The sequence below is a fragment of the Pollachius pollachius genome (genome assembly GCF_949987615.1).
Source record: "Pollachius pollachius genome assembly, chromosome: 11".
NCBI lineage: Eukaryota > Metazoa > Chordata > Actinopteri > Gadiformes > Gadidae > Pollachius > Pollachius pollachius.
The window spans coordinates 14,073,715-14,145,803 of NC_136944.1; the positions used below are offsets into that span (position 1 = coordinate 14,073,715).

Genomic DNA, 72,089 nt, shown 5'->3' on the forward strand with positions numbered 1-72,089 from the left:
CGAGGTGAACTCTGAACAGCTGAGTTTTGAGTCTTTTGCGGAAGCTGGATTTGGTTGATGTTTGTTGGTGTTCCAGTTGCATGTTTCCCTCTTGGGTGTGTATAGATGTGGTCTTTATCTTGGTCGAATAAAGCTCAAAAAATAATATATTTCAGAATACACATTCGCTCAACAGGTGTTGTGGCTGCTTTGGTATTGTCACCAACCGATTTTTGATTTGAAACCAGAAGCACCTCTACTTCCTCTGCCTTGAGTGTAATGCTGAGTACACCTAGTGAACATATGCAGAATAACTTATCCTTTTTTTTTTTTTGCTAAATGATCTGGTATTATTACAATTAATTCGCCGTATTCCAGCAAACCAATTTAAATGCTACAAACGTTGAGTGCAATTCTTTCTATTTTTCACATGAAACACCCACACATACTCAATGGCTCAGAACTTTATCCAAGGTAGGTTCTAAGTCACACACACACATACACACACACACAGTCCTGGGAGGCTGGGAGTCCACCTAAAGGAGCAATGGAAGCATAGATCAAAGCAATCAAAGAAATAAATTTAAAAAAAAAATCTCTTAAAATTAAATTTGGATTGAAGAGTCGAATAGGTTGGAATAGGAATTTGTCAAGGTTGTCAGGGGGAGGTTTAGAGGACTTTAGTCACACATAGAAAGTCACACACAAACACACATTGTATTAAACACACATACACATTTATGCAAAAAACACAAACACACACATAGATGCACACACACACACACACACGCACATATATCCATAGACACCCAGATATGCAAACACATAAAAACAGAACTACACACACCATAGTTGGACAAACAGATGTAGACATTGAGATGAACATACATGCAGCATATTGATGCTCAAAGAAGTGCACAAGGACGCCCACAGAAATTTCCAAGGGCAACCTTTGGGAATACAGGACAGAATACAATACTTTGAGAATAGTGCAGGCATGAGGAGTAGAAAAGAGATTTCATTTAAAAAATACAGTGGTGGACTGAGCCTGCGCCTGAATACTTATCAGCAAAGTGCACGTTTCAGTGTGAGGAGTAGTTTCCCTGACACATAGCGGGTAGGGGGGGAAACACCCACCCTACCGGTCTGTCAATTAAGATTAATGCTATTCTTTGCCCGAGTTATAATTCCCCTGAGATACATAGAATCTCACAAGGAACCAAACCACTCATAAAAACCTAAACTCATGACAATGTCATGAGTATGTCCGAAACTAAACTCAAAATAATCTAAAAGTGACCCATAAGAGTCCCAACTCGTAATATTGTAACTCATTAGATCTCATAAGAATCTAAAGTACAAAAAGATCAGGTAAAAAAAAAGAATCTCATACACATGCACACATACCCAGTCAACGATCATCATCATGCAAATGTCATGCAAATTAGCAGTGCCTCTATACTACCGTGGCCTTCAACCACCAGCTCCCTTGGAGCCACCTCGGGCACAATTACACACGGGCCTAACCAAGGACCTCCGCAGGAGAGAGAGCCTTCGCCTATCGAGCGTCCTACCTATGGAATAGTCTGCAACCTGGAAGCTGACTGTCGAGCTATTCAAAGCAAAGCTACAAACATACCTCTACAGCCTTTCGTTTTGAACATAGGGGTGTGCGAAAAAAATGCTGATGCGATGTGAAGATCGATGCGTGTTCGTGCAGTTAGTAAATTAGCAGCAGTCTACATTTCCATGATGCACTTTTTCCCTTCTAATTCATTATTCTGTCTGTTCTATCGTGTTGGGGTGACTGGATGCCTGGACTCTCCTTATGGTTAACCAGCCAGCACCCCATCATCGATTTAATATGTTTTGCCTGTATGTATGTATTTTTGTAACTGGTGGCACCCATTGCACTCCTTACCAACCCTGGAAGGAGAGAGCCCCCACTCTGCGTCCCTTCCTCAAGATTTCTTCCTTGCTGAGTTTTATCTTGTCCTTTTGGGGGCTTGGCTCAGGGGGGTGTCATACATATTTGGCCTATTACGTCCTTTGAGAATGTAGTGGTGATTAAGGGCTATACAAATAAAATTTAATTAAATTGACCTGGGGCTGCAGTCCAGTATCACACACACACTCACACTCATATGTTAATGTTGCAATGTGAAGTCCTATATATCAATCTTTGTCCTATTCAATCATGGCCAGGCCAAGTGGTTTAAATGAATTTGTTGAGGGTCATATAACCACTTTATAATAAAATGGTATATAATGACATAAAAGATGACCTAGGACAGTACCGGTCCTAGGTCAGTACAGTTGTTATTCGATGAACGTGTTTGATTTGTCATATTGGCAGAAGGTAAGTCATCACTTTTGTCCAAAGCGTCTTACAACCAGGACCTCTAGTAGTACTACAAATAGTAGTACTAGTAGTATTCTATCCTTTTGCTCCATGGCGTTTTCTCCACGATCCTGATACTGCCTACGCTCCGAATGATTCGATTCAAAATCCATTGACACAAAATTAGTTGAATGAGAACATGAGTTCATGAGTCTGCGTAATAAAGAGATAATCAGAAACGATATTCAAGCACATAGTAATTAGTCGCGGAACAACAGAGACAAGGTGACGCCTTTTAAGTACCGATGTCCTTAGGCCTATCTTATTTGACGGCATTGTCTTATTTTAATTTAACAAAAATTCTAAATAAGGTAAAATGCAGGTTAAGCTTAGGTATGAAGTTGCAGATGTGATGTTTACATGACGTTTGTTATTTGGCACAAGGATGTACTGTTCTCCTTGAGGTCACACATCATTGTAAACAGATCTGCGGCTGATAAGACGGTTGCCGCGTGTGAGCAAACCCCTCTCGTTGTACAAGCCTTTTGTTCCCAGCAACCCGAGCCTGCCATAGCAGGGATTAAGATAAAGAACTCATGACCAGAGAACATATGCTGGTGCTAGCTCTAACGGCGGTTTGCCCAATCTTTGGCCCCCGGTTTTGTTTACACCCATCTCTGTTTTACAATGATTTCATTTACGGTCACACAACTTTTTTGTCATTTAGCAGACACCCTTATCCAAAGCAACCTACAGTGTGATGTGTGTTTCAATGTTCCAAAGACTTGTACTCTGTTTCCCATGCTGATTTATCAACGACTGTCTCTGGAGACTCCCTTCAATAAGAACTTAGTCACGCCGCACACATAAAAACTGAGCCATCACTGAAGCAGTCCACAACCTCTTATATACTCCTCTGGTCAAACAGCAATTACCTCTGTTGAATCCATGTGGTGAATGAATGAGAGGTCTTTAAATGACCCGCTAAGTGCACTCGCAAAACTGAATGACATCCGGCAGTATACCACCCACCGGTGTCCCTGGAGTTACTGGGACTGATAAACCAACCGGGGTCGCAGCACACGTGCAATGGGAGAACTCAGTGAACATGCGATTGCAAAGGTGTTATGATGCAAAATAAGACCACAGGCAAAATCAAACCAATGGTTTGGACTTGCAGGAGAGCGTTACGAGTCCTGCTCCTCCGGTTCGGGTCAGAAGGTCCGGCCCGGCCTCGGGTCAAATCTGCCTGCGTTTGTATCTTTCCAAGGTGATTCAATTTGTATGGCCCTTAAATCAGCGTAAGAGCCTCAAAGGGCTTCTTAGGCCCTTGTTATACAACACCCCCTCACTTGAGGTCAGGGAACACACATACTTCAGACTTATGAAGAGGTTTTACATACAATGTCCACTAGCTGCCTGTGTTTCTCTCTCTGTATATTCTATTTCTCTCACCTCCATCCACCCTAACTGTAACACCTCGATGGCTGCTAGATCCAGAGAGCCACAGGGGCTAACGGGAGTGTCTGGTTCCCGAGTTGAGGGACATTAGGTTCTGGGAACAGAGTGTCACGATCACTCCATCATCTCAGCAAGACCTCAGACTCCTTGAGCCCATTCAAGCTGGTTTTCATTATTATTCTTTGATTTACTTATTATCATTTTATATTATGAGTCAACTGTATTAATAAAATAATTAATAGATCGTACCTCTAAAAGTCTCACACCCCTTTTATGTTGGATTCTTTCAAAAGATGCAGGATGTTAGTTATCAAAGCACTGAATTCCATTTGAAAAAACGCTACAAAGCCCCAGACCTGTCCTCGGTAAGGATGTTGATAGTGCAAGAGGTAGGTTATCTTACGTGAGCTTTAAGTGAAAAGGTTGGTAGATATTTTTGATATGACCATATCAGGCCAATCAAGGGATGCTGATGATCAGGAACTGGATGTACACAAAAGAGGGGAAAAAAAATTCACTAGATAAAGGAATGGCAGGACTTACGGGAAAAGAGACGTTTTCAGCTGTATCATAGCAACAAGTAACAATCACACACACACACACACACACACACACACACAAAATAAATTAATTGTTACAGAATTTTGATGCTTCATAAAAAAAAGGAGTTGAAATATATGCATTTTGCAAACACTTTCTGGAACATGAACACAACGGAATCTCTTTGATCTGGTCCATGCAGACCTTTTGATCCATTTGATCCAATTTCATTTCCTATTATCCTATTTATTAATTTGATATTCATGCATAAGCCTCTGCTAAATGACTGCTTAAGAACTATTAACGTATTTTGACTTCTTGAATAAAATGTCATTGTATCTTAACAATAAACAACCATCATATTTAGAAGTACATTCATTCATCAGTAACACAACAAAACCAATCTTGCTTCCTATCACTGGTCAACTCTGAAATGCATGTTTCCGTTAACGCTAGGGGACATTTGAAGGATTGGCGAGTGTCAACAAAAATGGTAGCTGCTTTTAGAACCACCGTCACGTGGAAAGCCCCCTCCAAAGTCATCTCCTTACCTTGCAACAGAATTTGGTAGTTAATACTAGCAGAAAAAGTGAAAAAGTTTGTGTCTTGAAAAAGGAATTCTATGAAATCTATCATTTCAAACGCACACAGACACACGTGCTTTGGATAGCCCACTGGGCTTTAGAGCCTTGCTCAATTTCAGTTGACTTTAGATACAATGACACAATTCACATGAAGGATTCATATTCTATATTCAGTGCTATATTCGGCTATGAGCAAAATAGGCAATACATCAATAATTTATCCACATGCACCATTCCTGAAATTTATTACAGAGCCCCCTGGGGTAACATGGTAGAAAAAATACCTTCATGTGTAAATCCGTGCGCACGGATTGATAAACCGTTTCTTCGGATTCTGAAACCATGCGTACTGTTTTCCTTATCTGTGCGCATGAATTTGGTTTGTTCTACACAGCAGGGATTCCCATGAGCATTGTGACGGCAAATGCCTATCTGATTCACACCGGCATCTATACAGTATGAATGACTGAAGATTTGAATGTTTGTTAAAAATAAACTAATCTCCGACTGAAACACTACGTTTGCCTCATCTTGAATATATCTTATACTCATGCATGAGGCCTGTGTAGGACTAGCCGTCACAAAGCTCATGTGGAATCCCTTCTGCATGGAACGAACCAAATCTGTGTGCACTGTTCGGAATCCGAGGGAACGGTTTACAGAACTGTGCACACAGATTTACACAAGTTTTTATTTTCTACCATGTGACCCCAGAGGGTCTCCGTTATTTATCCTATGTCAATTGATATTGCAATTAACACAAGGGAAGCTGAGTGAGTCTCTTATTGTTTGAGAGACGAAATGGGGGCGGGCAGTATCTGCGAGCGAAAGGCTTCATAAATGGAGTGCACACAGCCCCCACACTGACACACTCTCAGGCACACCTGCTGAAAAGATCGTTGATCAGTGCCGGTATTATACCCTCTCCCTTTCTCAGCGCCGGACCTCTCGTCACCATAGAACCACGATTCTCCTAAGCTGCTCCTCGTCTTCTAGACATGAGGAGGTGAGACTTGCACATCTCAGCAGATTTCCTTTTGTATTCTTTGTATGTATTGTAACAGCTCAGGATCTGATAAATAAAGAGACGGATTGAAGCAAGTGAGGATCAAGGCAAAGTGAGCGTTAAATACCGGAGGAGGGGAGGAAACTTGAAGAGAGTAAAAAAGACAGAAGGCAGCGAGAGCAGGAGATCTCTGTGGAGCTGAAGGGAAAGACCTCTGTGGAAGAAAAGGAGAAGATGTCTGTGGAGCCGAAGGAGAAACAATCTTTGGAGCCGAAGGAGAAAACATCTGTGGAGGTGAAGGAGAAAACATCTGTGGAGCTGAAGGATAAAACATCTGTGGAGCCGAAGGATAAAACATCTGTGGAGGGCAAGGAGAAAACATCTGTGGAGGTGAAGGAGAAAACATCTGTGGAGGTGAAGGAGAAAGCATCTGTGGAGTCGAAGAAGAAAACATCTTTGGAGGTGAAGGAGAAAACGTCTGTGGAGGTGAAGGAGAAAGTGTCTGTGGAGGCGAGGGAGAAGACGGAGGTGCGCCTGGTGTTCCTCGGCGCGGCCGGCGTGGGCAAGACGGCGCTCATCCAGCGCTACCTGCGGGACACCTTCGAGCCCGAGCACCGCCGCACCGTGGAGGAGATGCACTGCCGCCAGTACCAGGTGGGCGGAGCCACCGTCACCCTGGAGATCCTGGACACCAGCGGCAGCTACTCCTTCCCCGCCATGCGCCGGCTCTCCATCCAGCACAGCGACGCCTTCGCGCTGGTCTACGCCGTGGATGACCCCGAGTCCCTGGAGGCGGTGAAGCGGCTGCAGGCGGAGATCCTGGCCGTGAAGGAAGACAGGTTCACGCCCATCGTGGTGGTGGGCAACAAGATCGACCGGCGCGGCGAGCGCCGCGTGTCCAGCGAGGACGCGCTGGCCACCGTGGAGCTCAACTGGAACCACAGCATGCTGGAGGCGTCAGCCAAGGACGACGCCAACGTGGTGGAGGTGTTCCGGGAGCTGCTGCAGCACGCCCGCCTGCCCAGCCGGCTGAGCCCCGCGCTGCACAGACGCCGCCGCGAGACCTTCCCCAAGGGCGTCGGCGACCGGCCCCCCAAGAGCACCACCCACAACTGCAGCGTCTCCTAAAGGTTTTGGTACTGCTGGGTCAGCCGGTGGTGGTGGTGGTGGGCACCGCAGAGCTGGATGGGTGATGACACTTATATTAGGAGGAACGGGAACTTTGTTTTATGAACCTGGAAGTTGTTGACTTCTGGATTCATAAGAGAGACAGACTGGTAGAGAGAAGGGAAGAGGAAGACGGGGAATGAGAGGAAGAAAGAGGGTGAAATAGAGAATGAAAATAATAAGGAGAATTAGAAGTAGAAAGAGACAAAGGAAGAATGGAACAAATAGCCAATGCTCCAGGCTTGCAACTACGGGCTTCTGTGATGGACACTGTTCCAAGTTTTGAATGTACTACATTATGCCTCACTCCTCTGTCCCCCAACTCCTTAAACACCCCATTGTAACATCCCTCTAGAGAGGGTACTGGCAGATCTGAGCAAAGGGAGGAAGTCATAAAGATTAGAACTGAGGCTGGGGAAGTCACAGGCAGCGATAACGGTACGTTACGCAATGGAAAGATTGCAACAAGCAGGTGTTGTGAACACGTTTTCTCTCTGTGTCCTTGCTGGAACAGGTCACTGATTCCTGTGTGGGCAGTGTTGTATTCTGTTAAGCGTTAAATCTGTTGTTTTTGTACCATGTGAAAGATATCTTTGAAAGGGCTTTGCATGTATTGTGTACGTTTTGTTGAATATGCCTTTTTATCTGTTTCTAAGTTATAGCAGCCAGTGGATTTTTTTTGTTATATTTATTCTATCTATTCTATCTTCTGTCTTTTTTTTAATGCATAAAAGAGAAAGGTGCCATATAGAATAATTGATGGCAACACAACAATCATGGTTTGAACCATGTAATGCATCATGAAGTTATGCTACCACACAGTGTTATTTTTATTATAGTTTAACTTCCCATTAACATCCTATTTGTGTTGTGTTGTACGAGTGCAGATAGGTTCTATATTAATCTACATAGTTTTAACGGCCATTCCATCACTGCGTGTGTACTAGTATATCTCACATCTTCCACATTAAAAACGATTTAACACTAATTTACACAACTAAGAGGTGACCATCACAAATTCTGTCTGGAATTAATAAAGTACAATCTTATCTTATTTGGTGTCCTGACTGCAATCATGTACAAACTCTGAATAAAAAAACATTAGGATATGAACAGTTTTAATTGTTTGTGCAAAATCTTGGCAGAGGTAAAAAATAATTAACACATCGATCTTTACATTGATGTTGACCCTTTCCCAGAAAATGTATTTATGACCAGATCAATTAAATGATTTAGTCAGTTATTAAATATTAAAGAAATACATTATAAATATATTTTAACAATAAAACTGCAATTTCACTTTGTGTATAATTTTACCTGTCAATTTCTCCATTCTGTTTTACCGCCCCAATAGCAAAACACATAATCTGCCATTAATATTGTAATGAAGAAGCAACTTTAGAAAATTTGTAATTTGAGATTTAAGTAGAGCAGATTGTCTCCAACTAGCTCACTTTATCCTCTAACATGAGTGATCTTCAGAAGGACATCCGATCCCCTACAGCTCCCGGCAAGGTGTGTAAATGTGTGTGTTCATCGGTGAATAAGGTATATTTATAAGACTATTGAGACTATTTACCAAAACCAATGAAAACTCCTTATAAAGTGATGCCTGCAGCAGGTAGAAACCTAACCAAACCTGGACCTATATGAACGCATGCATGCGTGCGTGGGCTCTGACGTACATCTCATCCACCAGAACAACAGAGAGAACAATTATCCACACATGGAGCGTATTAGCATTATCGTGACATGCAAGGTCTGTGGTGGCATAAAAGAAAAAAATAAAGCGAGTGCCTTTTTACCTCGGAATAAACATCGTTAACCCCTCAACATCAACCCCTCCCCAATCTGGTAAAGAGAGAGAGAGCAGTATAACACAAAATATATAAACAGCGGGAACATTAGTCAGAAAGGCACACTGACATACAGGCAAGGAGAGATGATAGTAGACACCGGAGAGACAGACAAATAGAGCCAAAGGTGAAGGGATATAATATGAACACAGATGGAGTAAAGGGCAGAGAGACAGGCGAGGATTTGATTGAACCAAACAGAGATTGAAAGACAGAGAGACAAACAAAGAGAGACAGAATGACAGACTAAATATTAACACAGAGACAAATGAAATCAGGGGGAGCCAGACAGGCAGGCAGATAGGGGAGGACCGATGGAAGCAGACAGAGACTGAGAGAAAAAGTCAGATAAAGCGAAGATGGAGAGACAGACCGATGGATGGACTAACGAGAGGCAGACTGATTGACCTGCCAGGCCAGTTAGAAGCGGTTGACAAAGAGAGGCCGATACCCAGGCAGATGGAATTAAAGGCAGACAGACAGGCAGTAACGGTTCCTCTCTGGAGCCATGTATAGCAACAAGGTGCTTTGTTACCCTCACCTCCGAGAGGGAAGTGACCTGTGCTTGTCAGGTGCCTGCTTCCTCTTTCTGCAGAGGTTAACTCACAGCTGCCACGACCGTCCTAGCCACACTCCTGATTTCAAACACTCCTTTCTCTCCCCAGACACACGGCAGTCACGCCACAAGCTCAGGCATTGGACAAGAACCTTTTCTGCTGAACTTATAAGAACATGCTAGTCACTATTTGGTTATTTAGCAGAATTTCGTATTTTGTTTTGTTTGAAAGATGCTTTTATCCAAAGCGACTTGTCAATTTAGTCAGTTACGGCACAGTAGGAAGGGGTAAGGCATCTTTCTATAAGGCGCCTTTTCAGTTGGAATCGACAACCTTACTACACAACCCTGCCGATAATAAGAAGTAAGTACAATTTTTTTTATTTTGATATCTGGACAACTTCTAAAATTTTTTATGCGTTTCGTCATGACTCCTAGGAGGAGAAAAGGCCAAAACGATCATGTTTGACGTCGATATGTCTTTGTGTTTCTCTGCAGTTTAGGCCCCATAGCGCCCCCATAGTCTCTGCCCCTGGACTTGGTCGAAGCTCCTCAGGCTTACTTGAACCTCTGAGATGTTTGGAACAAGTACAGGGTCTGGGGCAATGTCGAGGTGGACTGGTGGTTATGGTGTTCAGATCTACTTCAACGACGCGTAACTAAACTGCAGCTGGAGTATCAACGGGCTAAACTGGCTGACATTCACACGGCAACTTGTTGAGTTGCATGTGGATGGATTAATCATATAATTAGAGGAATGCAGAAATATGAGAAATTGTAATTATATAAATAAATATATTATATTCCTCTATAAATGGAGTATACTAGTGTTATTTATGAGAATATAACAGCCTAGTAGATAGGAATTATATCGTCTGTTTGGCTGAAAGTGTGCCTCATTTAAAACCCAGATCACTTTACTTTACTGACTTAGGAACACGATAATAGAATAAAACAAGGATTTTTGGTAGGCCTACTGTGTGCTGCTTACCGCGTTTATATAATCAAAGCCAATATTTACTTTTCAAACTGTGTACAGAGGGGGTTGTACAAGGAATCTTGATTGCCACCAGGCCTGAAAAGACATTTAGCATTGCCCTTCTCAAACAATTCTTAAAAAGAAATTTGATATTACTTTCCAATATGTAGATGGAATCATTTCTTTATCACTTAATTTCTTAACAATAAAGATTTGATTTCACAAAGAGCTTTTAGAGCACAACACCAAATCGCTATCGACTCATTATTCAGTAATTTATATAACAGACCGATACACATAATTGTAGAATCAATACAGCCATACAAGGCTATTCCACATATGTGAAATAGCCTTCCCTGAGACAATAAGCTTTCCCAGTCCAAGCAGACATTCAAAACACAGCTAAAACACTTTCTACGGAATAGAAGCTGGTAGGGCAATACATTTAATTTCGAGACTACTATTCAATATTTAACTAACAAATGTAAAACTGTACATATCTTTAAGCAGGTAATCCCATTCATATTTTAGTAATCCTATCAAACAATAGTTGTAATAGTATTGCAAGTAATGATGCCAGTTGATGCATGTTGTCATTGTTGCTATTACTTGATGCCTTACTATATACTTCCATTGAGAACATTGGAAATAAAAATAATGTTGCTTTTATACGTTATCCTCCAGCCCTTTGTCACCCCAATCAAATTTAAAAAACGGGTTGGAGTAGAAATAGTGATAGGCAGCCATGTTTAAAAGCATTACAAATTTAACTGATGTATTCTTGAAAGGAGCATGAATTCACTCTTGGCTTTGGCAGCCACTGTTTAATCAAGTATATCGACAAACACATCACTACAGTACAAGGACAGCTCAGTACTGATATCATCCAGGAGCCGTTAAAACATCGAAATGTGTTTATTATTGACGCCACACATGATAAACATCCTCACAAATCGTACCTGCCAAATGACGCAAATCCTAAAATAAGAAAGAGAATTTGGTGCATAAACAGCATTTGGTTTCAGTGGATATAAGAGGAGGGACCCTGCTTGTCGCGAAAGCAGTCTAGTTCTCCCAGTGAAGTCACAGTGATAGACACATCCCTGAACCACAAGGGCAAAAAAAACGGAAAAAAAACATTTATCTGGCACACAGGAACTCCAGCCAAAAGTCCAGGTCTTCAAAAAAAAAAAAAATCACACCAACTTTACTTTTTTTTGACTGTCGAAAGGTTATTACTCAGTAGCAAGTCAGCATATTAGACAGCATATTAATCTTCGTATATGCTGATATCATAGATGAAAACCAAATATTAGAGTAAATTAATGAGACATTAAACAAGGCGTTCTACAAGTCTTACTGCTGTTTTCAGGTTTTCACAAGTTTGGCTTTGCCGGCCAATCAAAAACAGTGAGACCTCTCTACTTCAGAGCTATTCAGTTGCTGGTTTCGACCATTTTGACCATTGAAAGGAAGTGCATCATGGGTAACTTTAGCGTTAAGAGCTTGGATAATTTTTATCTTGAGGTGAAGTGAACACGCAACATGAAAATAGTGTGCCTTGACCATTACCAGAGACTTCCTCTCGTTGCCCTCTTTCATCTCCGTCTCTTTATGCTGTCAGTCTCTCCCCTCTCTCATTTCATCCCACTGTCTCCCAACGCTCTGCCTCTCTCCATATCCCTCTCTCTGTTGTCTACTCTCTCATCCCCACCTCTCTCTCATCTCCCCCCCTCTCTCACTCTTATATCCCTCTCTCCCAGCCTCCCCTGCATCTCTCAACCCCTCCCTCCCGCTACCTCTGTCTCTGCTAGTCATCCACGGTGATGTTGCGGAACAGGTAGGCCATGGACTCTCCGTTGTTGATGCGTCGGATGGCCTCGGCCAGGATCATGCTGACGTCCACCGTCTTGATCTTGGGACACTGGAGCTTCTGCACCTCGTGGGGCACTGTGTTGGTCACCACCACCTGGAGGTTCATAGCGTTGTTGGATAATGTTAATGTGATGGACAACACAAAACCGGAGTATATGAGTATATATTGATGACCCATCATTATGTTATGACGGGTCATCAAGGAGTGCATTAAGCATCGGAAAATGATGTTGCTTGAAATCCATTGCAATCTCGTGTCTTTTCAGTCAATAGATTTTATTATATTTATTTTATTATATATTTCAAACCAGTCTACTTTCCCAGCTGGCTGCGTGTCCAAATGGGTGATCAAATACCATACACTCAGCAAGCGAAGCCAGGCCCCTTACAGCACGGCAACGGTGCAGCTGAATGAGGCTACAGTTTCTCCTGAGAGAAAGTGAAGTTTGAGGAAGTGAAAACTACGCAAAACAGCGCGGGGGGATTCCGACCACATCCCTTCAATTCTAAATGTATTACTTTGAGATGTATATAAATAGGTAGTTGCTTATTTCAAGTTAGCGGTTATGACTAGGAAAAAGCTAGTCAAGTCAAACTTGACTTGACTGGATTTGTTGCGTGTTGTTGACGGATGGCACAATCTCTGTGTTCATCAATCTACTTATCGAGTCTTAAAAAAGTCAAACTTGACTTGACTAGCTAATTTAAATCATTACCATTACCTAAACAAGGACTAGAAAAGGAGATACTGAAGTCAAAGTCATGTCATCACTAATACCGCATCAAGTCAAGAACACAACATCCTCACCATTACCTTAAGTGGAGGAACAAGCTAGTTAAGTCAAGCCTGCATAACTACCATTACATTATCAACAGGGAGAAGAGAGAAATCTATCCTAAAGAGAAATAATGAAATAGTTTCCCTCAACTCCTTGGGTAAAAATACATAAAAACATTCAAGTCAAGGTTGAGGCATTGCCTATGCCTTAAAGGAGAAGTCGACGCCATCTTGTTTTTAAGACTCGATAAGTAGATTGGCGAACACAGAGCTTGCGTGTTGTTGACGGATGGCACAATCTCTGTGTTCGTCAATCTACTTATCGAGTCTTAAAAACAGGATGGCGTCGACGGGTGAACTACTGATGGTATTGTGTATAAAATTTCCTTTTTAATAAACAATCTGTACACTTACAAAGTTATCAATGCCCCGTTTTATATGTTAAGACCCTTATTATACTACCAAAAAAGTGTCAGGCTACTTCTAGCCTTTTTTGATAGAATCGGCTAAAAACAGCCAACTTTATGCGCTTTTTTGCTCCAAAAGGAACATTCCAACTCATTACCATACCAAACATATCCCAAATCCATTTTACACCGGATTTCTCCTTTAACAAGAGGTTACTCTTGTCTACTAAAACATGGCGGACAAGCGCTCACCTCGTCGATGGCGGACTCCTCTATGAGGCGCGGGGCGTCTGCAGACAGCAGGCCGTGGGTGGCCATGATGTAGATCTTATACGCCCCACGCTCCTTCAGGATCTCTGCTGCCGCGACAAAGTCCTCCACGTCGTCTATGATGTCATCCTGTGGGGTATAGGGGTTTAAAGTGTTGTCCTGAGGGCCACAGCCTTACCCCCTCAAATGTCCACTCTTTGCATTTGCGAGTGGGATTTTAGTATGACAACACCTCAAGGGGTCTTGCTGAATGGGAGTTTGCACCATAATAAACGCACACATGCAGGTCAAGGTTTGTGACACCTGAAGGATTTTAGTGACTTTTGATCGTGCACGGTAAGGAACACACCGAAATATCGTCTGTCATTGTACATCGTCTGACAGACCGAATACAAAAAAACTGTATCGATGGTTGTGCGAAAAACCCATGCATTTATGCTAAACTGCATGCATTATATGCTTTAGCGAAAATAACTGCTTTGTAGAGGGTCATGACCGAAAACCTCCTCAATAACAGCCCGGTGGAGCTTATAAAGCTCAGATTCGAGTAGTAGTGCTGGCAGAAGGGGAGGAGTTGTGACTCTTACCACAATGATGGCGATGCGTCCTCCGACGTCTCCGACCACAGTGATTGGAGGTTTCTCCTTGGCCATCATCACTAGGGATACGAAGACAGACATGGATTAGCAGCCGGACCGCCGAGCCGAGACACGAAGGATCCACTCCACGCTCACCCAACACTGGTCTCAGCCGGTAGATTAGGGTAAAATGGGTTGAAACCAAAAGTATTACAAATATCAAAAGGGAAAAAAAAATCTGTTGAAGATTAGCTCCGATTAGCGAGTGATTTCAGTTGGGTCTGTTTTATGGATTACTAATCCCAGGAATGAAGAGGTGGTCTTTTCTCCTGCCTCCCCCCATTCTACCCCACCTACCACTCAGGTTAGGCCACGCTCGGAGAGAGAGAGAGAAAAACGCTCACCTCATCACAACACATGCCATGCAAGGCCACATGATTAACACTAAGCACATCCAATCAGAGCACTCTGCGACAGCTCCATCACGTGCCGTGGTGGGCAGGGTTAACAGCGATACGCTTCCTTTATGCACTGAGATGGCCTCCCCATAAAACAGTTAAAAGCTGGTAAATTGGTAACGCATAGCATTGACAGTACCGGGGTTAAGGGTACGATTCCCACTGGGGCCATCAAAGCCAAGAAATGTAAGTACTCATGGGATTGTTAGACACTGCAGATTAAAGCATCCACGTTAGGAATGGCATGATAGTATTATTAGCTGAAGTCAAGTGCTAAGAATGTTTTCATGTTATTCTGGAATGAAAGAATGCTTTAAAATAAAACGGAAATATTCCTATGCTCCCAAGAAAGACAAAAGCGGAACACAGATACTAAAACTCTCAATACTTCAAAATTAGGGTGGGAAAAAAATTGAGGGAAGTCTTTCGACCCTTATGGATTTGCTTGACAACATCGGAATTACTCTTGCCAATCAAAAAGTAGTTTGAGTTCCCTACAGTGTCATTTGTTTAGAGGAAGCTAAGGAGATTGGATTCTTATTAATAACAAAGGTTGGTTAATTATAAGTTAAACAAATATTTAGTTAGCATGCTTCATGCATTGCATATAGACCAGATACTTTCCACTTCCTGTTACTCAAACCTGTCCCCTATGTTCACCTTGAGTTTAGGGCTAAAGAAGCGTTTGCATACGACAAGAGCGCACACTCCACCATTGAGCGAAGCCAGCCCCAAGAAGTGTACTGCAGCCAGTCTGCCGCCCTACAGCTTTCCCCAGCAAGGCTGGCAGCGTTTATCTCAACCATACCAGCACATCAACCCCCTCTGCCTCATTCTCATCCGTGCTCCCTCATTCTGATTTCAACGTTTCTCAATGCACACTATCAAAACAACAAACATGTAAAGCATGCGTTTAGCATTATCACAACATGCGGCAATGAAGGCCAGATGTTAATCAAGGGAGGGAAGGCGTCAAAGCAAGTACGGTAAGAGGTGCGTGATGGGAATGTTGGCGAGATGGGAAGGAAGAGGGAATTAACGATGGTTCCAGGTTCACATATGATTGGCCGATTCTGAAGAAAAAGATACATCAGAGGGTTCCGTGTCATCTTGTAGAATTATTAGTGTGGAGTCTTGGGAAGGTGTGGCGCCAACAAAGTGCTGCTTCTGTGCTTCGTCACTTGCAATCCGATTCCGAATGGTTATTAGGAAGAGATTGAGATCGTATTAAATTTGATGATGTTCAATTAAACTATATTAATGTTTGCGGCTATTGTTTGTGCTCAGGGTCTTAAAACACACATGAGCACACACACAAATAGAAACACAAAAATGCACATCAACTCATCTCAAGTTTGTCTATAACTTCACATGCCCAACATTAATAAAGGCTGGGTATTCCCAAAATAAAATTAAGTCTGTAATTTGATAAACTCAATAAATATTGTCATTCCATTAACCCCCCATTACACTGTTATTGTGGAATAACAAGTATGTACTTAACAAAACAAGGAGCAACAAAGTCCAGACTGAGTGTCGCCACCTCCCTCTCCGTGAGAGTCCACACGGCCCGTTTTACAAGATGCACCCAAACCTTTTGATCCAGTACATGCACGTACCGAGGAACCGGTTCCAAGAGGAATCATTTCATTTCATAGACACAGTAGGAGGTATATTGAGTTTACAGTCATACTTGGGAGCTCTATCCCAGGGAACGGAGCCTGCTGTTTGCCTGCTATTTCCAACAAAATAAACACCACATTAAAACACAAGTACACAAAAAAAAAAACACTTGACATGGTAAAGACAAAAAACTAAACACCCAAGACTCTAAAAATCCTCTCACCCATCCCAACTTAGAGGCGTTTTAGTAAGCCACACATTAATTAGCCAGCACTTAGGTTGCATTTCGGCTTGTATATTTATCTAGCAGGCAAACCCTTTTGCCCGAGGCATCTTTCAAGCTGAATTTGAAATCATTAACAACGAAAGTTATGTTGCACTTATTTCCCATCTGGGATTAAAGAACATCTCATCTCATGTGTGAGCAACTGCAAAGTAATAATTCATATTTCAATCAGATACTGATGAACTTTAATATCGGAGGTTCTGAATGGGAGGATTTTTGAGTTGTCGGTTGCAACTCTAGTTAAAATAGAAATGTTCTATCAATGTTCTGTCATAACAATAATAATGTAAAAAGAAATGTATTTGCTTATAATAAAACACCTGGTCAAGTGATCATGGTTCTGACTGGACAGGATCCCTATCTGTCCTGGATTAGGTATATTACTCTGCAAGTCCATCTTTCAACCAATTATTTGTTTGCATACAGCTTATATCTGTATTAAGGGCAACAGTGTCACCTTTTTTCTAATGTTCCTCTCCTCGTGGTTGGGCTTAAAAAATAGGTGTACTTTGCAATATACAATAGATCTGCATGCCTACCTTAAGTACTTTAGTACACCTGTGGGCCGGGACTAGTAGAATAAGCATTAGTAGCATTAGGATGTCTCCAAAGTTAATAATACATGTTTTTCTGTAGCTCTACGATGCGTCAGAACACGTATGTGTTAATTTTAGTGGAGGCGTACCGACAACAATTAATATTAAAAAAAAAAGAATCCTCATTACAACAAAAAAAAAAACGGTTGGGTGGTTGAGAGCCACCATTTTAGCCTATGGTATGGAATAGTTTTAAAGTGAGGTCCTATGATAATAGAGACGATGCAACGTCTGATGCTCAGTGGCTAACAGTGGTAGACCTGTCTATATGCAGGTATTAGTGTACATATTTATCATCTGTAAGTTCTATATATATTTAATAAATGTATGTTATTCATGGCTGTCTCTTTATTGCAAATAATCCATTATGACTTAAAACGTAAATAAAATTAAATGTAAATGATTTGTATTATTTCATTCTTTAATGTTATGTTTTGTATATTTAGTCGTAAAGCACATTGCATGGCATCCCTGTTTTAAACTCGCTTTATTCATGAGCTTGCATGCCTGTCTATGTGCTGGCAATATGTGAGCACTTAGGGGTGGAGGTGTACTCACAAGGAAGCTCCAGCCCTGGGTGTCCGGTGGGGTTGCGTACGCAGGGGGGCGAGTGCCGTCCGTCAGCCATGTCCGACTCAGCGCACTGGGCCTCCCCGTGCATCACGGCCAGGCCCAGACGCAGCCTCTCGGCGTAGGACTGGGCCCTGGAACCAGCCAAACACAACTTGATCTAAAACTAAGGGATTTACGAAAAGGGGCGACACACCTAACACATTTTTTTTTCAAAGGCTAAGAGAATATCAAAACATAACCGGATTGAAATAATAAACTGTCCAAAATGGTAGATTGATATGGTTAATATAACTTCCTTGTGGAATTATTCTTAAATCTTTGACTTTTCTCAATTGAAAAATTATAGGAATAAAAACGAACAAAAAAAAACGCTATTGACTACAGTATTTTCAGAATACGATTAATGCCGATACCGTTTCATTATCAAGGAAGGGGCAAGGGGCCTAGGAATACCTTGAGAGCTAAGGGTGTGAACATAAAGCCCCACCTTAGGAAAAGCTTTTTCACCCTGAGTCAACAACAATCCCCTACCTAGGACACATTTGCATTGATACAGCCCAACCTTTTTCAATGAGATTAGGACTTTTGTCCCTGTTTGCAGCAAATGTCAACTTAGTTGTTGCGGGTATGGTAGATAATTGACTCTTGAGGAAAAGACTTAGACTATCAAACTACTGGCCACAAGACATGTCTTGTGGCCTTTGTGTAGTTATCTGTGCGATATGCTAAGCTCAACAGTGTAGCCAGAATCCACAAGGGTAGAAGGGTGGGGCGGTGGTTACCGTTTGGCTGCAGATGGTGACTTGGCCACGATGATGGCGTTTCGATAATCAGGAATCTGAGTGGGAAAATAAATCAAGAGTGTGGAATTAAGATCATTCATTTGATTGATTTGATATTTATTATAAGGTTATTTATGGTTGCGGCCACTTGTATATTTTTATCCATTCTTTTTTGTTTAAACTTGACTTGGGCTTGTCGCTGGAATTTCATTGTCCAGAACTATTTGCTTGGCGACTCATGTATAGAAATGGAAGAAAGGCGGCTCACCTCTTCCTGGATGTACTGCAGCAGGAAGGGGGAGGCGCGCAGGTTGTCCACCGGGAAGCTGAAGAATCCCTGGACCTCTTTCTGGTGCAGGTCCATGGTGATGATGTGAGTTAAACCTCAAGGCGGAACCAGAGAGAACATCAGACATGAAGCTTACCCTTTCAATGTACAATATCATTCAGGCCTACACATGCTTGGACAACTGCAGCTACTATGGAAGCACAACTAGGCGCCATCTCAAGAGTTGTGGGCTAAGGCTGCCCTAGCAAGGCTTTGATTCTAATAAACATTGAAATCTTGCTCTTATTTTGAAAGTGTTGCACTCCAATTCTATTCAAAACAAAGGAAGAGCGTTCACCAGTTACTGTTTGGAAAGAAAGGGGCGACTTTTGATTTATCAATCTATTATCCACAGTTATTGGGCACATTGATTGTAAAGAAGGCTGATAAATCACCCTCTATTGTACATTTGATGTAATGACACCTTATTATGGATGTTTGGCTAACTGAAAACTGTTTGCATCACTGTTGCTTTGCATGTGTGAGAAGGATTAAGAAACATCATGCAGAAGCATGTTTAGGTGTGTTGCCTCTTTACTGTTACAATACTGTTTTCATGTAGCAGGGGCTACAATACCAAGTGATTTGCTAGTGAATTCAAATACAGCTAAGGCTTGAAGGTAAACCTAATCCCAATGGGGAGCCGGCGGACCTGCCCTAGAATGAGAGGGGGTTTAGTTAGGTTGCATACAAGTTAAGGTTCAAAACTTGGGGATTGAAAACAGACCCTTTGGGCTAGGAGCAGTACAACCTAGGCACAACAATACCTTGCCCCCATTTCACTAATTTCTTATGTTTAATTAAAAAAATCAAGTGGGACAAATTAAAAGTGTCAGTATTTCCACTGGAATTTGAACACTGATAAAAAAAAAAGCATTTGGGCTCGATTGTTCTAGCAAAGGGGCGGGGGGGATGAGAGAGTGTCATCCCCATGGTTACGACCAATGGCATCTTTGAACTACATTTTTCATACTGTCGTTGTGTATGAGCAATGATTGCGCCACAATGCGTCTGAAAAACATTCACTCGGACGCGAACATCAAAATAAATTGCTGCACAGAGAGCTTCACCATCCACACACACACCACGGCGTAGTACTAAAGGTGTCTCGCGGATGCAAACACCAAATTCAACAGCTGCCAACAGCTGCACAACCAAACACATCGTGGCGTTATACTACGAGTGTTCCGAGAGGCTTAACCCCCTTTCGCATGCAGAAGTCAACCGCTGGCCAGACAAAGCTCTACACGTCACACACACCTTGACGCTACGCTACGCTACTTGCATTTGGAGCAGAGTAGAACGTTCACAAACTATTTGGCAGAGACTGGCAAAAACATAGGATTTCACTCCTGTTTTCAGGCTTATTTCAGTAATTGATAAAATCGCATAGATAACTACTTTGGCAAACAAATAAGACACATTACCAGGTTTAAATCAACAACAAAAAAATGGTTGAGTTGGTTGAATGTTGGAATAACATCACAGCTATCCAGTCCTCAAAGCTTCAAAGGGCCCTAAGGCACTAAAAGAGTCAAAGCCTAGAGGCCTAGATGATTGGAGAATATCGTGGATTATCCTTGTATGCCAGAAAGGTGCCAGAAATAACATTGAAGTGAACACAAATAAAGCAGTGAACTGAAATTGGTTACAAGCTACATAACAGTTTCAGTGTACTTAGAAAAGCTCTTTGTAATACGCAATACAGCAGCATGTAATAACATTATAGAACAGCATGTTAAGGTTAGCAGTTCCATGCTAAGTTGTGATAAAGCGTTATTACATAACAAGAATATGCCGTGAGTTTGTTACGAGGGCTGGGTAAAATATCGATTCATCAATGCACTGCAATTTGTTTGTTCTCGATTCAATTTCGATTCTGAATTTTTTTTAAATCGATTATTTCCGTTTATTTTTTTAATGCTAGTATATTATTTTCACCGGTCGTTCATTATGGCCAGCAGTCCAATGGGAGTTTTTTTGTTGTCCAAAACGATGGCACTTTCTAAGCCTAATTATAATTGTACTACTTTAAAAGTAAGCAGATTATGAGCTTGACAGTGTTTACATTTCAACCTAAAATAGGAGGGACATTTTGTATTTTGTAATCTAGAACCGAATTGACATGCTGACATCCTAAATTGACATGCACTTTTACATTTGTCCATGTTACGATTATTACTTTTATGCTGCAAGTTTAGCTCAAGAACAATACTATACAATGTGTTATTCCAATTATATACATTGTTGTATTCCCTTTTTGCTAATTAAATCACAATGAAATGGTTAATTAATTTTGGGGTCACTGTTCTAAACCAATACAAATGACAAAAATACCTAAATAATATTTAGGTATTTTTGTCATCTGCACGTATTATTGAATCGATATCAAAGCAATTGGATAAATATCTAATCGACTCGAATCGATCGAATCGTGACCTAAAGAATCGGAATTGAATTGTGAGGTACCTGGCAATACCCAGCCGTATTTGTTACATTGCTTACTCATTTAATTACAGTGCAATTGTGTATTTGTGTAATAGCAATGACACAGAGACACTTATGTAAAGTGATCCCTGAAATGGTATATTAAAAAAAGTCTAAAATGGTAATCAGTGGGACCATGATCTCAGTGGCTGGTATAGCCTACCTGCTTTAGCCAACATGGAGGCCAGGAGTTTACACACAATGGATCCCCTCTTCCTCATCTTGCACTGCTTGCTGTAAGGGAAGTACGGGATGACGCCGATGATGTTCTTAGCGCAGGACGTCTTCAGGGCGTACGCCATCACTAGCAGCTCCATAATGGCCGTGTTCACATCTCTGTGATGGGACACGAAAGTCGAACACAGGCACCTTCTTTTACACCAACGTTTATGACGGTTACAGATAGATTACAAATTATACTTCAAATAAAGCTAAGATTGGGAAATTGTTTGCAGTGACTTGGTTTGCTGTGGATGATGCTGATAAATGTCTTAAAGTGCCGTTTCAGTATATATTGTATATCGTTGTTTGTAACCCACCGTGGTATGGTCTGAATGATGAAGATTGTCTGTCCACGGACCGATTCTTTCACATCCACTCTTGTCTCTGAGGAAACAAATAACAAATCACAGTAAACCAATGATCAAGTGAATGCCCTGCCTAGGCTAGTGATGTAACCTTCATCATAAGCATTTGGTCAAATTAGCAGAGGCTGTTAACCAAAGCGACATACAGTGAATTCATACACATGGTAGCAAGGTTGATTAAACCGAAAAAACAACAGGCCATCATTCAGCACTGTACAAAAACGACACAAGCAAGCTTTTGTGTAACAGGGTGCTCCAAATATGTGCTATTGGCGAGAGAGGAATTAAGAGAGCATCGATAGCGTTGCAGTAGAGGGGATAACACTACAATTCATGTCCTTCCCTCTAATGTTCCAACAAGTTCCATGTATTCAGCAGTGCATCCACTAGTGATTGCATGAATGATACAAGAAAACAACACAAGACATCCTGATATCCTTGCTTAGTCTGAGATGAATTAATACATTGAAAAGGCTGCAGACTGCAGAAGCAGATGAGTGGCCCATTATCATGGTCGGGGGCAATTTGCCATATTTCTCAATCAAAAACTGTTTAGACGGTTGGCTAATGATGTCATTACTTCAGCGATGAACAATTTGACTGTGTGGTGTTGTTTATTTTTATGCAAGGGATTAATTAACTTCTGTTTCAACCCTGGGAATGCCACGCTGTCAAGAGCACTACTTACTGCGGATAACTACTAACAACCTGCCCACATAGTGTCCAGGAACAAATACACTTTCCAATAAACAATATGACTAAATGTAATTGAAGCCTGATTTTCAAATTGTTATCCATCTAGCTTTGTGTGGGATGATACATTATCCATTCAATTTACATGATTATCCTACTTGTTTTGGAGGAAACACTTTCAATACATTTTTTTTTACTAGTTAATATGTATTTTGCTTACCTCTATTCGATGCTTGAAAGACGACAGACTTGCCCAGCTCGACTCCCAGACGCCTGTGTGGTGAAAAAATATCAGAAGTTGTAAACGGCTGCTTTCCAATACTTGAACGTTCCTTATTGTCGTAGCTCAAAGGCAATGTTATGATTTCAGAACAGGAAGGGAAATGCATATTCTGTGTAAAGTTTTTAAACGGTGGGGTTATGGCATAGAACGATAATTTCGGGCCGATCAAATAATGGGGTTTGTTGGTAGTTCAGCATTGCAACCAATCTATAATTCTCAGTACAGTATCTCCAATATATATATCTAGAAATATGTAAATAAGAGAAGCAGTCAAGTACAATGTTACATTGTAACAAACAGTATGGCATTATCGTTACACCCTTTAATAAAGGAATAACAAAAGACAGTTGTGAAAAATAAAGGTTTTGCCCTGCATTAGTTATCTGGGACTTGAGTTTCCATGTTACAGACATGTGTTGCAGTATAGACATGAATAGGATGCATATGCTAGCCTTTAAACTTATGAACCGATGACAGTTAAGCCTTCCAAAATGATAGAGACAACCGAGTCACATGATGAATATGTTTACATAGAAATGTATTAGCTTCTTAAATATGATAGAAAATCATTGCAACGTTACTCTGTTATCTTCTTGGCCAGTTCTGTACATGCGGTTGTGGAGTTTGCCGAGAAAACACGATAACCGCTCTTGGCGACATTCATGGTGAGACTTGCGGTGGTTCAGCAGAGGAAATCTAGTAAATTTGACAACAAAATATATGAATCAGTTAAGCACTATGGTTGCTATATTCAACTAGCTGTTGTAGCTGACGTTAGCTGACACGCGTTAGCCCTCTAGCAAGCCACTAAATTACTCTCAATGTGATACTGACGTTAGCTCCGAAGTACAGTAGAGGACTGGCGTATTTTTCCTCAACAATGAAAAATTATTTTGAACACTGAGAGCCGTTACATGTTGGCTAGACAGCAGGTATAATATAATTAATTATCTGCACTGAATGACAAACGTGTGTAGCGCAGACATACGGAAGCCCGGGATTGGTTTTGTATGACAATGGTGTGGGCGTTTTATCTTTGGTGGTGCAGTAACTGTTAATGTCCAGTAGGGAACAGCACTTCACCTCTTTCCGTAACACACTACCCTACCAACGATTGGTACCATTGGAGCTACCACTGAAGAATACTGAGAAATAAATACAGTGGTTTTCAACCCGTGGTTCGGGACCCCTCTTTTGGTTGCAAATTTGAAAAATCATGTACACAAACGGACTGCCACTTAATGCAGGTATACGATCAGATGGAAACTGATATAACCAGCAAATGAGGACATGGTTATTTTATTTTTAATTTTTTTTAAAGCTGAACGTTTTTAAAGACTTTTCAGACCAAATAAATGTGAGAACAACCGAACACACCTACTAGTATTTTGAATAGGCTTCTTGCTCCTATCATCTAGCCAAGTAAATTGAACTGCCTTCTACTCTGGTAGGGGTAAAACGAAAGGTAAAACCCATAACATACTCTTAAAAAACAAAGTCCCTTTAACATTCATATTGATGGGCTTCTGATACGAGAATGAATGACTTTGACTAATGAAACATTAATGAATCAGAAATAGCAAAAAATGTTTTCAGACATCAAATTGTGTTACCTCAGTATATGAATACCAGTGACGTGTTCAAAGATGTTCATGAAGTTAACGTTCAGGTTCTTAGTCTCTTGAGTAAGGTTTTGGTTAAAACAACACTTGTTGTTTTCAACACATATAGTATTCATTTCTAGACAAGATAGCGCAAAACCTGAAATGCGAAATATGTCTGTCCTATTTCCTGGGGCACCCTAAGCTTGAAATTGCTCAACTTAGATAATTGTGAGAAGAGCCGACATTGGATTTCAAGGTTCATAAATGCATTTTAACACTAGTGCCAGTGTCATTATCTTATTTTTTGTGTGAATCAGAAGCAGTTCACATCTAGTAGTCCAATTGGAAACGCTTGACCCTTAAATGGTTGGTTGAATTTACATGAATGAATGTTAAATAAGTGATTTCCTATGTCTGAATCTGTTTCTTCAGTGATTGATTCTTTCATTTTAATTGAATCTTTAATGGAGACATATGGCATTGTGTTATTATTATTATTATTATTATTATTATTAGTAGTAGTAGTAGTAGTAGTAGTAGTAGTAGTAGTAGTAGTAGTAGTAGTAGTAGTAGTAGTAGTAGTAGTAGTAGTAGTAGTAGTAGTAGTAGTAGTATACCATTGATTAAATAATTAGATTTTATTTAAACTTTTTATAATCATGATTTACAAAATTAATGCCCTTGAGTTTTTGCCAGTATAGATTGTTGGATTTGGGCAGGGGTGTGTGAAAGAGAGAGAGAAGGAGGGAGAAGGGGAGAGAAAATGGAGAGAGAAAAGCGATGCAAAAGAGAGGGTAGGGAGAGAGAAAAGAAGAGGGAGAGAATGAAATAGAGAAGGGAGAGGGAAATTGAGGGAGGGGAGGGAGAGAGAATGTTGAACTGTGAACACAGAGGCTCCTCCTTGCACGTGTGTGGTTTATTGTGGTATCCTCGCTCTCTCTCTCTCTTGCACTCATTTGCTGCCTCTCTCACTCACTGTCTCTCTCTCAGTCTCTCTCACTCACTCGCTCTACCATTTACTCTCACTTACCCTCTCTCTCATCTCACCATCTCACCATCTCTCAGGAGAACAGGGGAGCGGATAGAAATACCAGCTCTACAGGAACAAAACATAGCAGCAGCAGAAGGGAAGGAGAAGGAAAGAACAGGAGAGAGAGGAAGAGAGAGAAAGAAAACTATAGGGTTTGAGAAGCTAGGAGGACTCAGGTTTTGAGAAGCTAGGTACACTCTTGGGTCAGTTCTTATCAGCCTGCTAACCTTCACCACGTGCTCCCTCTCGTGCAGCCTCACCTCTACCACGTGCGCTCCCGTGCACGCCTGTCCTCTGACATGGACCGGGCCGGGGAGGAGGCGGAGGAGATGGAGGTGCCCATCCCGCTGAGCGAAGGGGAGCAGCTCATCGTCCAGGAAACCTGGGCAAAAGTCTACCTGAATTCTGAGGAAGTGGGCGTGGCCATCTTGCTCAGGTAATCATTGGCTTACCTTTGCTACCCCTCCGCTCCACTACGGAGCACTGACCTTTGTTCTTGCTCCCATTTGTTTCTTGACGAGTTGGACTGAAACTAGAATGGTATAATTTAATCCTTGCAAAAGGGTTTGTCGGTCTGGCTTTATTATACGCAGGATTGCTTTTCCAGGAGTTTAGCGCCACCGCAGCATGGAGAGTTAAAAACTAAAACCTTTTCTCACCACAGCTGTTATTTTATTCTATCAAGGCAAGACCAAGTCCAGTCTCAAGTCTTTATAGTGCACAGTTGAGACACAGCTACATTTGCACAAGTAATATAAATAAGTAAAATAGTCATTTTTTTCTTTAGTTCACCTTTCATATTATATACCTTCAATACTCAGATGAGATGATTGACAGATTTAACAGCCGTAATATACAACAAAAAAGAGTGGTTGATTCGTACATACAGCTAAATGAGCCACTGTAACCCAGTGGGAGACATTGCTATGCTGTAGCAAATGCTTCAAAGAGTTTTCCTTTTGGAATCAGTGCCACAGTTTTTTGTGTTTCCACATGTTTGCAATGGATCAAATGTGATCAAGAAAGCTTTAGGCTGCATTCAGCCATTTTTTGATTGGATTGGATTGTGTTTTGATTTTCCATTGCTATAGAGCCATTAATGCATGAGAACCATGAGACTCAATATAAACAGAAATGAATCAAAACGTGGCGCAAGCAAAAATTGTTGACAATAGCTTTAAAATATCATGGAATGTGTGAGGTGTGAACCAAATGTTAACCAAAATCAAGTGTGTCTGTGCTATGTAAAGACTTGGCTCATAAATCTGACTTTATACTAACAACTAAAGTCGGATTGCAGACAAACTCAAATCTGAGTGAACACTCTATTTGCTTAAAAATAATTGTTATAACCATTCATGTTGCTGGGGTCGGGGAAGGGCATTACATGGCATTAATCTATACTGGAAAAAACTGACAAGCGTAACAACAACAAACATGATACGGCTGACCATTCATCTCGGATCCAGAAGGAGACGATGATGAATTAAACAGCCCTTAAACAAAGTGTCTGTAAAGGTTCAAGAGTGCAGTACAATGAGTTGTAAAATGCAACTCCGCCACTTAAACTTTCTGGTTTCTGGCACAAGCACAACTTCCCCCAGAAGGTGGTCAAACTTCTGTATCCAAGATTAGAAAAAAATGTATCGCTGGCCAAAATGAAAATAATCCAACTTTATTTTCATTCAGATCCACTCTGATGTTATTGATCATGCAGTCTGGTTTTGGAACCTGGTCTCAGTTGTGGCGGGTGACAGCCAATCTCATAATTACTAAGTTTAACAACCAGGGAAGTTTGTTAGAAAGCACACTTGATGTATTATGAAGGAATCAAGTGGTGAAAACAGGGAGCAGCAACATGGTCTGGGCTGCATTGAAGAACTACATTACCAAGCTTGTATCGAAGCCATATTGAGGCCGTTGCTGTTCAGTTTGCTATGTGCCTGGAAAATATTGAGAAAAAAAAGACATGAAAACACCAACCAAGGCCGAGAGCACACATTAAAAGCAGCTTATATATAAACCATTTTTTATCTTGGTTCAATTGCTATAGCTGTTCCGTTTTATATCAAAGAAGAAAAATGCTCCTGCAGTACTTAACAGTCTTTGGCTTTGCTCTGATGTTGATTGTATTCTCTGATTGTCTACCAAATGACCTAATGTAACAGAATGTCATGTACTTGGTCTTTTGCCAGAAATCGTTCCGTTTCTGGAAAGGGATTCAAAAGGTCTCATGCTATGAATCTGGTTTCCATGCGTCAGACATGTTAACTACTTTCTTGATGTTGACGCTGTTGGGATATGTTTTTTGTTTCTTGAATGATTTCTCACTGTCTACTCTTTCTATTTTAGGATGACAAATTAGAGGAGCCTTCTTCAACCATCCTCTCGTAAAGCAAACACAAGGCCTTTTGAACACATTCCATTTTAAACACTGCCATCTGGATCTGGATCCACAATCATAGTCAAGTTATACAACAGAAGCTCTGGTTCTAATCACATGTGCAAACCCCTGGTTGATAGCTGAGGTCAGAGGCAGGTTCCGGGCAGCTGTATTTTCATTCTTCTCAACTGTAACCTTCCGGAGACAGTTGAGACCAATTCATTGTTGGCAGCATCTTCCTCAAATACCTATGTGGGGTAAAGTGGGGACAGATTTTATTCCTAGGGACATGCTGTTGTAAGGTGATAACGCACACGATTATCATCTTGCACACTGTTGTGCCATGGGAAATGTGATAGGAACAATAGTGATGATGGGTGTGTTCTAATGTGTCCAGACCTGTCTATGGAGACGATCGCATTCAGGTTTTGATGCCCCAATAGTAAGCACGTAGCCGGTTGAGTAACAGAGGTGGGGAGACCGTAGTTTGTTTTAACTAAATCTCTCTCGGCAAATTTGACCTTTAACATAAAGACTTACGGTAAAGGTCAAAGATTATGTCAACCTTAAGTGCCACCATAAATTTCAGGTGACCAGGTAAGAGCGCAAGGAGTTCCTATCAATACATTCATTTATCTTTAGGGTCTTCCACCCTTTGCCACACGCTTTGGCAGCACAGGAGCATAAAGAATCTCAGGAATGATGGTCAATTTAACCATGGTAAATCATAGCTGGGGCAAGATCAATGCAGCACCCTTAAGATGTCTGAGTTGGGTTATTTTCTGAATAGAAGAGAGTCCGGCTTCATATGCATGTTGTGAGTGAAGATGGGGAAAGCTTTTATTCTCAGGGACGTGCTGTTATTAGATCTGCACACAATTATCTTCTTCCCCACTGTCGTGCCTTACGACATTTTGATATTTCAATAACTGAAGTTTTGTTCAGTTAAATGTGAAGTAAATGACTTGTCTTCTGTGTAGAAACCCGGTTTGGATGGTTTTGTTTGAGGGAATCTGAGCTGGGCGTGGGGCTCACAGAGATACAGTGAGAGAGAGAGAGAGAGAGAGTGAGAGAGAGAGAGAGAGAGAGAGAGAGAGACAGAGAGAGAGAGAGAGAGAGAGAGAACCTGGTTTACAACAGATAGTCGATTCTCGGGGGGTCATCAGCCAGGAAAAACCAACATTAAAAACAAGTTGTTTCCTCATTATTCTTCCAAGATTTTGACAAGGAATGATGTGTTCCACTTGAAGATTGTAATTGAACCCTAAGAGATATAATACGTTTATGGGTTAGTGGTTTAACTCTTAGAGAGAGAGAGAGAGAGAGAGAGAGAGAGAGAGAGAGAAAGAGAGAGAGAGACAAGTGTGGATTAAGTAGATCCTGATGACTATATAAAATACTAATGAGGCTATTTATATGCGCCCACGGGTCGTCCAATTACACCAGGGGAGATTAAACACCATGGTTCCTCTGCACTGGGTGAAGGCAGACAGCCGACCTATTAGCACATGCATAGATGCTCTCTGAGATGAAAGTGAACAATGTGTGAGTGTGTCTGTATGTGTGTTCCTTCTGAGAGACCTTTCTTCCCTGGTAATGGATGTTATCTGTCCCAAATTCGTGTGAGGTATGGCGTGTGGAGGCCGGCGCTGTTGTTTACTTTCCATTTTTTCGGGACAACTGGAGTAAATCATCAGAGGAGAGTGTGTTTGTTTGTGTGTGTGTGCAAGTGTTCAGAGTAACATTTGTGTGCTCTTTTGCACAAAGGTATGTGTGTGTTTGCTCAGGTGTGCAGGTGGAGGCAGGAGAATGCATATCTAACTGAGACATCCTGTGCAGTTTGACCCAGACAAACACAAAGGGAAGCCTAGTAAATAATTAGATTAAATGAATAGGTTTTTCTTTTTATATACAGATTAGGACTAAAGGGTAATGCTAGCGTTTTATAACTGCTCCTCAACTTTTAAAAGACATATTCCATGTGATAGAGGTATTTTGAATATTCATTGATTTAGATAAACTTAGTTGGAACAGCCTCATGTCTTCCAATCATGCATTGCAGGATTTCAAGAGGGTCTCTTGATTCTTAGGCCAAAGGAAGCACACCTAGCTACCGTGCATCAAGTTCTGTAGTTCAAGTAGTATCCCAGAAATTAATTTGTAGTAGTTGAACATGAATTTGTAAATTTCCCTTTTCAATTACTATTTTAGTTACATTACAGACTAACAAAAATTATGAGCTGTCCTACGCTCATACTTGGTTTCTTTTGGAAAAAAAGTCTGCTGAGTAGATGAATTCAAATAAATATACACTAGCAAATTGGGTCTTGGGTCTCTTTTAATTGAAATAAGGGTCTCAAGGACACAGACAATTGAGTCAAAAAGCATGCAAGCTTTAGTTGTAGAAGAACAATAACCATGGCAATGATAGTAAGCCTATCACATACATTCACTGAACGAGGATAATGAAAATAAAATGCACTTTTCCTTCTAGCAATGTCTACAAAATGCCTTTTAATTACAAAATGTTGTGTCGTTGTTGCAGTTCTTCGACTAGTGGGTGGGGGGCACTCTACAAGGGAAAGCTTATCTAGGAAGTTTCTGGTCTTAATGACAATGAACCTTTTCTGTTGTTTAGGGTGGTGATCACGTTGGTTCACCCAAATTTGATCATGTCTGCCCTCAGACTATAGAGTTCTCGACAAGAGAGTCCACTGATTAGATCAAATTCATTTAATTGTAGATACAACGAAATAAGAACTGAAGATTTTGTTTAGTTAAAAATTCAGAATTTTACGTTAAAATGAAAATTTCAAGCCTGACACTAAAGAGTTGGTGATTTTATTAAAACACGATAAGAGAATTGTTTTAGTATTGGAGCCAGACGTTCAGACAGAAGGCTACCACTCCTTTCTTTTTCTATCAGAGATAGATTATCTACCAAGAATTATTTCTGACTGGCTCGTACTTTAATGTTTATTGCAGAACCTGCATGTTCAAAGATCCAGGATGTCTTCCTGTAACAGTTTTTATTTTGTCAAAGTCAACATGTTTATTCATGCTGACACATACACACACACATTTACAGAAACACACACACACACACACACACACACACACACACACACACACACACACATATCACCCATACCCACCACACACATACCACATATACAAGCATACAGACTACACACACATCAAACACATATACCACAACACACACACACACACACACACACGCACACACACACACACACACACACACACACACACACACACATACTCAAAAAAACACACACACACACACACAATTACACTCTGCTTACACACACATGACCGCACAAACAACACAACAGTTAAATATTACAAGGGAGAAAAATATGCAGTGTTCCCATGTCAACACTCAATGTTTACTTATGATATCTTGTAGATGAAGAATTGCACAGGGGAGGGTTATCAGGCCTGTGGTGGACGGCGGTGAGGTGCAGGTCCAACAGCTGTAAATGCTCTCTTTCCTGGGTTAAGAGTTAGGCCATTACCCTGGCCTAACCGTATTATATCTCTTAGGGTTCAATTACAATCTTCGAGTGGAACACATCATTCCTTGTCAAAATTTTGGACGAATAATGAGGAAACAACTTGTTTTTAATGTGGGTTTTTCCTGGATGAGGACCCTAGTGAACTAGAGAATCTACTATCTGTTGTAAACTAGTTTCTCTCTCTCACTCCCCCTCTCTCTCTCTCTCTCTCTATATATATATATATATATATATATATATATATTTTTTTTTTTTTAAGTTTACCTTTATGGTTATATGGGAGTGAATGGAGGGAAAGAACAGCACTACTTTGCAGTTGGCATCTCAACCGATTCTTGAGGCTTTAACGTCAAAACGTCACGTCTTCAATGTCCGCCTCCATTTTGGGAGCATAGGAGCATTGGAATGTTAGTTATTATGTTGATCATGATGTTATTTGTTATTGTTTGGTTATTTATCGTGAAATGACATGTGATAATGTCATTATGGAGGGACATTGTTGTGTTTGAAACTTCCACAGCGTTTCTCATGCGAGATGTGGCAAAACATATTTAATAACCTTGGTTATGGTATATTTTAGTTGATTTAGGATTATACAGTATAACTCATCAAAACATTGTGGAGTATTGCCATCATCATGCTTTCCAATGATGCATTCTGCTGTACAATCTCTGTTTCCCTTCCCCCCAGGTTGTTTGGGAATGAGCCCAGCTCCAAGCGCTTCTTCAGCCAATTCCGGGACATGGAAGACCCCCTGGAGCTGGAGCGCAGCACCCAGCTGAAGAAGCACGCCCAGCGGGTGATGAGCGCCATCAACACCCTGGTGGAGAACATCCAGGACGATGCCAAGATGGCCTCCGTGCTGAAGATGGTGGGCCAGGCACATGCACTCAGACACAAGGTGGAACCTGTCTACTTCAAGGTACAAACACACACATGCACACACACACGCACACACACACAAACGCACACACACAGTATAACATACAAACATGCCACACACTGACTTTAACACATAAACATGCTCATGTACACAGAAAAGACACAGATTTATAAGCACACGCGTATACACACTCTGTTGTCCACAAATAAATAAACAAATGAAAGTGGTCAAGATTTATAGCTAAATACAAACCTCTTCCTACATTCCTCTCTTTCTGTCTTCTGACTCCTTGTCTCCATCTCTCCCTACATTCCTCTCTTTCTGTCTTCTAACCTCTCCTTGTCTCCATCTCTCCCTGCATTCCTCTGTTTCTCTCTTCTAACCCTCTCTCTCTCTCTCTCTCTCTCTCTCTCTCTCGATATCCGTCTCTCTTTTCTAACACCTCCCTTTCTCTCTCTCTCTCTCTCTCTCTCTCTCTCTCCCAACCTTTTCCTCCCTCCATCTCTCCATTCCCCTGACCCCCCTCCACCCAGATCCTGTGTGGGGTGATCCTGGAGGTTCTTGGGGAGGTGTACCCGGGGGTGGTGACGGCGGAGGCGGCGGCCGCTTGGACCAAACTGCTGGCCACCGTGTGCTGGAAGCTCTCTGCCGTGTATGACGAGCTGGGCTGGACCCCCGGGCCCGGGTACCAGGACGGCCAGCAGCACCACGACACCGCAAGCAGCAGCTAGTCCTCAACCCAAGCCCTTATGCCTCTACGGCCCCCTCGCTCCTCCTGGCTTTCTGGAAACTTTTGACTGGTTTTATTGACGTCCCGACACCCAAAATGAGCATGTGGACCGGACCACCATGCCCCGTACTAAGGCCTTGTTCATACCGGTGAATTAGTTGCCTTTCAGCAGTTCACGGGGAGACCATTTAGTTCCAATTCAACACAGTGCAGCTGTGCTGCAGCGGCTACTGGGATACACTCGCCAATAAATAGTTAAATTTGATAAGTGACTGTTTAAACCCCTGCGCTTCACGTTTGTTGAAATGTGCGTCTAATACACGTTGATCCATCAGACCACAGAATTACTTTGAGTCGGAAAACTGTTCATTCAAGTTCAGAATATTTTCTGTCATCATTATGCAGGTCTCAGTGGGCCCAGAAGGGTCAGCTCTGCTGGGTCCCGGATTAAAGCAGTTTAAGAAAGACTGATACCATTCCCAATGGTGACCAAAAAATATCATAATACATCCATAAGTAATGGGTATGCTCACGTTCAGTGAACTACTAATGCACACTCATGGGCTCAAATGGAAATCTGCAAGGGGTAAAATCAATGTTGAGTTTCTGAGTGGTTTGTTTAAATGTGTATCCAGTTCTTAAAGGCCTCCTACAGCCATGGTCTGCAACCTAAGGTTGCCCCTAAGATGGGCCAACCGTCATGCTTATTAGAAAAGGTGGGCAAACAACATAATGGTTAAATTAGTGGTGGTTGAAAGAAATTGTATCATAAGCAATATAAACAAGGACCTGTGTGAGTGAGTGTGTGTCTGTGAGGGTGTGCTAAATATTGAGGCTAGTGCTAAACATGGCGTTAAACGCGTGCCAGAGACCAGCCTTCTCAATCTAACAACCTAACACAAATTAAAGCTACAGTCAAGATCTCCATCTCACATTGAATGTTTATTTACACATTCATACATATAAAAGCTTGTGTCGTTTTTTTTGTTCTTCTTTCAATGGCTCCTTTTTCAGAAACTAAAACAGATATTGGCTGTTAGTGTGTTTGTAACTGATATTGTCTCTGTGTTTTTATAAATAAACTAAACTGTATAAAGAGGAACTAAAATATATAAAGGAAACTAAACCATAGAAAGGAAATATGCCCGAACCACCAGCAAGCCAATGATTATGTCAAACTAGGTTGTGCCTTCGACAGAATTTATATAATTTCCATGTCGTCTAAATATAAATGTCATCTTTATCTCATTGCCATAGTAACACTCTTAGTTGTTTTTTTTTATCAATTGCTATTGAATTCTTCCCTCCTCAACTCAGAATGTATTTCTATGAATTTGGTCACAAAATATTCATGAATTTCACAATCCTTTTTTTTTAAAGAATAAATAAATAAATATATATATATATATACATTATAACAACTGTTCTCTATTGCCTTTTTTCAACAATCATTGTAAAAGATTTTTGAAATAATATTCTAAACTTCACAACAGACAAATGAAAACACCAACTTTCTTAATTTTAAGGGCCTTATTTTAAAGCGCAAGCAATGTGGGGGGAACTGGTACCGCGTTCAATACAACTTGGAACTTTGATAGTTTCAACTCTGAGATTCCGACTCCAGCTGTTGAATTCCACATGTTGCTGCATCAGAGCGAAATATAATTCATGAACACATTGCATTGTTACAAATCAAACTATGTTTTAAAATATCCACAAATATTTCTATTTAACCATCGACGAAGTTCAACATATCTGATGTTGTTACAAACATCAAGTCTGAGCTCCGAAATGATACCAGAATTTCCAACCTAAAATTCTGAGTTTACCAGCCTAGCGTCAAGCATTGCAGGTTGCTAGTAGTATCATTCAACTTCCATTGGTTGCTTCTCAGTTCCTGCCCACAATTCAACCTACTCAGCCTTAGTCAGCACTGACTAAAGATAGCAGGTTTAGCTACGCTAAACTAAAGACTGCTATTCTATGCTTCCTATAACCCACATGCCTTTGAGACACAGCAAGGGCCTATAAGCATAACTAAGCATAAGCATAACACTTTCAAAAAATATTTTTTGATGTTATGCATGTGTTGGGGTGTTTGAGGTGTTGATGCGCAACTCTCTATATTGTTACAATATTGCTAGTTTTACCGGGCATTCATAAGTCCTGATAAGTCTAATCGCTACTCACACTCAAGTCAGCTCCACCTCCGTCACCTTGGGTGAAAGGTACACCCTGGGTCGCCTGACCTAACGGAGCAATGAGGCCGGAAGGTGAAGTAGCCTCTTGCTTTCTGGAGTAAGTAGACCTTATAAAAGGCAATCAATCTGATTGTCTTCTATCTGATTAAGTGTGAAGATCCTGATTAGCGGGATATGTGTGATGTATCATTTTTATATATTGTTTAGTATAGCTTTAATATTTAAGTGAGATAGATTGATTTATTCCAATACATTACCAATGGAGCGAAACAGCTCGATGCATTTGGGCTCAGGAACATTAATGTAAGTAAAGCGCAAGTGTGAAAGTAAACTGGCGGACTGTGTAGCACACTGCAAGAGATTGGCAGAACTTTTATGCGAGAAGTCTGACAGAGAGGGGAAATCTGCTTTAAGGACGATGTGCTAAGAGGTTGGCGCTTGGTGTAGAAGGATATGAAGGTTGCACAAGTAGGACTTGACCAAAATGTCGTACTATTAGACGTCAAGCGCGTTATTCAGGACAGACTAACCATGGTGAGAGTAAAGGTGAATGCGGTGAAACTTGCATTATACAGCTGCTATTGCCCCACGGAGGAATTCGCCGACTCCACCAAGGAAACCTTCTACTAAACACTCAGCAACGGCCAAGGCCATGCAAAAGATGAAAAAGGACCACCCATCTTATAAGATCATTGCTGCTGGAAATGTACTCTACAATCTGAACACAATATTTGCGTCTAGTTCAAATAGGATAGGTGGTCTTTTAAAGCAAATCTTGGATTCGATTTAATGGCCGAATAGTATGTCAAACTTGCTACCAAGAACTGCAGAGTATACCCTATGCAAAGTCAGCCAATTTCGAATCAGACCACCGGATTGTAGTTATGGATGCCCACTTCCCGATGAGAAAAATTTAGAAAAATATATTTTACAAAAAGTGGGCTCCTACACCCCACCCACATCTACATCGTCTAAGAGATGATACTTCCATTCAAGATTGATTTAGTACTAATCTTGATTCGCTAATATCGGCTGGACATCAGCACCAACCTTTGATGCCATGGGGAGTTGGGGACAAATACCATACAACAGGCTTCCACTGAGACCATCCATTCCATTCCTCAGATATCAAAGGATAACATGGAAAAACCATGGGCAGATAATGACTTTCAAGGACTCCTAGAACAGCACCATCAAGAGCAAGACTCTATAGCAAAGACGGCACTTGCCTTTGATGTCAGAAAGATGCGCACAAAGCAAAAAAATGCCTATTTTGAATCCAACTGAACAAGGTGATACCAAAGAGTTCAGATTGATGCAGACACACATATCACTTTCGCGCGCCAACAGACCACTGATTCAGCCAAGGAACACTTCTCAAGGCACTTTGTTGTACGCCCTTAGGATCCATAGCCAGAATTAGAACCTCACGAGGAGCCCAATTTTCATAGCCTTTACCGACCTGCAGTCCGCCTTCCACGAGATGCTTTATTCCGCTGCCTTGACATTCGACTCAGATGTCCACACCTGATAGCTATACTGCGTGCAATGTAGACTGGTACAAAGGTGTGCATTAAAGGAACTATTATTTCTTTGAAACACTAGTGGGGTGCCCGCGAAGGTGCCTTGGAGCCATCTCCCATCTTTAACATCTATATGGACTATATGGAAAGTAGTGAAATATTGAAAAAGTAATGGAAAACACAGAAGTCTGGCTACAAGAGTGAAGTTTCCAGCTACGTGTGTCCATCTCGTCGTCCTCTACAGTGTTCAAGCCTGGGAAAGGTGACCTGGACTGGTGTCACAAGATCTTTAATGAACAGCTGCACTATATAACTGACAACCTCCCCATCCGAAACTTTTGTTACCTATCACATCTTAAGTACGGATGGTCATGTATGTAGTCTGGACAACAGCGATCTACAGAAACAGGTTATGGTTGAGCTAAGGACGCAAAGAACGAATTGGACTCGGATAAAGAGGCTGCTGGAAATGGATGTTCAGCAGGCCAGGAGAATGATGATGAAGAGAACACAGTTCCTGCGACGGCTGGACAACATGTTCAAGCAGGAGCATCCCAAGGCAACTACTGCCCCTAGCGGGAAAATATGATGATGATGATGATGATGATGATGATGTGTTAGCACTAAAGTACAGACAGCTTTTTTATCTCTGAATTGACATATTCACAATGGCTATGTTAGGCTTTGTAGTGTTATTGATTGATTTGCAGGCTATAGCAGCCTTCATCTCCAAAGTGACTGACAGTGAATTCATGTTGTCATTAAGGAGCAGGTAGGGGTTGGCTCAGTGTTTGACAATTGAGCAAACAATGCTATCCAGAGTGCCTGACAGCATAACAAAAGAAAACTGAATTGTATTGGCAGGGTCGTGATATATAGACACATTTCATATATTTAAGCACTATGTGCAATTGATGTGTTTCATGTCTGCGTTTTCCCCCTAAGGACCATGTCGGGTCGATAACATCTCAGTTAGATTTCCTCTTGTGCTTGGTATTTGATCTGATATGGGTGTTTGGTGGTTCTTGTGGAAGCTTCTGAACACAACAGTGTGAAAGACCAGGGAATGTTCCTTTATTCCTAGCGGCCATCTAAGTTCCTACGCCAGTTGGGTCGAGGAAATTCATCGAGCTAGCGTTTAGGCATATACACAAATGTAAATTACTGACAGTAATTTACTTGCTTCATGTGACTCGATCAACAACCACTCAATTTCTAGATGATGTTGAAGTTGAACATTTTTTGGCAAATCTGGCTCTGAGTCCTCTACTGTGGTAACAGTAACAGTTGGGGCTTGCTTTGAGAACAGTCATTAAACATACGTTTACCAACACACACACACACGCACGCACGCACACACACACACACACACACACACACACGCAGACAAACACACACACACACACATACACAACACATGCACACAGAGGATAAAAACGACGTAATTGATTCATGTCATGTAAGAACGATATTGAGGTACTCTGTCTTGATTACTTGCGATTACATGTATCCTACCCCTGCTGCAAGTAGTGAAGGTTTTTTTGACTGGGTGGCTATTCTAATTGACAAATGCTTGTTTTAACTCATGTGTATTTTACATCAAGTCAATGAATATGTTGACTTTTGCTGAACCACTTCAACCAAAGCACTGCTATCTGAAGGGGATTCTTACTTCTATTAACACACACCCAAGAACACATGAGCGCACAGACACACAGACACTTAGAGGCACGCACCCACACACACACAGAACCTCGCTTGATCCAAGATAATCCCATAGGCTAATCTTCTCAGTGGAGCAAGGCCAAGAGAAAGAGAGATCGAGAGCGAGAGACAGGAATAGACTTGCCGGGTTACAACACCGACTCAGTGTTTTACAATCAACACCGACTCTGTGTTTTACAATCAACGACACCCACCAGGGTAGCCCATCAGTCAAGTCCAGAGTTATCTTGGGGCCCAGATCTGAAGCCCTGACCCTAGCCGAGGTGAGAGCCAAGGAGGGTAGCTCCTCCTTCACACTCACAACCATGTGCACCACTATGATGGTCCTCGGCACCATTGCCCTCGTTCTGCGTCAGAAATTCTCCAACAAGATCAAGCCGTGAGTACTTACAGTTTGTCATTTACCTGGCACTTTTGTCCAAAGCCACTTACAGTGAATACATATTCATGTCATTCAGAGGCAGGTCATGTTTATGGCATCTTGCTCTTGGATGCCTACAAAGGTATAATGAAGACATTAGGGGATTAAACGCCACAACCACTAGACTGTCCCAGGCTAAACCGCTAGTATTTCCCCATTGTTTTTCTTATTTGTTTCCCACACCAGGGTATATGGGCCTGGTTCACATTACACATGCACATAGACACTCATCCTTCTCCAATTGCGCAATGAAAAGGAAGCAAAATCTCATATGAATTTTCTGTAGACACAGTGAGGGCTTCATTGACTATAGTTTTGGAGGTTGTTGTGTATTTGAATATGTATGCGATTGAATAAGTTCCCTATAGTATAGCAATAATTAATACAGTGAAATTAAGAGGCTAACTCACTAGTAAAGCGACATGTATCTAAGTATAAAATATGTTAATCAGTGAGAACAAGGTTGAATGAGAGAATGTGTGACGGATAGAAACAGAGATCGATAAAATAATTTAAAGAAGTACATTACTGATATGATCCATTAGTCGATTAGTACTGTAAGGTTTGTGTTGAGCAGTAGTGTGTCGATTAAGAGGGCGGGTACTTAACAACGGAGCGCCACAGTACGGAATGAAGAGAGTTGTTTCAGAGCCGATAATTAGATTGCTAAAGTGTTGCTGATAATGACCTAGCCGTACCATGGATTATTTTGTCATCTAACAATGGCTCCCAGCCTGTCTGACATGACACCCTTGGGCCTTGAGTGACGTCAAGGTGTGGCGTGAAATTGATTGGAATTCAATACATGGTCCTAGCACAGCTTTCAGCAAGGGTGGTGAGCTAGTGAAACATGTTGACACTTGCACTTGATAATATTAATAAGCTGTCCATGGGAATTTTTGGACAATCTGTCATGTGTGAAATAGCATGGGCCTATTGTGAAAATTGCTCATCAAAATATATTAATTAGGATTTAAGTTGGTGTTCCTTTGATTTATTGTTGGAATAGTGGGCCCTCGGCCAAAAAAGCTTTACCAACCACTGCTCTATAGAAGATGCTGGAGCAGTGGTACAATTAAATGTTTGGATGAATGTCATAAATGAGTAGGTAGTAAGGTAGTGGACATTGGGGATTGAAAACAAACACAGTGATGCTTAGGGGCTCTGCATGTGTTCTTCTTCTGGCAACAGAGAAAAAGACCGGGCCAAGGAGACCGAGGGCTGCTCTGACCATAACAAGGATGGTCAGAAATGAAAACATATCGGAGGAGAAGCATGGAGGTACTATTAGCTGGAACTAATGATTATTTTCACAGTTGATTGTACGGACAAGAATCTTGATGATTCATTAATGTTTTTTTTACTAATTGAGGACAAAACAGTATTATAATGTTTGAAGCATTTTGAAAGGTGCTTTGATTAATTAATTGATTGACATGCTGTCAATCAACAGACAGACATTTTCTAGTCCATACTGTAAGGCCACCCTGTTCTCCAACCTTATCGACAGAATAGGTTATTTGTTAAAAAACGACCCAGATGAGCGTTCGCTGATACAATGCAACTTATCAACTGGTCGAAGAAACGGGTAATTTTTGGAGAACAACCTGTTCTGTTGTTTAGCATAGAGATCAAGTTGATAAGGCTGTTGGGTGTGGCAAACTGTTCCGTGACAAAATACATGTGAAAAATAGCACAGAGAGCTGAGAGACAGAGACTTCGGTCCTCTCACCTTATTTCTCAATTGAAAGAGTTAGACGGAGATGACAGAGAGAGAGGTATGTTGAAGAGTGAAAAAGAGTAGACAGTGATAGAGAAAGACAGAGAGAGAGGTGGAGAGAGATTGAGTGATAGAGAGAGGGATGGGACTATAAAGAGAGAGAGATATGATAGGCCCAGAGAGATTATGTGATAGAGAGAGAGGGAGCAATAGAGAGATAGAAAATGCAAGAATAAAATGACTGATGTAGAGACAGAGAAAGTTGGAGATAGAGATGTAGATGGAGAGATCGGTACAGAAAGACACAAGAAAGAGAGAGATGGAGAGAGTTTATAGTAAAAACAGGCCGTGTCTTACAGAGATGCAGAGATGCATAAAGTAATAGGCCTGCTGCCCCACATTTGGCTCTCAACTCTTCTCTGCTACACGGCTGGTGCTAAATGATTCAGAGAAATCACCAACAAGCCGTTCTTGAGGAGAGATTGCGTCCCCGCCGCCTCACTCGTCATCTAGGGGGATATGATCGATATGAGCTAAAGCACAGAGCAACGTGAACCCCAGCGACAGAAGGTATGCAGGTCATAACCCTGGGTGATAGTGTTTCAAGGCTGGATCAGCCTTTGTTTTTTAATAAAACAATGTCCTTCATGTTTAAAGCTACGTGCATGAGGCAGACTTTTCCTCATTGGGATGTCGCTGTGAATTATGCATGCCTTTGCATGTCTGCTCCATCTGCCCCTCTCCCACCCTCCTCTTAGACACGGAACAAGCCGGGTGTGGATCACGCATCTGGTTTGCAGAGCACCTCGTCCCGGCCGAGACCTCGACAAGACATTCATCAACCAAGGAAGTAAATGACGAACAACGCGTTTCCTTTTTGTTCTCTCCTTTCCTCAGCGTTGCAAGAGTTCAAAGGAAGGAACGTATATAATCAAACAAAGGAACGTCATCTCACTCCCATCTCCATCTGAGATGGTCCAGAGGGAGATCCACATGCGAACCCTCATGAGGTTCTAGTTGTTTATCACACAACCGAACTGACATTGTGTCTCCAGACGAAGTTTAGTCCAACACCACCTACTCACCAACCAAAGACATCCAGTGCAAAAATAACAACTGCTTGCTACAAGGATACTCGTATTTCCCTTCACTGCCATTCATGTGGAAAGATGCCTGGTTCTACCCTCCTGGGTTGAGTGGATCCCAGACTGGCATGTGGATCATAAAACACATCTCGAAGCAGCTGAGCCGAATAAACGCGAGCCCCCCCCAAGGGTGTAATGAGGGATTCGGCAGCGGGTAGTCAGTTGGCATGCTTAAATTGTTTTAATTTTGTATTTGTTGGATTTCACAACATGCCATGTTTATAAGCAATGTGTAAAGGTTTCGATATAAACTCTGTTTGTTCCATATTGTGCCAACTGCCAAAGTTGTTTTGGCCTACGTTCTTCCTGTGAAGAAAAAGCATTAGGCCGATGTGTACATTGTTATAGCAGGTCCTACCCTACTCCTTCCGTTGTTAGACTCTAACAAATGATGATGATTTATGACAATGTGTACACATTCCATTATTAAGTTATTAATTCCATCCGACCGTCGTAGGTGTGTTCAAGCCCTGAGCTTATGTGTAATTCACACAAGCATGAAGCATGTTTGTCATCGTGTTCTCATTGTGTCGTTGTACACTGCGGGAATTAACTTGACTAAGCATTTGACAACTTGGGTCATCTTAAGGTAATTAAGGCTGTACTTAGGCTAGACTTCACAATCCAGGCTGTAACTAGGCTACACTAATATTGACAGAGAGTGTGGACCCAAACACATAGAATGGCCAGAGATTGTATTCACCAGTGGAATTTGACAATTTTTTGATCCATTTATCTTGCATTTAGCGCAAGGGGTAGAGAGGGAGGGTTTTTCGATAGAGACAGGCCCTGTCCTTTTCCGTTGCATGTTTTCGGATATTGCTTTGACTAATTGTTGGTCAAAAAATCTGTCTTTGGTACTTTTCTCCATTGTCATGTTCTAATTATTCTTGCTCAGGGCACTGTTAACTTGCGTGCACAGCTCTTTGTTTCGGTAAACCTGGGTAGCTCTACAATTCATGACCCTCTCTGAACCCACTAGCAACTGCAGGTGAAAGCCATTAACCAATGTGATTCTGGAGACAATGGCGCCATCTAATGGAAACTAAGGTTCAGGAACAGAAACTGAGCATTTAAAATATTTTATTTGACATTAATAAATAAGAACAAATAAATAAACCATGCGTAATGGAATAAATAAATCAGATTAAATTATTATAATATTAAATATAGTATAATGACACTTGCTCTCACACACATACAATCACAAACTCACATTCATAAACATATAAATAGTATAATTATAGAAATAATAATTATTAATATTTTGTCATGCTATTTGGAGTGTGGTCTCCCTCTGCTGTCCAGATAGGCTTTGAGTTGCTTGAAAGCAAATTGGAACTCGTAACGTATCAATTCCCAAGTACATTCCTGCAAGACAGAAGAGCAGGTTCTGGTCAGTGAAGAGAGGTGGAGAGATAGATAGGATTCAACATAAAAATACACTACTGAAAGTCAAACAGATAGAAAGACAGAGAGGTCAGTTAGACAGATATCAAAACACAAAGGCAGGCAGAAAGACAGACAAAAATCCATGAGGAGAAACAGACAGATATACAGATAGACAGATATAGGCAGAGCACAGTTATTTAAAACAGTAGAATATAATATATGAACCTCCTGAGTGTGTAAGGCGGTCAGCTGAGCAGAAAAGGAGGCCAAGGCCGGTGCTGTGGTTACTGCGTCCGTCACACCATCCTGGTTCACCTGCAAAATCCCATTCATCAGGAATCAAACACACAACCTACTGATCCATTGGATTAAGACCCAGACCGTCAACCTACTGATATATTGGATACAAACCCACAACATACTGACCCATGACTCAAACTTGGAACCTACTGCTATTTTGGATTCAAACCCAACACCTACTGATCTGTTCATCAGGCAAAATAGTGCCAATCGATTGTCAGGAATTATACTCCAAACTCAAATTAGCACTTTTTAATGCCCATAAGATACTAAAAGCATGGGGATTCAAACCTAAAATCTAAATAGCAATTCAGAACATCTAGCCGTATTTAATCTATGCCCCATCCGTTGGCTATATATTTAGCTGTCAGACACACACAGAGAAGGGACTGGAACCTACACATTGCTGTAGCTCGGTGGTTTGGCGGAAAACGTGGTTCCTCAAGAGCTGCACTTTCTCCGGATTCCATGACAAGGAGCTCATATTGCCCCCAAACACATTTTTGAACAGCTGCCCTGTTTGCAGGACAAGCAGTGGGATTGAGTCCTCCTGTAAAAGAAGAAGAGAAGATAGGTGTTGAGAGGAGAGGTGAATAGAGGATAGTAGAGGAGAGGAGATGAGGAGAGGAGAGGATTAGAGGAGAAAATAGAGGAGTGAAGAAGAGAAGCATGAATCAAATTGTAGAGGAGATGAGATGAGAAGAGAAGAGAAGAGATGGGGGGAGATCACAGATGAAGTGAGTGTGTGTAGACGGCAGATGAGAGAGGGGCCAGCTCAGTTGACAGGATTTACCTCAGCATCAGTGAAGATGTTTGCTGGGAAAAAGTGGACAGTCTGTTTTTCCTTACACTGCACAGGTAAATATCCTCCCTGAGAGCAAGACACAGGGAGAGAGAGACACAGAAAGACACAAACAGAGAGAGAGAGACAGAAAAAATTAACTTGATTAGAGGAGTGTCAGAGGTGCATCTGCATGCATGCATGTGCGGTCTCTCTCTCTGTCTCACCATGGTTTCCAGAAGGAGGATGATCTTGTTGTTCATGCGGCCAAGGTGAAACTGGTTCCAGGGACAGTCCAAGGAGGACTGGACAACACCTGTCCAGCACAGAACAACCAAAGACACGAAGACAGGCCACATTCTGACTGCTACAAGAACTACACAAAAGAACAAACCACTCGAGAACCTGTAGTCAACTAAAACACCGCAATCTATCTGGCTAACCAAGTCAATCACAAAATAACTTTATATATGTTATTCTCTGTTGCTGTATCTTCTACTCTATCTCTCTATTGTCTGAAGTTTGTTTGAAGATGTCTGTCACTTATAAAGACACGTTCAGAAATTTCCAATTTCTTGTGGTTTTGCAAATGACGTAGTTACATTAACCACAACAGGCCAGGTTGTCTAATAATAAATGTCTGGTGGGTTGGTGAGTGGTTTTACCACACACAATTCATCTGTTCCATTTTGAGGCTTTGATTCTCGTTAAACAAACTAGGAGGGTGTTGGGGTTAAACGACAGTATAGGTTTTTGGGGGGTTGACCCTTACCACAATAGATTGGCAGCAGGTTTTTGGTGCATGCATCCTTTATTAAAGGATTTGTTACAATTTTTGATTCAATGTTTTTGGCTGGTATTAGGGGGGAGGCCTTGTGAAATATCAGTTTAGTTTGTTGATATTCCATATGGATCAGGAGGTTGTGGGGTTTAAATCCAATAGAGGGTCATACCTGCATTAATATAACAGAATAAGTCAGTCTTGGCCGATATTACTTGAAATCCAGCCATCCTCAACTGTACACCATTGAAAATATATGTATATATATATATATATATATATATATATATATATGCCTACTGATTAAAGTTAAGCAGTAGGTTGTGGGTTTGAATCCAATGAACAAGTAGATTGTAGGTTTGAAACTAATAGACACACTAATAGTGTGGTTTGTTGGTTTGAATTCAATAGACTAGGTTGCAGGGTTTGTCAAGATCATCATTATTTACTTTACTTTATATATATATATATATATATATATTTATCATTAAAATATCTATTTGGCACAAGTTAATCGTTTTTTCATCCTCAATTAAATATTAGTTGTTTGCATAACCCTAACCCAACCCTAACACACAACCGTAACCCTAACCCTAACCAGCGACACTCTGTGGTAAGTGAAAAAGAACTATTAACTTGTGCCAAATAGATATTTTAGTAACAATTAACAAATATTAACAAAGGGTTAGTTAATGACTAGTTTGCTATATATTATTGCACCTTATTATAAAGTGTTACCAATTATAATAATGATAATAATTATATATATATATCATTATATATATATATATCATTATATATATATATATATATCATCATTATATATATATATATACAGTGGGGCAAAAAAGTATTTAGTCAGCCACCAATTGTGCAAGTTCTCCCACTTAAAAAGACGAGAGAGGCCTGTAATTTTCATCATAGGTATACCTCAGCTATGAGAGACAAAATGAAAAAATAAATCCAGAAAATCACATTGTCTGATTTTTTAAGAATTTATTTGCAAATTATGGTGGAAAATAAGTATTTGGTCACCTACAAACCAGCAACATTTCTGGCTGTCACAGACCTGTAACTTCTTCTTCTTTAAGAGGCTGTTTACCTGTATTAATGGCACCTGTTTGAACTCCTTATCAGTATAAAAGACACCTGTCCACAACCTCAAACAGTCACACTCCAAACTCCACTATGGCCAAGACCAAAGAGCTGTCAAAGGACACCAGAAACACAATTGTAGACCTGCACCAGGCTGGGAAGTCTGAATCTGCAATAGGTAAGCAGCTTGGTGTGAAGAAATCAACTGTGGGAGCAATTATTAGGAAATGGAATACATACAAGACCACTGATAATCTCCCTCGATCTGGGGCTCCACGCAAGATCTCACCCTGTGGGGTCAAAATGATCACAAGAACGGAGAACAAAAATCCCAGAACCACACGGGGGGACCTAGTGAATGACCTCCAGAGAGCTGGGACCAAAGTAACAAAGGCTACCATCACTAACACACTACGCCGCCAGGGACTCAAATCCTGCAGTGCCAGACGTGTCCCCCTGCTAATGCCAGTGCATGTCCGGGCCCGTTTGAAGTTTTCTAGAGAGCATTTGGATGATCCAGAACAGGATTGGGAGAATGTCATATGGTCAGATGAAACCAAAATAGAACTTTTTGGTAAAAACTCAACTTGTCGTGTTTGGAGGAGAAAGAATGCTGAGTTGCATCCAAAGAACACCATACCTACAGTGAAGCATGGGGGTGGAAACATCATGCTTTGGGCCTGTTTTTCTGCCAAGGGACCAGGACGTCTGATCCGTGTGACGGAAAGAATGAATGGGGCCATGTATCGTGAGATTTTGAGTGAAAACCTCCTTCCATCAGCAAGGGCACTGAAGATGAAACGTGGCTGGGTCTTTCAGCATGACAATGACCCCAAACACACCGCCCGGGCAACGAAGGAGTGGCTTCGTAAGAAGCATTTCAAGGTCCTGGAGTGGCCTAGCCAGTCTCCAGATCTCAACCCCATAGAAAATCTTTGGAGGGAGTTGAAAGTCTGTGTTGCCCAAAAACATCACTGCTCTAGAGGAGATCTGCATGGAGGACTGGGCCAAAATACCAGCAGCAGTGTGTGAAAACCTTGTAAAGACTTACAGAAAACGTTTGACCTCTGTCATTGCCAACAAAGGGCATGTAACAAAGTATTGAGATGACCTTGTGTTATTGACCAAATACTTATTTTCCACCATAATTTGCAAATAAATTCTTTAAAAATCAGACAATGTGATTTTCTGGATTTTTTTTTTCATTTTGTCTCTCATAGCTGAGCTATACCTATGATGAAAATTACAGGCCTCTCTCATCTTTTTAAGTGGGAGAACTTGCACAATTGGTGGCTGACTAAATACTTTTTTGCCCCACTGTATATATATCATTATTATCATTATTGTAATTTTTATAATTGTAATGATAGTATAATAATAATAATAATAATAATTATTATTATTATTATTATTATTATTATTATTATTATTATTATTATTATTATTATTATTATTATTATTATTATTATGCCTATTATGTATTGCAGACCTTCGGTAGTGCTGGCGAAAGACACCGGAAAGACATTAACTTTTTTTAACTTTCTCTTTCCTTTTCTCTCTCTGCCTAAAGCTGCTTTGGTTATTTCTGTGCCAACGGAGTTGGCATTTCCCCTTTACCCATTCATAAAATAGTAAGAGTAAAATAAAAAGGAAACAAAGCCAAACACCGGATATGCGCGTCTGAAATGCCCCACTTGATAAAAAGATAATCGAAAACGAAAGCCGAAAAGAAATCTCAGCAACTGTGGTCTGTTTCTCCCCCTTGGCATTACTGATGAAGGTCTTCAACGGTGACGCTATTTAAAAATATGGTAAAAAAAATCAAACCACCGCTTAGTTGGCACCGAATTTACACAGTGTACAGACGCACACGCACACACACACACGCACACGCACACACACACACACACACACACACACACACACATACACACACACACACACACACACACACACACACAGCTGTACATCTCACCACTCGTACAAACCATCAAATAAAAAAGGTAATTAGGTTATTTCATATCCCGTTCTACATGGTTTACTAGTAGGCCTACACCATGGATGTGTAACACAAAATTAGGATATATTTAACAAGGGTAGGAAATGTTGGCGATGGCCCTTGAATAGAGAAGAAAAAGAATGGACCTTTAATGAACTTGTGCATGGTAAGAACCATCAGGCAGACCAGTCTCTGTTCTACACTGTAACAACACAATTACTAGAACAATGGCTGTATTTTCTTCAGTAACACTAAACAGTAACTGTTTCATAATTTAAGAACCACCTTTTGTTGAGGAATTTGAATGTGACGACGATCAGTAAAAAAGGAATTAATGCAACCACACGTTGTTGTGGTTTTCTAATTCCCAAGTTATTTTTAAAGCATTGCTTAATTAATGAGTCATCAAAAAATATATAATTAAAATACAATGCAATTTATAACAATGGCTACTTTAGCAAGCCAATATCAACATACAATATCAACCTGTAACATGCCTTGGTCTCTCTTTTATTTTTATTTTATATGGGTACCAAAATGATATGTTGAACTTTGTTGCAGGCAACCAGCTTTTCATCATCATTCGGTGAGAACGTGTGGGTTCCTTATCACTTAGTTTGTTTTTATTTTATTCCTTTCCGACGACTAAACGACTAATAAAAACTTGGATAATTATGGGAAGCACTTTAGTGAAGTAATTTCAAAATAAAAGCCGTGCATATATTGCATTGTCTTACCACATGTCAATAGATTTAAGAATTGAAAACACCAACATACCCTCCTGACTGGTGGGAGCTCATGAAATGCGAAAAGCAAATTTTTTCGTGCCCTCATAAAATATGTTTATTTTAGAGAATTGAGTGTGATGAGGGCTTCCTGCGGCTGATCCTAAACGATTTATGACATTACATTGGACATAAATTTTAATTTTTCAACATTGTATCATGAGCTATGTCTTTAGGATTCAATTTCTCTTAAAGAAACCCTACTTTACCAACATGTGTACGTTTTAAAAGCCATTAAAAGTAGAGCTGGGTATTGCTAGATGTCCTAAAACGATTCGATTCTGATCACCAGGTCCGGATTTGATTTAATTTCCTATTCGATTCAATTTGATTCAATATAAATTTGGTTAGGGATATTTCAGTTTCAAAACCGAAATTGATTCTATTGACTGATGCTGTAAATTTTACAAGGAACCCTCTGACCTGTTGCATTATTCTAAATATTAATGTGTACATTAAGAATTGAGAAGTTACATTAATGTACTTTTTAAATAAACATGAACAACGCCTGTCAGGCTTACATTGTGTCTTATTTGTATCTGTCCAGAAGTCATTTAAGAACTGTAACAAGGAATGCCAAAATCTGAACAGATCTGAGCAGTTACCTGGGATAGAGAGAGCACCACCTTGAATAGGTTAAGAAATCCCATAAATGGACCATGTATACATATATTCAGTGTATTATAAACAACTTTAAATTTTAACCAGGCAGCCAGAGTATATAAATAAAATCAGCCTATGTGCAGGCAGCTCGAGTATACTTTGCTTCTCTTTGAGCTTGTGGCTTACATTACTATTTACTCTGCGTGGATTACTCGCCGTGTGGCTAGGTTCAATTGCCTTAGTATGTTAAATATGAGACATGAGTCTCCAGTCATCGTTGATATAGTGAGAAGTAATCGTCAGGTACGAATCCGTTGCTCTGGATGTCCAGCTCTCACAAGTTTGGGCGACTCTCTATACCGACTTATGTGAAGTTGCGATGCTGGCCGAGTAAAGTGCCTTAATAACAGTGTAGTTCAGTGTATCTGACATATTTTGCGATACAATAGGTCCAATATTGACCATATGCAGCTTGTACTTCTCTACAGGGAAATAGAATTACGTTTTTTTGCCAGCAGACATTGTTCAATTCTTTGATGAAAGACCTCAAAGATCTAGAGGAAAGTGGTGTTGTTTTGAGAAATGCTATTTGACCCGGTGCATGTTTAAATATCTGATTATTATTATTTTTAAATCCCCCAAAACATTTTTTTTTACCTCATTACTAACACCATTACTTACAATTAAATCAATATTTAGTGCAATAGGGTCATTAACCTCTAACAGATCATTGTTCAATTAGGATACTACACTTTTTTGATCAGTTTCAGTTTACATATCAATACGTTTTTGTGTGTGTGTTTGTGTGTTTTCATAATATTTCTGAACATAAAAAGCTAGCTTACAGGGTTTCTACCCAGGACTGGGGCTGCAGAATCGAGGCATCTACACAGCACATGGTCGATATGTTCTGTGAAAATTTGTTTTGCACATTTTGCAGACGTCGTGCCCGTCTTGACATCATCAGATGGCTTGCAGAACTTGTACCTCTTCCTACCAGCAGATACCTATAAAGATCTATATAGGAAGATGTATACATAACTATGTCTTGTTGCTGATGCCAATCCCCTGACAGACACAAACACACACACACACACACACACACACACACACACACACACACACACACACACACACACACACACACACACACACACACACACACACACACACACACACACAGACACACACACACCCTCCTGGCTCTCCCTCACTGTGGATGCAGTGTTTGGGTTCCTTGGCATGTGCTGCCTGACATTAACCTTTCTATTTTATTTTACTTTTTAAGTTATTTAAAATATTTTTTAAATATATATATATTTTTTATATATTTGACCCATTTGGTTCTCACGGTATTGGTGTTTCTTGCGGTATTGGTGGATTCCTGGTAAATCTTTGTAGATTTTGTGACTCAGACACAACAACGTTTGTGTCTGGTCCGCTGTCGTCTACTACCAATAAAACAAAGCCGTCCTATATAGCATATACAAGGCCTCGAAGCAAGTAATGCAGTGGTAGGCATTCAATTCAATTTGGTATTTAAAGAGCACCTATTATGCTTTTTCGACTTTTATGACCTATAAACGTTGTTATAATGATTTATAGTCATGTTTAACCATACTAAAGTGTCAAATAATGACGTACATGCATTTAGACGTATTCCCTGCAGACCGTCTGGGGTGGCTGTGCAGAGCGCTAAACACTAGGGACGCCGGTCGCGATTCACTTGTTCAAATTTCCGGGATGTATCTACGTAGAACAATCCAGATTTTCCATGTATGGTAATGCTGCAACATGCTCTTCCGGAAGGCAACCAATCACAACGGAGTGGGGTTGGCAGGAGGGGGGCGAGGGGGCGGAGAAGGACGAAGCTGAGTGTTGACAGAGAATGCTGAAAGCGCCCAGATGAGAGGGTTTCCCGAAAATTGACATAGTTTTTTGTGCTGTGATTCATGTCAGGTTTCTCTATAGGAGTCATTAATAAGAAATGAAGACCAGAAAAGTAGTATTATAGGAGATCTTTAATCATCCGTGTTACTTTCTTGTTGGCCAGCCTTGTCTTCCACCATGTTTTGGGCATGACCTTTTTGAGGGAATTGCTTCATGTGACTTGGCTTTATGTATCACCATAGTTGCCTGAGTTCCCTCCAGGTAGCCAGAAGTTAAATGGTCATGCAGTCTAAAATTGGTGCCTGTTAAGAGTGTTGCCTCTGTTGGTTGGTGACAGGATTAAAACTCCTTCTCAAAGTTGTGTGTGTAAGTTGATTTTGCTCTTGAGAGAAATTGGTAGGTTTGTATGTTAACCCACGATTACGACTGATCAAATGGGAGATTTGGGGGTAATCATTGAAGGGGACATTGAGTCTTGAATACAGTTATTTCCAGGCCATCCCCTTAAACCAAAGCATCATTATCTCGGTCACTATCCTGAACGAATACTTCAGTTTGGGCCTCTCATCCATCTCTGGACATTGCAAATTGAGAGCAAGCACCCTTACTTCAAACAGTGCTCAAGAAAATTACAACGACTTTATGAACCTGTGTGCAGATAGACACCAGATCCTCAAGCATACTTGAGTGCTGGTAGTCTGTTTGCACCTGACATTTAAATAGAAAGAGGAACATCATTTTACATTAGTGACTATAATAAGAGCATCACAGCAGGAATTGCAGCGTTTATTTCAAACAGGACACCCCTTTAGTCACCAATGCTGTCACACTGTCAAAGGTACAAAATACAAAAATGGAGTGCATGTTCTTCTCGAGCAAGATAAGTAAGGGCTCCACATTGGTGGGATTAAGTTGAATTTGATCCATTGCAATGAGGTCTCCTTTATTGTGAAAATGCAGCAGGCAGTGGAACTTGTTGATTTGGGTATCCTATACACTATCTAACTGCACTGTAACAAACAGACTAGTTTAGTTGCTGGCAACTAAAAAGGTTGCCAGCAAAATCATGTAAAAAATAATTAAATTATCTTGCTGGATATAAATCACATCTTATTGTTGTTCCAAATTAAATCTCAATATTGCATTGAAATTAATTTTCCAAGAAAAACATTTCACTTGTAATCCAGTTTACAGCATTTGAGCCAGCTGTAAACTGGCTCAACTGCTAGTTGTACAGTCTTGAATATATTACAACTAGCAGCTAAATGTTAGTTACAGCAACTACAATAAGTCAAAAACTGCAAATAACCTACATGCTGGGTGTAGCTACAAAACATTTAATCTGAATGTAACAGCAAATATAAATTAGAGTGGAAGCCCATCGATATCAACATTATTTCACTGGCTGCTGTAACAGGTAAAGTTAGGAGGAAATACACCTCAGAATGCTGTAAACGTAAAACAAAAACAATTTTAATATTCCCACAAAGCACACGCAATTATTAAGGCAATAATAAGTGTGTGTGTGGGTTTAACAAAAAGTTATCTTGTTCTTGATGTATTTGAAACATTGCGATGAGATTACATGAAGAGAACCTAACAATTAAAATGTTTATGAAACACTTAAAATGGACATAACATATAAATATATGTATATATACATTACCTGTATATATCTCGGCAGTAAATACAACACAACACAAAATATAATCGACGTTTAAGAGACATTAAACATCAGTGGATATGTCCAAGTATAACAATAAGTGTTTTGTGTGTGTGTGTGTTTGTGTGTGTGTGGTGTTTATTTAACCAAAGGTAAACTTGAAACATTGCAATTATATATTCAATCTTAAAGACAACCCAACTTTTAAAATGTTAGTCAAACACTTAAAATGGATATAACATGCAAATATATTCTCGGCATTGAATATAATACAACACAAAATATAATCAACATTCAAGAGGCATTCACATCAGTGTGTGTGTTTGTGTGTTCATGTGCGTGTGCGTGTGTGTCTTTGTGCGATTGTGTATGCGTGCACGTGTTGGGTGTGTGTTGGCTTTTAACAAAAGGAAGAAACAACGCTAATGTGGCTGCGTAGGGAATAAAAAAACAACATCTGAGAAGAAAAAATAATGAATGCCACACAACCAGTCAACAGCCACAAAGCCAGTCAAAGTCAGTCAGGAGAGTGGACATGCAAATGTTCATTTTGTTCTTTGTGGAGGAAGCCTTGGTCCTAAGAGTCAGGTCAAACTATATACTTTTATATATATATATATATACACATGTAAATCTAGAGCCTTGTGAAATGTCTGAAAAAAGTTGAATACTTTGTGCGAGTGGATGAATGGGACAAAAAAGGATCTTCTAAGTGTGCTTCTGTAGTGGCCAGCCTACAAAGTGTCAATTTAAAACCTTTACACATTTTACCAAATACATCTGTATCCGGTGAGGACGTTTTAGCTCGTCATTCCACTGGGAAAAGTTAACCAGTGCAGGCCGAGTAAGTGTCTAACCAATTACTAATCTAACCATTAAGTCGTTTTTAAAATTAGTGGTGAGCAGGATGGGAATGGCCAGACGGGAGCCCAGGTTACAGCAGTTTGCAACTCTCATGGCCTATACACCGCACAAACCCGGGAGCTGCCTTTATTTGAACTGGACCTTTCTGCTGTAGGGCATGCAGGCATTAGACAGCCTGCAAGTTACCACACCTATGGCAGTAGCGGTCGGCCGGTCCAGACCTCCTCTGCTCCATCCAGACTTTCTTACGATACGCTTGCTGGACCTGTGGTCGGGAAGTAGCAGGCGGCTGCTGGCTGGGTCTGGTGTAAAGCTCCACCTCTGCCCGTGTGGCCTCATCAAAAGCCGTGCTACTCATCAAAAGACATGCTGCAGCAACTGCTCCGGTGTAAGCCGGGAAGTCTGGGCCTTGGTGGGGCTTGGAGCATCAAGGCCTGTTCTGCATCTGCTGCAGTCCCCAATACCTAAATGGCGAATTACAATCGATTAAAATATATTACATCCATAACCAAAATTTCCCACTTACGTCAGCCGGCAGAATAAGTCCCTCAGCCTCCTCTTTCAAGTGGGCCATTAGGGGGAGAACTGCTCATGCTCTCAAACCGCCTCCGGATGGCCTGTATTGGAGAGTGTCTGTGCCAACTGGCTTATGCTGAAACAATATATCATCAGCTTCCCCTTTTCAGCAGCTGCCTGTTTCATTTTCTTGAGGATACTAATGTCTGTAAGTGATTTATAACGATTGTACTGCCCTTTTGTCGTAAAAAGATATGGCCGGTCAATCTTCAAATCAACAATGGATGGAGTCGGGCAGGCATTGGTCGATTGATGTTGAAAAGGGTATGTCGATTCCACAAGTTGACCTAGATGTCCCCGATCTGATTCAGATGGTCCCTCAGTGCTGTAGAGGACTTTCATCTCTTGCTGTTTTCTTCTGAGCAGCTCCTCTAATTGGTCTGGTGGACAGTCTGGCTGCCATTGCACACAGGCCGTATTGGTCAGCTGGTCCCCGGGCAATGTCTTCAACAGATGCATGTGAAAGTATTTTAGGCTTCTGACGCCTTGACAGTGTGTGGCCACGATTAACATGCTCCACTCTGTTGTTGTTATTTTCTGACCAGGGATGCCAATTCTAGTACCATCTCTCAGGATATTGGCAAAGCTATTCGGATACAATCGTCTTGCCGGCTGTGGTGCAGTCAGCTCTTGTTGGATTCAACTACTTCAGTCTTATTTAATCTAAAAGGATTCCAACTATTTCTCTGCAGCTTTTAGCAGTGGGGACGCTTATTAAGTGCAATGGCAGTTATCAAGGTCCCTTGGACCCGGATACCTTCTTGTGTCACACAAGAAGGTATCCGGGTCCAAGGGACAACAGAATTTTCTAGCCAAGAGCTTACATCGATTGTTGAACCGGAGCTGTTGGGGCTTGATCCTCCTGGAGTGCTATGGGCTGTGACGGATGGGCTGGAGTTGGAGTCCTCCGCATCGGCTGGGTCGATAGCAGTCAGTTAGACATACCCATTTATAATGAATGAAAAAAGTCCTTAGATTGACTTGTTTTGGTGCTTTATAAGTATTAGGGAAATCCCAGCACAAACCTTCAACACGCCATGCATTGAGGAGCCTGCAACATTGTAATGGTTTGATGTGGTCTTGCAGATCCCTTAGATGAAAGTCCAAGAGGACAATCTGGACAATTTATTCAGAAAGGAAGGCAGTTTCTCCTCCTGTAGGGAAGGTAATACAAAAACAGCGTGTGACATGTCATCCCTCATCTCTGAAATAAAGCGTGAAAAACATTACTTGATTTATTAATTTGCCTTTAGGCCTACATGTTCAAACCATCAGCCTCAGTTAGACGCTCTTCTATTACTTTTTTCCAGAGGAATTAAAAATGTAATTGTCTATTTATAATTAGGGGAAGATGAAGTGACAAGTGTTAAACCTATGATTAGAGACTTTGCTAGATGCACGCTATGAAAGTTTCTTGCTTTGGTGGTTTGATAATCATAGGATTTCTGTGTTACCTCCTCAAATACAAGACAGGCATGTCATTAAAAACGGAATAATACACAGTAATCTTTGATGATGGTGTCAAAGAGCTTTTGTGAAAGTCATATTTTCCTTTTATTATTCTGGGGCTCTGTCACAAAAAAAGAAATAATGTTTCCAATAAAGCTGCTCTGGAAGGGGTAATATCTCTTCCAGCCAAAGTTCAACGCAGCTATGGCTCCTTTTATCTACCCCACAATGTGTTGTTTGAAAGCATGGCAAGCTTTCCTCTTGCATGTGACCGAGCCTGCGTCTTATCCTATGAAAAATGAAGTGAATAATTGTCCTGGCCCCCCACCGAATGTGACAGACTTCAATTCTGCATGGCAGCTGGAACGAGTTATCATATCAGTCATCTGTTATAAAAAAAATGGGTCCATGATTTTCAGTGCAAGCTGTTTCATGTGACACTGTGCTCTAGCTTTTTAATGAGATAACCTAAAATGACTACAGTTTATATTTACATCCTTACCAGACTGCTTGTAGTAAGTAGAACTATCCCATATCATCAAGCCATGGTGGAATAAACTGAGAAAGAAAATTCTCAGAATTTTACATTCAGAGTTAGTATTTCTTGCAATTGCAGACCTGGCGAAGAATGTGTAGGGCTGTGTTTGTGTCCGCCTCGGACTGAGACACTTCACAGCCTTGTCAATACAAGAACACTTAAAGCCTAATAAAGTGTCAAATAAAAACACTGGCATTTGAAGATTGTATTGATTTATTTCACCGCTCACCCCATTTCTCTGCCTGCATTCTCCCTGATAGTATGTCACTCGCAACCTCTGTCACTCTGAATAAGTAAACTTTTATCAAAAGAAGAGCTATATATTCACAATACCGCTTCCTATTCAAACATGTTACAGAATAGAACTTATGATCATAAATTATATTTAATAATCATTATAGTTACGGAACAGCTAAGACGACAACATAATAATATAACCTTTCGTTATAGCTGGATTGCTTTCAGTTGTGTGTCATTGTAGACTGAGTAGATCATGTTCATTTAAATCAAAAAGAAACAGTTGATCACCCAACCGCCCGACTGCCTGCCCACACACACACCCAGACACTCAGTCACACACACACACACACACACACACACACACAAACACACACAGGGCATTAGCAATAGGGGGTTGACATTGAAAGTAAAGGAGAGCATCAGTTGATTGGGTGGAGGAACTTCGTCCATCTAAAGAAGGGAAGTGAGATAAGGCATGTGGATCAATACAGGATGGAGTGTGTGTGTGTGTGTGTGTGTGGGGGGGGGGGGGGGGGGGGGGGGGGGGGGGGGGTGTGCCAGTGTCACCGTTCCACCAAGGTCATGGCATGCTGCAGCTGCTTGTCCACTGGCATGACAGTCAGTGCTGGACGTCCCGATGGCTTTCGCTTTGATTGGCATCCCAGGGGTCGTGTTGTGCTGGTTGTTGTTGTGGTTGTGGTGCTTATCTTCAGGGTCCAGAGAGAGGGGAGGAGGGGAGGGCTGAGATCTACAGAGTGATGACCAACTACTGCACTGCACAGTGGCAGTGTCGCATAAAAAAAACCAAAAAAAATAGTTGTTGGGATGGACATGGACTGGAAGCATGGCTGTAAGTCATTGGACCAAGTAACAGTTTGAATCGAGGGGAATAGAAGAGAAACAAAATATTTTGATGCATCACACTGTCTACTGGGGTATATTTAGGCTCCAGGGAGATTAGGCGGTGACTTGAACACAGGCTTTAGAGATGATGGAGAGCACATTCTACCGGGTAAGGGGGGACAATTTTAATGTAAAAAATTGGTTAAATGATCCAAGCGTTGAACACAACCTAGTCTTTCCTAAAGAGCATGATTTATGGCCAATATGTAGAGAATTCACAAACAGACTAAATCAAACGCTGCGTTTATGTGGGTGCGTCCTGGATCCTTGGAATGATTACAATGAACTGCTCAGACACCCAGTAGTTTAAACATGGTACATTGTGTTTCCAGAAAACTATACCCATTGTCAGAGATTTCTTGTGACAATTGGTTTAGAGTCATTTAAATGAGTTGTATACAAAAGTAATTGTTCCTTGTGTCTTCAACGCTATCGCCATATTTTCTCCATTGGAATATGCTAAACTAAGACAGACATTTTTCATCCAGGTGTTTTATTCAAAACAAATGAATGGTTACACCATTGGCAAGAGAGCTGACAAGTGCCATTGTGCCTTATGATTTTTTAACTTAAGTTTTTATCATATGAACAAAACTTAAACATTTATTGCTCAAAAATGAAGGTAGACATATGAAGGTGGAACCTACGGTGGTTTTATGAAAATAAATCATACAGCAAGTCCATCTGATCTTTGAGTTTAACATAATGGTAATGACACACAACTATGATGATCACACACACACACACACACACACACACACACACACACACACACACACACACACACACACACACACACCTTTAGTTACGTATTCTTTATTTTTTAGCAATTTCTAAAAACGTTATCATCCAAAATCTTTTCCAGGAAAGCACATTTGTTTTTGAATGTAAGCTTTGACTCCTACGTACAGTGTTGTCTGCCCTCTGGTCCCACAAATGAATATACACACAACAGATGGCCAGATTATCATTGCCATCTCACTGTTGTGCGAAAAGGCCTTTCTCATGTGAATTTAAGATATGATCTCAAACATAAACCCCGGTACTAATCGATGGACCTTGAAAGAAAGATTAGAAAAAACTCACTGAATCACTCATTTTGTATGTCTGTACTTAAGCAAAAAGCACATAAATAAAACAAAAACAAAGCACTTCTGTCATACAGCAGTGTCCACCGCATATATCCTACAATAACAAATCTATTCTCGTCTATAATAACAACATTTCATCAAATTACAGAAACAATAGTAACCCTGATAAATCTCTATAGTTATTCTATATTTTCTACATATAATAAAACCTTCTGTAGATTTTTTATTTTAAGGAGGTACTCCCTTAGCTTTCTGTAGCTCCGATTTTTCCATTGAATCCTAGAGACAAACTGGACAAATTAGGATGTTGAAAGCATGGCCAGTCCTTTGATATTGTGTTAGAGAGTAGGTGTTAAAACACACATTGGTATGGCAATAAGAGACCTCTGGAAAAGACTTGGAGGTCCTTAGATGCAATCGCAAGACCCAAAATCATGGAGAAGCACAAGCACTTGTCGCAATTACTAGGTTTTTACAACAGATGGCACTGTTACACCAAAGACAACTACATACTGTATATTGCACAATGAAAATCTATAGGATTTTCTCTCCGTTACTCTTAGTTTAAGTGATATGAGTGTTGTTTGGTAGAGCGTTGAGGAAGGTTGATAAGAATCGTTCTCCCAAAGAAAGAATGGTAGATATGGGGGAGAGACGGACAAACCCATCAAGATCGTAAGATATCTGACACCAACTCGGAACAACTTTCTCTTCAACATGATATTCTTAAGAAGAAAACCGTATACATATCTTTTCTTAATCTTGTGAAACAGTAAAGTCAGATGTAGCCGAAGAACCCTCTCTCTCTTTTACAGTACGAGAATAAAAATAAACAATGAATGGGGCACATCAACTCTGTGTCTCCATGTAAGGATCCTGACAACATGAAAGCATTAAGAGCAATGGCATCAATGAAGTCCCTGTCTTTTCATTTTCCTCTTCACAGACACTTCCGAATGAGAGGAACAGGGTACATGGGAGTTCATAGCTGGAGACACGAGACTGTACAGTACAGACCAAATAAAGCCACCCTTCACACAAAGATAAAAACACAGTAACACATTTCTAACATATCGGATGTATTGCTTTAAAATACGAAATTGAGAATCCCGACGTGTCATGTTTTAAAGTCGGAATCTGATCTAACTTGATTGTTTATGTTTAACTGAAATGTTCAGTTGAATTGGCATTAGTTTGTTTGAAAACAATTTTAAGGAACCAAAAAAAGAAAAACTACTTAAATTGCTTTTGTAATTAAATGAGCTTTAAGGTGCTTTGAATGTGGTTGCCATGGCACTGTGCTTTATTCCCGTCATTCGATAGATGTAAATGTTTGTCTTGATCGGCGTGGAGTAGGGTGAGCTGTTCACATGCGCATCCAACTGCATGGTTGGATGACACCAGTTTGGAAAGCTCAGACTTTGCCCGTCATATTTTCTGTGATGGTTTTGTCAGTGTGTCCTGTTGGTATTTTGTTTTTGTCTATTATGTTTCTATATTTTTCTGTCTTATCGTATTATCAAATAACGAACACAAATGGCAAGGACGAAAACAAGGCCTGTCGGGCAAAGAAAGGCAGAAATTCATCAATCAAAAAATAACAAGAATTCACAATGATAAAACAGCAACTTCTGGAATAATCTGTGTGCGCTGATTGTTTTTGGAAGATGATAATGGTGTGGGTGTACCATCACAATGAGGCCGCGAAAGAAGTCTTTATCACAAACCAAAAAAAGAAAGGCAGAAACAGTATGACTTTTAGCTTTGCGGGGGGGTTATTCATGAGCGCTAAATCCTGAGGACGTGGGATAGGAAATAAATAAAGAAGGCGTTTGACCCTGGCTGTGAATTAGACAGCAGATGGACTTGGGGGGAGGGGAGGGAAGAGAAGCGGAAAAATGGCTGAATCATCGTGAAGTCTACCTGTCTGATCTGTGTGATTTCAACACTCTGAACAACATGAACAAAAAATAGGAGGAAGGAGAGGAGGCTGAGCACGTCACTAAGGGTTCGTTTGGGGGGGGGATGGACTAGAAGGTTCTGACAAGGTTCTTCTGAGGGGATCTAGAACGCTCAGGGGCACAGCCGAGAACAGCATTTCCAGCCGAAACGAATGGCTCGTGTCTCCGCTGCAGACAAGGCCAAAGACACAACCGCACCAACTATTAATTGACTTCTCCCCCCCCATGGCTAGTTCAGAACAAAACAAAATAGAGCAGAAAAAGAGCATCGAGTAAAGGGAGCTTATTCTTGGCGGACCACACCATATTTACAACTAGATTTTCCTATTGTTCTCTAACAAGTGACACGACGACACCATGGATGAACCATGTTGACCCACACAAATGGCTATGAGAGAGACCTCCCTTTCCCTGTGCCTGCCCCGGCGTCCCGTAGAAGCCCCGCCCACCCGACCTGCCTCCTGGTTCAGGATCTCAGAAGGCAGAAAGGAGGCATGGAGGGGAAGTCAAGGGCGAGGCCTCAATGACTTAGGATTCATCTCAACTCAGGGCTTGTGTGTGCTCTCTCTCTCTCTCTCTCTCTCTCTCTCTCTCTCTCTCTCTCTCTCTCTCTCTCTATGTCTTAGGTCAGATGGGCTGCATAGTTTTCAGTGTGTGGCCCTTATGGAGTTGGTCACACTAAGGATGAATGGGGAGTGGGTAGGGGTGGGGAGAAGGGTAGGGGTTGAAGGGGGGTAACATTGCGGTAAATAACCCTGGGTGGATGAATAGGGAGCCAGCCCCGGCTTTCTGTTTCGTTTTCAGTAGGGGGAGAAGAGGATGGGCGTGTGTGTGGCCCTCAGGGGCCCCGGGGCGGGCCGGAACAGTGCGGGTCCCAGGAAGGGGTTCTGGATGAAGGTGGTGGTGCCGCCCGGGTGCCTCAGGGCCAGGGGGTTGGCAGCCATGGCGCACAGTGCCGGCTGGGTGAGCGCGCTGGGCAGGAAGCTCGTGGCGGTCAGGGTCTTGGAGAGCTGCTTCTGCAAGGCCAGCTTGGTCTGCAAGGTGGGGGAGATACAGGTCATGATGGTCGGGAGATGGAGGATAATAGAAGAACCGTATTTAAAGAGCACGTCAACCCAAAACCTTTTTTCGTTTTATTTTTTGGGGACAATATGCATGATATGATCGTCAACATTGTGATCTATGCCATGGCTATTGAGATCAGACCATCATTTAGAGAAAACATGAGTAAAATCCGATGGTTTTTGCAAATCTCTGCCTAACATTCTTTTCCGAACGCGGGTAACGATCTTTGCGTGATGCCTTTTAGTATACTCTTCGAAATTCACGACCAAGGGATACAGGCGGTGAGCTGTGTGTGGATGTGTAGTGCTCTGTCAGGGCAGTTGACTGCAGCGTCCAAGAGAGGGCTATTCTTTTCGGACAGTAATAGCATGACGCCATGGTGTGTGTGGATGCTGAAGCTCATTCTGACCAGCGGTTAACATGATGTTTGCATTCGAGAGAGGGTAAGGCTTCCCGGACACTAAGAAAATAACGACATTGTGTGTGAAGCATTTCATACAACATTGCTCATTATAACGCTCATATTCAACGGTGGTTCTATAAAATATTACAAAGTTGCCGCGGGTAATAACCATGGGGATAAAACGCCCACCTCCTTCCTAGAAACCCTTTTTTTTTTATCTTCGGAATTATGATGATCTATGATAATTCTTTCAACTTTGGTTCATGCCTTGTCATATGTCTAGGACTGAAGCATTGATGACATGATTGATTGATGATATTTTATTTTACATTCATGATTGGTCATAATTGAACAATCTGCTATGTCCACAATGTCCCTGGAAGGAAGGACCCACCTTGTGTGGCACTTCTCAATGTTTCTTTGGAGTTATTGGGAGTTCTTCCTTGCCCTTTAGAGGATTTAGGGACTTATGGTAAAGGGGTGAGGTATATGTATGCCTGTGAATCCCTTGGAGACTCTACTAAATAGATTTACTTTTCTCAACAATATGGAAGAATTGGTCCCTAAGGTAAGAATATACTTTTTAGATCCCAGCTCACATTTAATTTTCCACCTTAGTTCACTAAGAGATGCTCACTCAGGCAGCTCTCAGTGTGATATATTAAGAAAGGGTAGGTTAATGGGTGTTTGGCGGTTTAATGGACAACTCATTTAAATGACTCACAAAAGACTGACCCTATGAAAAGAGCACAGCAAAGCCTGCTTCGGGGCGCCAGCAATGGAAATTCATTCAGACTTTCTATTCCATCCCCCCTGGCCCTGGTCAATTCAAAAAGGTCATATCCTTAGCCTTATCACTGTCCCATGGTTTCCTCCGTCTCACTCACCTGCGAGGAGAGGGAGGTGAGGTTGTATTGGCTGAACACTTTCTTCATGGCCGACACCGCCCCGCCTGCATAGCCACTCCATCGGACACTCTGTAGGGAGGGAGGAGAGGGTATCAGGATGTGGACAGAAGGGTATCAGGGCGAGGAGAGGGGGGTATCAGGAGGAGGAGGAGGGTATCAGGAGGAGGAGGAGTGAGGGTATCAGGAGGAGGAGGAGGAGGAGGAGCGAGGGTATCAGGAGGAGGAGGAGTGACGGTATCAGCAGGAGGAGGAGGGAGGGTATCAGGAGGAGGAGGAGGGTATCAGGAGGAGGAGGAGTGAGGGTATCAGGAGGAGGAGGAGGAGGAGGAGCGAGGGTATCAGGAGGAGGAGGAGTGACGGTATCAGGAGGAGGAGGAGGGAGGGTATCAGGAGGAGGAGGAGGGTATCAGGAGGAGGAGGAGGAGGGAGGGTATTAGGAGGAGGAGGGTATCAGGAGGAGGGGGAGGGAGGGTATCAGGAGGAGGGGGAGGGAGGGTATCAGGAGGAGGAGGAGGGAGGGCATCAGGAGGAGGAGGAGGGTATCAGGAGGAGGAGGAGGAGGGAGGGTATCAGGAGGAGGAGGGTATCAGGAGGAGGGGGAGGGAGGGTATCAGGAGGAGGGGGAGGGAGGGTATCAGGAGGAGGAGGGTATCAGGAGGAGGGGGAGGGAGGGTATCAGGAGGAGGAGGAGGAGGGAGGGTATCAGGAGGAGGAGGGTATCAGGAGGAGGAGGAGGGTATCAGGAGGAGGAGGAGTGAGGGTATCAGGAGGAAGAGGAGGAGGAGGAGGAGGGAGGGTTTCAGGAGGAGCAGGAGGGAGGGTATCAGGAGAAGGAGGGAGGGTATCAGGAGGAGGAGGAGCGAGGGTATCAGGAGGAGGAGGAGTGACGGTATCAGGAGGAGGAGGAGGAGGAGGAGGAGGGAGGGTTTCAGGAGGAGCAGGAGGGAGGGTATCAGGAGGAGGAGGAGGAGTGAGGGTATCAGGAGGAGGAAGAGGGGGGTATCAGGAGGAGGAGGAGGGAGGGTATCAGGAGGAGGAGGAGTGACGGGAGGAGGAGGAGGGGGGGTATCAGGAGGAGGAGGAGAGAGGGTATCAGGAGGAGGAGGAGGGAGGGTAACAGGAGGAGGAGGAGGAGGAGGGAGGGTATCAGGAGGAGGAGGAGGAGGAGGGAGGGTATCAGGAGGAGGAAGAGGGGGGTATCAGGAGGAGGAGGAGGGAGGGTATCAGGAGGAGGAGGAGTGACGGGAGGAGGAGGAGGGGGGGTATCAGGAGGAGGAGGAGAGAGGGTATCAGGAGGAGGAGGAGGGAGGGTATCAGTGGGAAAAGGAGGAGGAAGAGGAGAGACGTAGAGTTTCAGGAGGAGGATGAGGAAGAAGGGAGAGGGGAAGGAGGAAGAGGAGGAGGTACCATGAGTGGGAGGAGAAGGAGAGATAAGGTGCATCACATATGACAGGAGCGAGGGAAAAAAGGAGTGATTAATGGCGAGTGCTGATTCAGGAGTCTGTTGTCAGGGCTGGTCAGTGGTGGGACCAGAGAGACTGTTTTAGAACAGGCGAGCTGTCTCCTGTGTGGGGATGGGGGGGGGTGCGTGGGGTTCATTACTTACAACAGAGTGTGTGTGTGTGTGTGCTTAACCTACCTGACAGGGCAGACACACAGACATGCTGTCTCACCCAGTCGTCGTCCCCCTCCCCTCCCCCATCCCTGAGGACACTGTAATGAGGTCTAAGTATGTGCCAGAGTGTACCTGTCTCTCTGTGTATGTGTGTATGTGTGTGTGTGTGTGTGTGTGTGTGTGTGTGTGTGTGTGTGTGTGTGTGTGTGTGTGTGTGTGTGTGTGTGTGTGTGTGCACCATGTGTGGGGTGCGTGTGTGTGTGCACGCGCGCATTTTGAGTCTGTCAGAATTAAGGTCAAACCAGCCAACTGTAACAACAGAAAAATGCGCGCTCCAAAATAGTGCTTGGCTGTTCTGAGCTAAACTCATAATCATTTTTAGATTTATGCTCCAATTCTTGCATAGTTTACGGGCATTATTCGTAGCAAATCTGCGATAAGGAAAAAGCAATTATGTCTAGTTTGTGTTCCTTGAGGGTCTGCTTGATTGCCTATTTATGTGACACTGTGTGTCTGCCTCATCTGGGTGCCTGCTGTGACTTACCGCTAAGCTGGTGCTCTGCGGGGTCTTGTTGTGGGGGGTGAACTTGGGTTTGGGGGGTTTGCCTGCCAATCGGTCCTTGTGCCTCCTGCTGTTCATGTGCTGTGGAGAACCCAGAGAAATGCATCAGTGGAGTAGCAACAGCCACAGTTAAGCTTTGTTTGAAGCACCCTTGACTGGCGTGAATTATAACAAATACAAAATAAATGCCTCGGTGGCAACAGTCATCGTAGTCATGTGTATCGTCGAGCTACTAATGGGCTACTGCTGCAGAGGCATCGTCTCTAAGAAGGGCATCTTGAAGGGAATCCTGTTAGGACGCCCGTGGACTTATCGCCTTAACCAATCTACAGCAACCAAAGTTCAGCCTCACTGCCTCTGCCTCGAGCAATCCATTGCTCCCTTCCTGCCTCTATCGTTAAAGCACATAGTTTTTCCATATCGATATCCATTAATCTATCCATCGAATCATCCTTCCTGCCATACAGTCACCTGATTCAAGGTTTAACTTAGCTTCACTAAAGCTCCTGTGAGTTGTGATGTGATAACATAAAAAAACAGTTGGCGTCCCTTGATACATTTTGAACAATTCTTTTTTCTACATACGTGTCTTGACGTTAGATCCCCCCTCCCCGCCCCCCCTTCCCTGATGTGAAACTACGACGTGGAGCCAACGTCTTCCTCCGCGGCCTCACCTGACTGAGCTGGGTCTCGGAGTTGACGAAGATCTCGCACACCTCACACTGGAAGTTCTTGCTGGGCACCCCCACGCTGCCCTTGCTGCCAAGCCGCTTGGTCTTGCAGGCGGACCGGGCCGCCACCGCTTTGCCCCGGCGCCGCGGCTGCACAGGCTGACCCTCCAGCATCAGTTTGTGCTTGGTGCCTAGAAGAGGTCAGAGGTCAGTTCAGGGTAATTACCCACTGCAGGTTATAAAAAGCAGAGCTCCCTCTGCACCGGAGCCTCGACTGCTGTATTGGAGTTCATTTAATTTGATTGCAAAAAAATATGCCTGGCCGTCACTACTGAATCTGACTCAGAACTAAAAAGTGTCTAGCATGCAGTAGCTGCACCGTTTTGAAAAAGGCTGTTTTAGGCTGTCTAACCCCCCTACCCCTCCACCTCTCAATCACAAGAAGCCACAGGTTTGAGAGCCGTAAAGCCATCCCACTCACCGGTGTTGTGCGCGTCCAGTTGGGAGGTGGAGTTGACTGTGACCTTGCAGACAGGGCAATGGAGGTGTGCTTTGCCCTTCATGGCGTCGTCCTTATCTTCCTCCGTGCACGCCTCAACCTCCGCAGTGAGCCCCGGGCTGACCGTGCCTATGCCCGGGTCCGTCCCCGGGTCCGTGCCCACGGAACCGACGGACTCCGGGGTCCCGGCGTCAGAGGCGGTCTCGGAGGCCTGCTGCGGGGAGGGGGACACCTGGGGAGGCGACAGAGCCACGGAGTCCCCGGAGGAGACCTCGGACTCGGGCGTCAGCATGGCTGAGCTGCTGGGGGGACTCTCCTCCATCCTCACCTCCTGGTCGGGGGCTTCCAGAGCGGGCAGAGTGATGATACCTGGGGAAGAACGGAAAGTCAGAACATTTGACCTCACCTTTCGTCTGCCCAGAGGGTGACGTGGGAGAAAAGGCGGCTGCAGTATGGCTTCGTTTGATGAACTTGTGTTCAACAATCAAGGATTTTTGCATTATCCCTAATGGAACCATTTGTAGAAGAAACTAAGCAGTAAACTCATAACCATCAGACAAACATAAATAATTGCTTAAATAAGTGAAGGATAAAATCACATAGAGTTATCCAAAAGTTAAATGGCAACGAGGGGCAAATTCGTTTTCTAAGTCTATTTGTCCAATTTGTCCTTTTTGGCAGATTGTATCTGGGGCCAGACTAGCCTGGCTATTACCAGACAAAGCCAAATGTAGATTGCACGTTGGTCTGGGGAAGCTGCCGTCATTTTCTTCAGCACAAGAGGCATGATCAACGGGCCTAGTTCAACTGACTCTGTACGCGATTGACTGCTTTCCGTCGCTTCCCTGTCGTCACTGGTTAAACCAGCCAATAGTGCACCAAGGGGAAAAGCCAGCTTGGTGATTGGCTCGCGCAAAAACATATCGGAAGCAGAAAGAAATGTATTGCTCATCGCCAGACCCTTGTGCAGGGCGAATTCAAATTCACTGGAAGAATGGGCGGGGCTACCCAGGCTAGGGCTAGACAGAAGCAACATGAACTCCTTTGACAGGGGGGGCTATGATCAGCCAGCCTTCTTCAAAATCCTAACCTGGTACAAACGAGGAAGGTTATTCAAGGTTGTGCCTGCACTTTTGCTGCCCATTTCACAATACCCTGCAATCTATATATATATTTAGGGGAAGTGACCCGTACCAGTTGACAAAGGAGAATCTGAACACTAATTCAATAGAACTGGAATAAAACCTTTTCATTAAGGTATTTTCAACATAAAAACGGCAAAGCTTATGATAGAAGTTAATGCGCTGATGGGCTTTAACAAACACCATACACGTGAAGGTCGAGGTCAGCTTGGCATTTATAAGCTTGTTAGCTTGCGCATTTCAGAAAACTGTGTGTGATTTAGTGGATGTTGTGTGAGTAACATTTGAAATGTATTGGTATTGGTATTGAACTAGCATTGTCATTGTTCTGTTTTGAACAATTAGAGGACAAGATTAAAATAGAGATCACCAGTTCAGAAGAACAAATGTCATCAGTCCTCTAACCTTCAACACCAACACTATCTCTCTCTCTCTCTCTTTCTCTCTCTCTCTCCCACCTCACACCTCCGCTCGCCCTCGCTATTCAAATATCAAGTAAAAGACCTGAGGCTCAGTCAATACAAACAATCCAATCGACTGCCAGAACCGGGCCGATAAGTCACAGGAGTTCCATCACACACACGCACCCACAAACACACACACACACAAACACACACACACCTCTCTCCTCCCCTGAACTCCTCCCCGAGGGAGTCACACACTTTAGCCCCCAGTGAACCGACGCTATATATATCCATTTCATTTTCTCTCCTTCCCTCCGCCAACAACCCCGACCGCGCTCCATTGATTTTTCCCTCTGTTCACGTCCCACACTGAATTCATCACGGAGATAGGGGTCATCCCCTCTTGTCCTGTTTTGTTTTTTTTTGCAGAAAGGAATCCGAGCGTACAAGAGCAGAGATCAGGCAGTCCCCATAGTTTTTTGGGCTTTAATGAGAATGACCCCTTGGGGTATTTCGGCTCCCCGCCGCCCCCCTAGCTCCGCCGCCCAGACACGAGGCTATGATCCTCAGCTTAAAGTAAAAGACAAGGCCACCGGAGAAGTCCCTGGCATGTCTGGAGGTGATACCGATCCAGGGATTTCGCCGGCGCCGAGGCTGCTGGGAAAATCCAGTGAGTGAGTCTTGGATTCATTCAAAAAGGAACTCATTCACTCATTCAGGATTGTTGGAGATATCTTAGTGAAGGGGAATTCCGCCACATCTCCCGAGCCTTTTAGGAAACATAAACACAGAAGGCAAAGACAATGCCTTCTGTCACAAAAAGTCACAAAAAAACATGTGAGGGTGAACGAAAATATGCTACCACTTGGGTAGGCCCTTCAGCCCCCGCAAATGCACGCACGCACACACACACACACACACACACGCACATGCACACACACACAGATCCTTAGACAATACCTCCTGTCATTTCGCCCGTCAATCAACCCCCTTCGTAACCCCTAGAGACTCATGTGATGACACAGACTGCCAGCGAGATTGGCAGTCTGTCAGATCAAAGTCCAGTCTCTCGCCACCCGACACAGTCAATTACCCGCGGAATGGTACTCTGCAGCCACAGAGTGCTGGTGTTAACATCACTGTCATAGAGGCTATCGTTGCTTTCATTGAACTCGAAAGGGATTTTAACGCAAGTCCTGCCCATCCAATTAAAGTGGACAGACTCCCGGAGTAAATATATATCTGAGGAACGACATACAGTGTATTGATCCATAGACATATGCAAACAAAATCTCTCTCTCTCTCTCTCTCTCTCTCTCTCTCTCTCTCTCTCTCTATTTCTATCCGTCTTTTCTCTCCCTCTCATCATCTCAGAAACTAAGTAGTAATTATCATTACTTGGCTGGTTGTTGCCTTTGAAGATGCCAGCAACAAAACGTGCTCCCCAATATCTGGAGTCAACCATTGATAATGGTTGATAATGGTTGTTCCTTTGCTGAGCAGAATTGGATTTGATCGCTTGGTAGGTTTTGTCTTGGTATGTTGGTTCTTTGAAATTCTACTAGTCACAAATTTATAAAGTGTAAAATGTACACACAAAATGCATAAAATATAAAACAAATACAAAAGATAATAGATAAATAGTATGCACACTGGTTCAAACCTAGCTATACAACTAATAAACACAATCATCCATGCTCTGTGTTTCAATGGACTAGGAGCTAGTTTCTCCTTTGCAGTTCATCTCTGCAGTGTATGCAACAATGATTACTATTCTGTACAGTGCAAGGCCATGGTAAAGTTGTACATCTCAAACGTATCCTTGTGTTAAGCGGCAGTGTGTTGATCTACTTGCAGAGCAGATGGGTGGGTTATCGGCTCTAAATGGTTCTGATCATTTGGTCATTAGACCAGAGTAAGCTGTCCCAGACAGCCCTCTGTTTTATTACACACATAACTCATTTTGTAGAGAGCTAATTTGGAGTGCCATTTTATTACATGTTAGCACTGTAGTGTGTGTGTGGGTATGTGTGTGTATATGGATGTGTGCGTGTGTGCGTGCGTGCATGTATGTGTGTCCGCAAAAGCCCGCTCCACTGCATTTTAATTTCACATGAGGCCATGCACACAATTGGGGGCTCATTAAAGTGCGCTACCCCCTCAGAAAAAAGTGTCTTGGAACCGTCAAATTATTCAAAAAAAATACAACGGATTATCTGCGTCTCTCTCTCACTCTCTCATTCTCTCTCTCTCTCTCTTTCTCTCTCTCTCTCTTTCTCTCTCTCTCTCCCTCTCTCTCTCTCTGTCTCTCGCTCTCTCTCTCACTATCTCTCTCTTTTTCTGTTTCTCTCTCTCGTTGCACTCTCTTTCTTTCTCTCTCTCAATCCTAATTTTCTCCCTTCGTCATTGCGTCTTATTCACCAAGTAATTCATAAAAACTACAAAGGATTATCTCTCTCTCTCTCTCTCTCCCCCATTATCCTATCTTACGCCTTTCCATGCAGTTTTGTTTCTACTTCCTCATCCTCCGCCTCCTCAATATCCTCCACAACCTCCTCACTCTCATATACCCCCTCCTCTTGACTCTCCTCATCCTCCTCCCTCCTCTCCACCACCTCCTCCTGATTCTCTCCCCCCCATTATCTTATCTTACCCCTTTCCATGCCTAGTTTGGTTTCTACTTCCTCCCCCTCCTCCACCACCTCCTCCCCCTCCTCACTACCACCTCCTCCTCAGTCTCCTCGACTATATTCTCCTTGCTCTAGTCCACCACTTCCTCCTGACTCTCTTCCTCCTCCTCCCTCTCCTCCTCCCTCTCGCCCACCACCTCCTCCCACCTCCCCTCCGCCACCTCCTCCTGACTCTGCTCCTCCTCCTCCCTCTCCTCCACCACCTCCTCCTCCCTCTCCTCAACCACCACCTCCTCCCTCTCCTCCACCACCTCCTCCTCCCTCTCTCCCACCACCTCCTCCTCCCTCTCTCCCACCACCTCCTCCCTCTCGCCCACCACCTCCTCCTCCCTCTCCTCCACCACCTCCTCCTCCCTCTCCTCCACCACCTCCTCCTCCACCCTCTCCTCCACCACCTCCTCCCTCTCTCTCACCACCTCCTCCTCCCTCTCCTCCACCACCTCCTCCTCCCTCTCCTCCACCACCTCCTCCCTCTCTCTCACCACCTCCTCCTCCCTCTCCTCCACCACCTCCTCCTCCCTCTCCTCCACCACCTCCTCCCTCTCTCTCACCACCACCTCCTCCTCCCTCTCCTCCACCACCTCCTCCTCCCTCCTCCCCCTCTATCTTATCTTACCCCTTTCCATGCCTAGTTTGGTTTCTACTTCCTCCCCCTCCTCCACCACCTCCTCCCCCTCCTCACTACCACCTCCTCCTCAGTCTCCTCGACTATATTCTCCTTGCTCTAGTCCACCACTTCCTCCTGACTCTCTTCCTCCTCCTCCCTCTCCTCCTCCCTCTCGCCCACCACCTCCTCCCACCTCCCCTCCGCCACCTCCTCCTGACTCTGCTCCTCCTCCTCCCTCTCTCCACCACCTCCTCCTCCCTCTCCTCAACCACCACCTCCTCCCTCTCCTCCACCACCTCCTCCTCCCTCTCTCCCACCACCTCCTCCACCCTCTCTCCCACCACCTCCTCCTCCCTCTCCTCCACCACCTCCTCCTCCCTCTCCTCCACCTCCTCCTCCCTCTCTCTCACCACCTCCTCCTCCCTCTCCTCCACCACCTCCTCCTCCCTCTCCTCCACCACCTCCTCCCTCTCTCTCACCACCTCCTCCTCCCTCTCCTCCACCACCTCCTCCTACCTCTCCTCCACCACCTCCTCCCTCTCTCTCACCACCACCTCCTCCTCCCTCTCCTCCACCACCTCCTCCTCCCTCTCCTCCTCCCTCTCTCCCACCACCTCCTCCCTCTCCTCAACCAC

At 42.4% G+C, this 72,089-nt stretch overlaps 4 protein-coding genes across 6 annotated transcripts in view; 2 read left to right on the plus strand and 2 right to left on the minus strand.

Moving 5' to 3' along the window:
* Positions 1–4,152: 4,152 nt before the first annotated feature.
* LOC307082529 (ras-related protein Rap-2a-like) lies at positions 4,153–7,039 on the plus strand (the record flags this gene model as incomplete). The annotated part of the gene is made up of 3 exons (XM_079746149.1): positions 4,153–4,170; positions 6,047–6,205; positions 6,326–7,039. 3 exons carry the CDS (start codon positions 4,153–4,155, stop codon positions 7,037–7,039), a joined length of 891 nt encoding a protein of 296 aa, XP_079602275.1.
* A 5,237-nt stretch (positions 7,040–12,276) lies between these two features.
* On the minus strand, positions 12,277–24,058 carry prpsap1 (phosphoribosyl pyrophosphate synthetase-associated protein 1). Of its 3 annotated transcripts, XM_079746235.1 has the most exons (12): positions 23,908–24,058; positions 23,655–23,769; positions 23,011–23,063; positions 22,050–22,116; positions 21,674–21,846; positions 18,964–19,079; positions 18,696–18,751; positions 17,899–18,044; positions 16,529–16,570; positions 14,387–14,457; positions 13,782–13,928; positions 12,277–12,438 (listed from the first exon to the last, which is right to left on the minus strand). In XM_079746235.1, the coding sequence occupies exons 2-12, from the start codon at positions 23,735–23,737 to the stop codon at positions 12,280–12,282; spliced, it is 1,113 nt and encodes a 370-aa protein (XP_079602361.1). In that variant the 5' UTR covers positions 23,738–23,769; positions 23,908–24,058; the 3' UTR covers positions 12,277–12,279. The 3 variants fall into 3 exon arrangements, with proteins under 3 accessions (XP_079602361.1, XP_079602360.1, XP_079602362.1); XM_079746234.1 differs by having other exon boundaries at positions 23,655–24,058; XM_079746236.1 differs by lacking the exon at positions 16,529–16,570 and having other exon boundaries at positions 23,655–24,058.
* Positions 24,059–25,623: 1,565 nt separating this feature from the next.
* LOC307082747 (cytoglobin-1-like) lies at positions 25,624–34,652 on the plus strand. Its single transcript, XM_079746414.1, has 3 exons — positions 25,624–26,143; positions 32,320–32,551; positions 33,046–34,652. Exons 1-3 carry the CDS (start codon positions 26,007–26,009, stop codon positions 33,241–33,243), a joined length of 567 nt encoding a protein of 188 aa, XP_079602540.1. The 5' UTR covers positions 25,624–26,006; the 3' UTR covers positions 33,244–34,652.
* A 26,663-nt stretch (positions 34,653–61,315) lies between these two features.
* znf385c (zinc finger protein 385C) overlaps positions 61,316–72,089 on the minus strand; it is a 122,703-nt gene continuing 111,929 nt past the window's right edge. The window contains exons 7-11 of the mRNA XM_079746277.1: positions 66,594–66,980; positions 66,116–66,303; positions 65,424–65,522; positions 63,244–63,333; positions 61,316–61,922 (exon numbers count right to left, since the gene is read on the minus strand). Of these exons, the coding sequence (XP_079602403.1) occupies positions 61,689–61,922; positions 63,244–63,333; positions 65,424–65,522; positions 66,116–66,303; positions 66,594–66,980 (998 nt within the window). The 3' untranslated portion in view covers positions 61,316–61,688. The remainder of the gene's footprint in view (positions 61,923–63,243; positions 63,334–65,423; positions 65,523–66,115; positions 66,304–66,593; positions 66,981–72,089) is intronic.

What these genes read in the sequence shown, in the direction of transcription:
- LOC307082747 (XM_079746414.1), top strand. Translation starts at nt 26,007, where the DNA reads ATGGACCGGGCCGGGGAGGAGGCGGAGGAGATGGAGGTGCCCATCCCG. An exon ending in GGCGTGGCCATCTTGCTCAG is followed by an intron (nt 26,144 to 32,319) that starts GTAATCATTGGC and finishes CCTTCCCCCCAG; the next exon opens with GTTGTTTGGGAATGAGCCCA. An exon ending in TGGAACCTGTCTACTTCAAG is followed by an intron (nt 32,552 to 33,045) that starts GTACAAACACAC and finishes CCCTCCACCCAG; the next exon opens with ATCCTGTGTGGGGTGATCCT.
- prpsap1 (XM_079746235.1), bottom strand. Translation starts at nt 23,737, where the DNA reads ATGAATGTCGCCAAGAGCGGTTATCGTGTTTTCTCGGCAAACTCCACA. An exon ending in CTTTCAAGCATCGAATAGAG is followed by an intron (nt 22,117 to 23,010) that starts GTAAGCAAAATA and finishes TTGTTTCCTCAG; the next exon opens with AGACAAGAGTGGATGTGAAA. An exon ending in GACGCATCGCCATCATTGTG is followed by an intron (nt 13,929 to 14,386) that starts GTAAGAGTCACA and finishes TATACCCCACAG; the next exon opens with GATGACATCATAGACGACGT.